Source organism: Arvicola amphibius, chromosome 10, assembly GCF_903992535.2.
Source record: "Arvicola amphibius chromosome 10, mArvAmp1.2, whole genome shotgun sequence".
Taxonomy (NCBI): domain Eukaryota; kingdom Metazoa; phylum Chordata; class Mammalia; order Rodentia; family Cricetidae; genus Arvicola; species Arvicola amphibius.
In genome coordinates, this window is record NC_052056.1 from 18,350,129 (window position 1) to 18,422,217 (window position 72,089).

Below are 72,089 nucleotides of genomic sequence, written 5' to 3' on the forward strand. Positions count from 1 at the left end.
CTATCTTCCTAGACAAGCTTTTAATTATTGTATCGTAAATACAATAGAAAGCCTTATAGTAAATGGCATGTGTCCACAGTGTCAGCCTCATCCTGAGTATGTATGTATTTATTATTTAAACTCAAGCTATCATGAGAGTTGACCTAGTCTACTTCCCTTGCAGTTCTAGGCACAATCCCACATGCTCATCTAACATGCAAGTGTGATGGCCTGGGTTAAATCCCCAGATTCCATGGTGGAAGGAGAGAACCAACTCTGGAGTGTTTGTTTTCCTCTGACCTCCTCACACACACACCATGATACAAGTGTACTTACACAAAGATGGTGGGGAGGAACAGAGTATGGAGGGAAAGGATTTATAATAAAATAAAACAATATAGTATCTTTGTCTCACTTTTCCTCAAAGGTATTATCTCTAAGCCACAAACTTTTCTGAATCACAATGAAACCTTGAATTTTATATCTAACTCAAGGCACATACGAGCAGTGGAGTCTATTTTATGTCTGAATTTGAATTTCTGGCTTAGTACTCCACAGCCAGATGTTTGATATTTCTTTCACGGGCAACCAAAGCCAACCTGTGGTTCAGTGCTACAAAGCAGGACTTCCCTGACTTCAGACATCGAACGCAAACTTTCCTTTTATCGCCTTTTATTTCCTTTTATCCTTTTAACGGTGAGAACTGTGTATATTACTAATGGCTGCATTTGACCTACTAAGGGAGAAAAAAAATCAATATCTTGGTAGTTAACTCCCAGTCTTCTTCCAGAAATGCCACACAGAATTTATCCACAGGCTAGAAGAGTTCTTGATGTGCTCTTAAGGGGACAGAGGATCAGCGCACAGCTTACCCATAATGTCAGCATTCGACACCAAATCCCTTGAATGCAAATATTTGTAACCCAGTCTTTCAAAGGGGTGCTTGCCGAAGATTATGAAAATTCATAATTTTAAGAGTGATATTTTCTTTAGCATTAAGGATTCCAGTTGAGCAGCACTTGAAAAGGATTGGGCACTTAGAAAATGGATGAACAAAACTAAATAAACCAACCACAATTCAATCTGAGTGGAAATCAAAAAGAATCCTAAAACAGTTATCGATTTCTTGTTTATTAAAAAAGGAAAGAAGTTTAAATACATATTTTAACCTCAAACACATTCTTTAAGCTGGTGCTGGGTTTAAGACCGGAGATCAGGTCTTCAGTCTTTATTAGCTATTTTTAATGCGTAACGCGCAAAGTATTCACCCCCACATTCAGTCAAGATCTTTTTAGGGAGCACTGAAGCAGCCTACATGATTGTGCTCTGCTAGAAGCCATGATTTTTCAGCTGGAAGGAAGACATGGTTCTCAAGTCCCGCCTTCACTGCAGAAAATCGGCAGGGGGGCTTCCAGGTTATAGTCTAAAAAGACAACTGCTATCTATTCTTTATGTTCTCTCCCCCGTCTCCTACTCATTGTTATTTGCAATGCACACAAAATGAGCCCCACGTCTGAGAGAGAAAATTAGAGACACCATTCATGTCTGAGAACTTTATGGACCAGACCCCCTACATCTAGACAATGAAAGAAAAAAATTAAGACCCTATCTTTCTGGGCCAAATGTTATTTGGCATCTTATATTAAACGTGGTAAAGCCTAATCCCAATGGTACAAGAGCAAACTCTAAGGTATTAAATAAGTACAAAAGTAAATGCAAATTAGAAACATAATTCTCAGAGACAATCTGTTTGAAACTGAGCAATGTAGAGAATGCCAATGCTTTATGATTTCTTTACCACTTAGGTTTTTTTTTTGTTTTGTTTTTTGTTTGGTGTGTGTGTGTGTGTGTGTGTGTGTGTGTGTGTGTGTGTGTGTGTTGCGACACACTGTTACCAACTGAGTCATCTCCACAGCCCACAACTTATGTTTAAACCAACTCCCTTCCTCTGGCCACCAACTTCCACTTTCCTCTGGGGAAATTCTTTTCCTATATTAAGAGAGCAAATTTTACCCCATTTCTGAGTCTGGATAATTAAGTATTATCCCTCATAACTGATTCAGGGGCGAGCTCATGAATTCAAAGTCTGACTGTTGTAATTAGTGTCACTCCAACATGTTGCATGATAAAGCACAAGTCAGTGCTTCTGCAGCAAATGTCTGTTATGTATCTGTCGTTCAGCTGGCCCCAGCTCACTTTGCAATAAGGCTGGACATTGACCACTGACTATTCTAGATCTCTCATCTCCTTTGCCCCAGCGAATAATCAAGTATTTCTCAAGATGTTACAGCACAGAAGAACTCAAGCTAACCCACAGAATCCATTTACAATGTGTCCTTTAATATCTCAAGGGGATTAAATATTATATCCAAACCACTACAGTGAATTATAAAGTTTAAGGCACTAGAGAAAGGATGAAGAGATAGAAATAAGATGCAACTTACTTTGCAGACAATGTGGGTTTCCTTGGTTTTAAGAGGCATGGTAGGAGAAGGTTCTAAGTCTGGGGCTGCAGGTGTCGGCCTTCCTATGGGAGAAAATGGGATAGTATATAAAGACAGGCAAGGATGTTGTCTTCGTAAGGGTTACTATTGCTGTGATGAAACATCGTGTCCAAAAGCAAGTTGGTTTATTTGGTTTATACACTGCCACATCACTGCTTGCCATCAAAGGAAGTCTGGGTAAGAACTCAAATGGGACAAGACCTTGGATGCAGGAGCTGATGCAGAGTGTTGCGTACTGGCTTGCTTGGCCTGCTTTGTTATAGAACCTAAGACCACCAGCCTAGAGGTAGTACCACCCATCGATCCCTAATTAGGAAAAGGTCTACAGGTTAACAGCCTGATCTTATGGAAGAAGTTTCTTAATCAAGGTTTCCTCCTCTCAGACTAGAGTTTGTATCAAGTTGACACAAAACTAGCTAGCATAGATGGACATCTATAAATGAACATGTTGAGTATATTGTTCTGTACCTTAGAAGTGGAACCCTGTTAGAAGAAAATATCACAGTTATACATGAGTGAAGCTGTGGGGATTATGAAAGCAAGAACAAGAAAGAAATATCAGCTTGTTAGTAGCAGGAATTCATGTGGGCTGAACTTTACTAACGAGTGGAGATGATCTTTTTACTATCGTACAGACACAAGAAATGCTCACGAAAGAAAGCAATATTCTCTCCAGTGGCACTGTTGGCTTATTTACACATCTACTTCTCTCGCTTTTTTGTCTTGAAAGCCAGAAAACAAAAAAGACCTATTTTTGTCAAACCTGTTACCAGTAGATTCTCCATAAACAAGCATCTGCTATGGTCTCGTAGATAATGTCTTGCTTCCTGACCGAAGGGAGAGACATGGCTTACCCTCAGACCTTTCACACATTGTTCATCCCTATTTCCTCTCCTGGAGGGAAATGCAGCGCCTAACTGGAGAGGAAAGCAAAGCATACAGGTTGACAATGACAACCGTGAGGACACTGGCTCTGTTGATCTTGTTCAGACACACAAATAAGCACTTACTTGATTCAGATACTGTTAATTTGGGGGTTTGTTCCTTGTATATCAAATGACTCGTAGCTATTCTAAACCCAAATTCAGGGTAATGTCTATTTTAGATCAAGCCTAATTACAGAGATAATCTTTGTTTATAGTATAGATTTGCACACTTCTGTGTCAGTAATTTGAGGGTCTTATTATCTTTGTGTGTGTGTGTGTGTGTGTGTGTGTGTGTGTGAGTGTATGTGTGTGGCGCGCACATGTGCCATAGTATACTGTGGAGTTCAAAGGACAGTGCTGGTCCTTGCTGTCCACCCTGTTTGAAGAAGTCTCTCGCTCACGCTCACTGCATACAGCTGAAGAGCCAATAACGAACTTCCAGGAATTCCGGTGTCTGCGTCCCATCTTGCCATAGAACGATTACAGATGTGTTACCTAGCTGGGCTCTTATGTGGCTTCCAAGAATTCAAATCCATTTGAGCAGCAAGCTCTTTACCCACCAAGCTAACTTCTCAGCCTGAATTCCTAGTTTTAAAAGACTATATGTAAAGATAACCACTCAGGTCCCTCTGTGTCTGCCTCTTGGATTAAGGAGAACCAAAGAGCAATGTTTTGGAGGGAGGGCTCCTATATATATGGCGGGGGAGGGGCGGGAATGTGGTTTCTCAGCTATTTCCCTTGGAAGGGAGGACTGAACCACCATCCTGGCTATTCTCAATCAATTTTTATTACTTAAAACAGAAGATCACTATTCAATAAATAAGTGAGATCTTATCAAAAACACAAAGTGGAAACCGACTTGTAACTGTCTAAATGCTAAATAGATGAAAATATTCATTCCTGTTGGGAGAAAGGCACAAAGCCATCAGGAGTTTCTAGGGGAGGATGTCATCTGCATTTGTCTGGGAAAACTCTTTGAAGAATACACTGAGAAACCAGATGAAAGATCTGCAGACATAACACCAAGGATTCCAGCCAGTATGAAATAAGGGGCACCAGAATAGCTCGTAAAAGAAAGCTAGCCACAGTATACAAAATGCCTATTTTTAAAGGCCAGTCCGTGGATTATACAGCATGTAGTTTTTAATAGAAAGGAAGGCAAATGGGATGAGGCCCACGGTGTCCCTGGGTTCTGTGCCTAGAGGTATTTTCAGACTGTGTGCAGAAAGGCCAAGCTGCAGTGAGGAGAAAGAGATCGCATTTGGAGACAATGATGTGACTGGAATTTGTAATAGTGTTAGAAAGAGAGACCTAGACATAGAAGTGTTTCAAAATTTTCCATAAGTCTTTGGCTGAAGATGAAGCTGAGCATGTGTAGGGTAAGACCCCAGAGAGCTGGGGGAAAGTAACCAAGAGAGAAAGAACACACTGGGGACTGGTGGTTAAATGTTCACTGGAACTCACAGGAATGGGAGTTGTCTTAGTTTTACTCAGCTCAGATAGCATTTATAGGCATTTAGAAACTGGGTTTAACAACATATTTGGCATGGATGGAACTGAATGGCACTAAAATAACCACTTATAACAAAGTCCAAGCTCCTCTAAAACTTCACATATTCAGTGTGTCAATTTCATAACACTGCCGCAACAAACTAACGCACGTTTGTGGCCTAAGACCATATCCACCTATTGCTTCATGGATGGATAGGCGTGGTGGTTTGGATAAGAATGGCTCCCATATGCTGAGCTCTCGATGCTTGGTTACCAGGGAGTGGCATATTTGAAAGGATTAAGATGTGTGGCCTTGTTGGAGGACTGTCACTGCAGGTGGGCTTTGAGGCTTTCAAAAACCCAAGCCAGGCTCTCTCTTCCTGCCTGAGGATGGAGATGTAGAACTCTCAGCTACTGCTCCAGGGCCTGCCTGCATGCCTCCTCTGTTGATAATGAACCAACCCTGTAGTGTGTAGCGGCGGGGCTGAGTCACCTTTGCCGGTACACAACCCTCAGAGACTAACTGTAAGCCGGCCCCAGCAAAATGCTTTCTTTTCTAAGATTTGCTGCGGCCGTGGTGTCTTCACAGCACCAGAGCACTGACAAAAACCGTAGGTAAGAAATCCAGCCCAATGTTGTTCAGCTGAGTGTTCTGTTTAGAGTCTCCTAAGGCTAAGATTCGGAGATCAGTAGGATGCCGGAATGAGTTTTCCAAGTTTCTCAGGTTGTTGGCTGGATATAGTTACAGATTTGACTAAGATTCTGCCTAGTCGCTTCCTGGTAATAGTGACTTACATCTCTCAGATTCTCTCAGTTGTTTTGGCTTAATCTTCTGATGTGTCTCTGGCATTAAAGATTTCTGCTTTTAAGGGTTTATGATTAGATTCGCTTATTCTCATGCTTTACTGCACCTAAGACTCCTCCCAATACAGCATTTTCCATTAGTACGTCTCAAACAAGCTTAAAAGCCAAATGAAATGTCTATACCTTTCCTTAGACGCTACAAATTCCTGTTTGTTTGTTTGTTTTTAAGGAAATAAGCATGGTTTATTCTGAGACCAAATATGAATAATCACGGTCTGGAGTCACTAACTTAAATTTCCCCAAATTCAATGGAAGCTGGTTCATGAAATTTTTACAGTAACAGAGCAAAGCAAGTAGCATATCAAGCCATTTTTAAAAACATATTGGTGGAAATATTAGAGAAGCAGTTTACAACCAGGTGGAGAAATCTCAGGCATGGTCTTCAAAGGCTGTCTGGTAGCATTCTAAGTTAGCACTTTGATTGGTCCAGGACAGAGTTTTGTTAGATTAACAGAGCCTAAAAAAATTTATATCCAGATATCAGAATGCTATCAGAGGCAAGCAAGAAATAACTCTTAAAGGCTAAAGATAACCCAAAGTATATAGTAACTGGGTTCCAAACCTGTAACAGTTCAACCTCTCCACAGCCGTGGAATTCTAATTAGCCGATCAGCCTTTGTAGACACAGCTTCTTTCCAGGAATTCTTGTTCACAATACAATTCATGTGCATAAATGCTATTGGCTACATCATCATCATCATCATCATCATCATCATTATTTTATTACACTTTCTCTCTTCTGGACTATAATCGCAGAATTTGACTTGGTTTTGAAACTTTACATCAAAGCATTACAAATTCTTATGTTCTTCACTCCTTTGAATATATTCAGATCGATCTAACATCATTCCCCTTCACCCACAGAACTTCCTATGTCAGTCCTTGCAGTGTTGGGAACAATTTCTTTGGGCTTCTCTTTGTCGGAAGATGTCTTTATTTTCAAAGCTACACTGTGTAAGTAAAGAATTTTAAGAGTCTGTCACTGATTCCACCTCTGAAAACCTTTGTTACATGTTTTGTTCTGGTTTGTGTGTGTGTGCGGGGATGTTTTACGGTTTCTAATGAGAAGCCGATAGCGGTTCTCACCCCCTCCTTAAATATGACTCTTCTCAGTCTACTTGAATTTTATCTTTCCTTGTCCATTTGAGTATCCATTGCTTGGTGTTCTTTTGTCTGGTTTCAGGTGTGCTGACCTTCTTGGATATGACTGAGGCTTTTTTTTTTTATCAGATTTAGAAGTTTCTTTGCCCCAGGACTGAAGTCACACACATTAGTTAGTGTGGATGCTGTGGTGCCTACAATCACGACACCTCTGTGTTTTGTTCTCCCGGGTTTTCTCTCTGCACTTCTTTTCTTTCCGAGCACAGATCTTTCCTTCCGCAGTGCTTTGAAACCTTCCTGGTGAAGATTTCATTTCAGAGGTATTCTTAGCAAAAACCGGAAACTGAGAAACACCCCCCACTTTCATTTTCAAATAGAAGGGTTGTGCTTGTGATTCCTGCATCCATGTAACAAAAGCCCCTCACAGAAACAACAATAAAGCAACAAGGTTTTATTTGGTCTCATGTCTTCAGAAATATTTCAGTGCCTCCCAGAGCAAGAAGGGCATGGGGCAGTGGTGCAGTGCTTGGCATACATACCAGAATGAGGATTCGGTTTACTGGTAGGGTGCTTATGTAACCCAACCAGATTTGATCCCCACATCCATATACACCCTGACACAAAAATAAGCATATGTTCACCATATCATCTATCAATTCTACCATGGTTGTAAACCCAAGACACTAAATAGATATGATAGGTCTACTGTCCTTGAAAACTTACGAGTCAAGGTGACACTTGATATAACTCATCAATGCCTCAGAAAAGTGATCGGTGCCCATGTTACTTAAGTGAAGTAGATGAATCAGTAACACAGACTCTATTATTACCAGTGCACACATCATACATACTACACACACACACAATTCTGGTCCTACCCCAAATTCCCTAAATCAGTACCTACATCTGAACAAGCCCCCCAGATAGGTGAGCCTGCTATGGCCCAAGGGAATGGGTAAATGTCTTTCCATGTAAGTGTGAGTTTGAGTTCAGATGCCCAGAGCCCAAATAAAGCCAGTCATGTAGTCTGTAATCCCAGCACTGCTATGGCAAGTTGGGATCTGAAGACAGAGTGATCACCAGAAACCCATCCTCTGACCTCCATACACATGCGAAGGTATGGACAGGCCCCACATTCTCACACATCAGACACACTATACACACCACATGCATATGCACACACTTTTTAAAAAATCACTGTTATTGAATAGATAAGTAGAATCCAGATGCGAGATATTTTAGCAATTAGCACACCTCCAATTTTAACAAACATAGAGATATAGGACTTTTAAACATATTTTACTATTTTTATGGGGGGACATGTGTTCCCGTGAGTGAATGTGGGCTCACAGGACAGCTTTGTGGAGAAAGTTCTTTCCTTCCCCTGGGAGTGGAACTCAAGGTTGCCAGGCTTATCATAACAAACACTTTAACAGCTGAAGCACCTCAAGTCCACAGACCTGGGGTTCTGGTACAGCCAAAGGTACCAACTTAGGGAACTCGGGGTAGGACCAGAGATTCTGCATTTGTAAGTGTCACGTGTAGTCAGTGTCCCTGAGTCGTGTACTATACTTCAGTAGCTGGGGCACAGATGACTTCAGAGACGTGGATTAGTGGTTTTACCTCAGCAGCCTTGAGTTCCAAGCTCCAGTTTTTGTTTCTAAGGAACTGCGATAAGGGTAAGGGGTTAGTCACCACTAAGCTGCAAGATGAGAGCCCTTTCCTGTTTCTCTTCTGTGGGCTGTTGAGAAAGACTACTATAGAAAACGTAACTGAAAGTGTGACGTAGACTTTTGGCCTAGGGCCGGCTTAGAGTCAAGCAGATGATGAAAGTAAATTTACACCCTGATGAGAGGGAAAAAAGTTTAAGAAGGCGGGCAGAAAAACAAGAGGCGGGGCCTCGGGAATGTCCCCGCGGATGTGCCTGGGATGTACCACATTGTGGGGAGGGGCGCCTACCCAAACAACCTGAAGGAAACGAAGCTCTGTTTCTAGGATTATACCGAAATCGAGATATCTAAATTTTCAACTTTTATCTCATTCTGTAAGTCAACCAACGCAACGCTGGAGTTCAAGAACAGTACGTGGTTCAGTTTTCTTCTCTGGAAGCAATCCAGTCCCCACGCGTGTGCGTGTGCTTTTCTCCCCCCCAACCCCAACCCCGCGCTCCCCGTGGGCCTGCTCCTGCATCCACGAGTGGATGAGTTTGCAGGGGCTGAAGGGAGGCGGGACGGACGGGTCCATGTGCGCCACACGGAGGGGCGCGAGATGCGCGCGGCTTGGCCGGGGGTGCGCGCGGGGGCGCTGTGCGGGCGCGGGTGGCCGAGGGCGGCTGCAGTCCTCGCGCCGGCGCGGGCACGTGGGGCCCCGGGACTGTGAGGTGGCCCCACCGCTCTCCCCGTGGGCGGCTCGGGGTGGCGCAGGCGGCCGGGGCGGGGCGGAGCGCGGTGCCGTCTGCGCTGCGGCGGCGGCGGAAACAATAGTGTGGATCGTGGCGCGCGGACGGCGGCCCGCGGAGCCGGACGGTAAAGCTCCTCTCCGAGCCGCTTCGGCGCTCAGGGCCGGTGCCGGGACGGACGGACGGACAGACGAGAGGACTGTGTGCCGCGGGACTCGGGTCCCACCCCGCGCTGGCCACCCACGACCCTCGAGTGGCACCCCCGGGACCCTCCGATCCGTGGCTGCCGGGTCCCCGACGTGACCCATCGCTTCCCGGGTGTCCGCGTCCCCACGTGCGTCTTTCCGCGGCGGAGCCGGGGAGCGGGGTAACCGAGTTAGCGGACCGCCTCCAGGCGCCCGCCGAGAAGTTGGCAAAGCTGCGTCCCAGCGGCTCCTTGTGGTCGCCCGGACCGACTTGAAATTGGTTGACAGACCTAGTGTCTGTGAGGCAGCGACCCAGGCGGGCGGTGTCCCCTATGGGCAGCCCTTTTCCGTGCCTCCGCTTTGCACAGTAAAACTGGACTCCAAGCATGGCGAGGCTTGCCTGATGGGAGCTGTTGCAAACGACCCGGTTTTAGTGTTTCTGTGGGTACTGCAGGCCTTGAGCAAGTTCTTGGCATTGTGTAACTTGCCTTTCTGTTTCTTCATAGGAGCACTATGAACGAAGAGGAGCAGTTTGTAAACATTGACTTGAATGATGACAACATTTGCAGTGTTTGTAAACTGGGAACAGACAAAGAAACACTCTCTTTCTGCCACATTTGCTTTGAGCTAAATCTCGAGGGTAAGTAAGAACGCCGTGGTTTTGCTGCCCGCCATGAACTTTGTACAACTTAGACTGAAGAGTTTGAAGGTTGAAACTGTTTGAATGCCCAGAGATTGTGCTAAGTGATGACCTGCTAAATGTTCCTGGAAATGAAGCCAGAGTTAGCACAGTAATGAACAATGTTTGTCTTTAAAAAAAAAAAAAAAAAAAAAAAAAGTTGTTAACCTCATTTTCACTGAGATGAAATGAAGTGCGGGTATTGCCTGGTAAATATGCGACTCCTTAGCCCACACATCTCTCTTGTATTCAGAATCAGCATGACTGTTTACACAAGCAGATGTTGATTTTATTCCTTTCGGCCCAACTCCTAGTCACTATATTTCCATCGTGTGAGAATAACATGCTTTGCTTTCACTCGTCTTTAAAGAACACAATGACTTTTTAAATGTTCTTGATAGAAGTATTACGGTGAGAATATGGTAAGGAAACTTCAGAAATGAAAGCAAAGCTTTTGCTGAAGGCTAGGTTGGTGCACAGTTAACTGGGGCCTGGATACCAGTGGCCTATTTCCAGGAAACATGGGATGTTACCTTACTCCTTTATAGGCATAATGAAAGCCTGAATCTTTTTAGGTCTGTATGAATCACACCGAAAGTAAATCTGAAAATTCCCGAAAAAAATATTGTGTTTTGAATTTTGAGGTTGACAATGGGGAAAGCCTTACTAGATACTCGATATTCTCAAATATCTAGATATTTGAAGTTTTAGTTTGAAAACATTTTATTTTTGTCTTGGCCTTTGTATTTAAAGATTTTCATGGTCATTTATTTCGACAAAGGTGCAAAATGTCCTCTCTCTCTCTCTCTCTCTCTCTCTCTCTCTCTCTCTCTCTCTCTCTCTTTGTGTGTGTGTGTGTGTGTGTTAATAGACTTTACTGTTCCTGTTGGGACTTGTTACTCAGAAATGTAGTTTCCAAATAGTGTGTCATAAAGCCTCATAGAATTTCTGTGAATTAAGTAGAATGCCTATTACTTTGGCTTTAGTGAGTGTGGTGCTTACAGCTAGTTTTAAAAGGATGACTTAAAAGTATGATCCTTGAGTAGAGTTTATATTACCATGCTCTGCCTGTGCACACTCATGCTTTTTGGAAACAGGGTTTTCCCTGTGTATTCTGACACCTTGCAGGAGTTTACATTTTAGAAGGGCAAAGACATCAGAAATGATCAAGTGCGGGCTCTCGTGTTTTCTGTGGAAGACGCTGAGGTCTGGCTAGCGGGCTGTTCCAGCTTGCTGTAGTGGTGACAGCAAGCTGTTGCTATGTGCCAGGCAAATGTTAGCTGGGAACACATCTGTGCCAAGCATTGTACTAAGCGTCTTACTGGATTATCTTCATTCAAATAGCTCTGGGATGCCTGCTATTATTATTTATTGTGACGGTGATGGGATGGAACCTTAGACCTCAGCCATACACCTTGAAGTCACGTAGCTAGTAATTGATAGTCCTGGCCTTGGAAGCTTGGCCATCTACTTCTCAGGGATGTGACCTTAATTCCATTGATCTGATGTCAATAAGTAGTTAATTGTAGGATGGATGTTAGAAATCTCTCCTCCTGAATCCTAATTGGTTTTGGATCAGCCAGCTTTCCCTGTCCGGTGCTTCCTGATAAGTAAGTCACCATGCCATAATAAAATTTTATTGCAGAGACTCAATTTTCATAATTGCTTTTCTAGCCCAAATGAATATGCCTTTTAACTAATAGTTTAGTTCTTGATATGTAAGCATGGCACTATCCTGTTTCTGAAATAATCATTGTCTTTTCCGAAAAAAATCATTGTGCATCAGTCCAAAAGACAAAATCCGTTCTCAGTCTGGATTAGAACTATTTCATCTTCTCTGTGTACTGAAGTTAAATTCTTCTCAGTTTACCTATAGTGTTACTTTCTTGGTCCCTAATATATTTGCATTTTTACTGCACTGATGAGCTGTTTGTTATATGTGTTTAGTGTTGTTATTGTTGTAGAAAAATGGGGGAAATTTTCCACAAATTGCAGTTTTTATAACAGTATCCAGATTTAAAAAAAAAAGTTAATGGAGGGCTGGCAAGATGGCTTAATGCGGTAAAAGCACTTGAGGCCAAGCCTGAGGACCTGAGTTCAATTCCTGGATCCTACGTGGTGGAAGGAGAGAATCCGTTCCCTCCAATTGTCCTCTGACCTCCGTGTGTGAGTTGTGGCATGCATACACACACACACATACACACACACCACACACAGATACCGCACACCACACACACCCATACACCCACCCCCACACCCCACACACACCACACACATACATACACAACACACACATATACCCCACACACCCCACAACAGACACACCCATACACCCCCCACACTCCCACACATGCACACCCCACAACACCCCACACACCCACCCCACACACCATACACACACACACACACACACATACACACACTACACATCCACACCACACACACCCATACACCCACCCCCACACATACATACCCCACACACCCACACCCTCCACACACATACCACACACACCACACACCAGTGGAAAAAGTGATATAACTGCATATCAGGAAAAGTGTCGGGTATAGGCTTCCTCTTTGTTAGTGTCTTGAATTATTATTATAGTTTTTTTCATAACTAGAATGTAAAAGGGACACGTTAATAAGACATTTACCGCTACTAATTTGGTGTAGTTTTCTCTGCAGTATGGTAATGTCGCTGTTGCTTAGTTTCTTAACTAAAAAAAAATCTTTGAATTTCCTCTCAAGCATTTTATTTGGAGGTGTCTTGAGGATCGTGGCAGTTGGGCTAGCTTTTAGTACACACATTCATAGATAAAAACGGCATTTATATACTTTGGATTATTTACATCGGATGAACACTGGTCTAATAATGGGCCTCTTGTTTAAAAGCAGTGCACATGTACGTATTTCCACACAAAGACAAAGGGCGACAGGGAATTGACAACAGACAGTCTGATCTTCCTGGAGGGACTTTGTATTCTAGGCATGGCTGAGTTGTCTTTCTCCGTGGTTTCACAGTAGTTAAGAGGAGAGGGTACTGAGTGACTTTTATGTTTCTAAGGCGTAGTCTTATTTCAAAAGCCGAAAAATGTATTTCAGGGACTTTAGAAAAGCCGAAAAAATGTATTTCAGGGACTTCAGCCATTGACTGTTCACACCCAGAACTCACCAGGATGGTTTGTGCACTTGTACGATAAGGAGACAGAAGCACAGACAGTGATGGCCCAGTTTTGGCCTGAGGCACTCTGAGAGTTTTGCATACGGTGTTAATTATCAAGTACACGCATAGACATCTAGTTTGTTGTGGTAAATTCTCTAAACCTACTTAATAACCAGATCACCACCATTCCCTAAACTGAGGCCAGAGTGATAGGAGCCTGGAATGGACACAACTGTAATGTATCAAAGGCAGGAACAGTCCTGGGAGGAGATCCAGGGAGGCAATAGCAACTCCGAACTCTCTGGCTTCCCAGTTAAGTACTTAAGGGAACAACTTCAAGATAAAACTAAACCAGTTCCTGTTACCCCAACAGTTTTAGTGCTGTTAAAGCCCCGGGTCCTCCAGAACTGGAGTTTGCTAGCTGATGAGTAAGCATGTGTTTGGCTTCTCTGTGTAGTCTATCATCTGTCTTCCCTAATGGACAAAGGTAAATTCAGCTCCTGAATCTTACCAGCAAGAAAAAAAAAAAAAAAACTCTATTTTTGCCTTAGTAAAGCATAGGTGAGCACAGTGCCTACCTTTACTATCCCTCCAGCCGGTGTTTTTGACCATAACTTTGTTCATCACTAGTTGCTGGTAAATCCTTACTTCTGGTTGAGAGCCGGAAGTGGTTCTTTATTGTTTAAGGTCCTGTTATTCCTCCACACCGTACTCTAAATGCCAGCATCTTTCCACTCGAGCAGACCCGAGCCCCTGCTTGAGGTCAGGAAGCAGCAAACTCAGTCTACCACCAGCTCGCTCCTCTTGTTTCCCATCCCCATGATGCAACACCACACACACATTAAGGTTAACTAAACTTGGCCCAGATGGCTCAGCCATTCAAAGTACTTGGTGCTTTTATAGAGGGCCCAGTTTTGAGTCCCAGCCCCCACAAGGTGGCTCACAACCATCTGGAGATGTTGATGTTATCTTCTCTGGGCATCAGGCACACACACAGTGCACATACATACTTGCAGGCAAAAATCCATACACATAAAAATAAAACAAATCTTTAAACAATAAAATAATAAACAGGCCATTTTTAGCTAACCTAAGTGGAAAGCCTCATGCGGTTTCTTGTAGTGATTTTTCCCCTCAACTGCTCTTGCTATCCTGAAGATGACTGAGGGCTTTGTAAAGGATTTTATTAGTGGGCCCTTAGACATAACAGATGAGAGCAGAAAGTAGATTTCACTGGCGATGAGCTGAAATTATAGACTGTTTCCAGAGAGAAGTAGCTGATACTAGACTGGTACCTTTTGAAGGCTTGTCTTAGCCAAACTCCATGTAGGAAGAACTAGGTTCAGTTTCTTACTCCTGACCTAGTGCCTTGAGTACCAGCATCAGTACCCCCTCAGGGCTCGGAATTGGATGTCTATGGCAGGTGAGGATCTGAGGGTAAAATAGATTAACTCGAGTACGTTACCTCTGTATCTTCTTTATTTTTCATGCAAGGGAGAAAATGAAGTGAAGGGGGCGCAGAGGAGGGGAAGAAGTAGAAGTAGTGAGAAGAAGAAGAAGTGTAAGGGCTGATCCCCACAAGGTTTCTAGTTTTTACAGGCATAGTTGGAAAATTCTATAGGCAAGGACAATGATAATACATATATCAAAATCACAGAGAGGGGCAGGTAGAAGCTGACAAAGCTGTACTCTGGAACAGGTTACCTGACCTAGGAAAGAGCCAGCATTCAAGGGGAAGTACCTGACATTCCAAACCGTTAGATAAAGTTACTAAACATCCTTGATTCCTGGATTCACCCATTCTCCTCATCTAATCTCTTTGGTGATAACCAGCTTTGGGTCGCCCAGATTTGTTTGTTAGCAAAGGTGGGGCATGCTGCCTTCCTGCTCAGTGTCTATCTTCTATAGAAATTCCTATGTGGTCTGTTAGCAGGTAATTCTGAGGGATTGAGTCTTTGTAAATTTGACTGTTAGAACAAAGTGGATGCCCTCGCTCCGAGGTCTCATGGTGTGGGGGGTGGGGGGTGGGGAGGAGGTGTGGAGCAAGGTCACTCCACTGCCCAGGCAGAGGTTACACTGCTAAGGTGTTCTGGGAATGAAGCCTATTTCAAAGGGAAGAATCATGGCTTCACAAGGTTTTCACAGATATGACAGTGACTTTTCTAAAAGACAAGTGTTCCTGCAGCTCTGCAAAATGGGTTGCTTCCTGTGGATCTGCCTATTGGTCTGTCAGCTGCATTCCCTGTAGAGTCTTGTGGGCTCTAACATATAGTACCCTATTGTCATTACTTAAACTTTTCTCCCTTACTTATTAGTCTCAGTAACTTAAAAGTCTGAGTTAAGTTTGAAGTTTGGGTCACCCACAAATGTTGGTCATGACGGCTTGTTTGTTGGGATTTGGTTTGGTTATGTGTAACAGGAAACTGAAATATAATAGTGAAATAAAGTAGAGTGGGTAGTTGCATTTGTCATATCAAAGGAAGTTGGGAACCGGGAAGATGGCTCAGTCAGTAAAATGCTTGCTGGGTAAGCATGAGAAATGTTCAAACCCTATCACTGAAGTGAAAGCTAGGCTTGGTGGCATGTTCCTTAGTCCTAGGGCTGGAAAGGCAGAGCCGTGAGAATGCCGGGTTTCACTCACTCGTCAGGCCCGCTAATTGACGAGGTCCACATTCAGTGGAAGACCCTGTCTCTAAAAGTAAGGTAGAGAGGGACTGAGCAGAGCCCCTGGCCTTGACACCTGCACACATGTGTACTCTAACATGTGCTTACGCGTGCCCCAAAAGAAGTTGAGTTAGGAACTCTGGAGTAGGTATCTCCACTCTATGAGCAGAAAGACTGGAGCCTTGGTTTATGTCTGTTTCACTTTCCTTAACACGTAGTTTCCGTCTTCAGGCTTCCCAGCCAGGGGAGGCTGAGGTTACTCTAGCCGTTACTTACTGATTCCAGAGAAGAGAAAGGACTGTGTGCAACATTGCCTTTGTTCCACCACCCGTTTCCTGCCCTTAGGTTCATTATGTTCAAGAGTTACCGCTCTGGATAAAATAGATGTTTTACAAAGAAAAATATAGTGTGTGCTGAGTAGGCAACTAATAAAATGGGCCACAGATACTTTTTTTACTTCCATAACATTTCACTATATTGAAGGCAAACTATGTTTCCATTGTGGTTGAGAACACTTACTGCTCAGATGAATCTTCTAGCCTTGGGGCTGAATTGAATGAGAGTTCATTGGATAGTGGGTTGCAGTGTGAAGACCAACATGGAGCCATTTCACTTGTATTTTAATAAATAAATCTTGCCTGAAGATCAGAGAGTAAAACAGCATCACTGGTCAGCCTTAGACCGGGCAGTGATAACATATACCTTTTATCCCAGTTGCCACACTGGTTGCCATAGAAACTGGGCAGTGCATGCCTTTAGTCCCAGTAGTGCACACCTTTAACCCCAGCCCTAGAGAGGACTATAAAACGGGAGGAAACAGCTCTCAGATACAGTCTCATTCTGAGATTCCTTGAGGCAGAATCGTCGTTTCAGACTGAGGTCAAGGTAAGAGCCATTAGCTGGCAGTTTTGCTTTTCGGATCTTAAGGTAGAGCCCCAGTTTTTCTTTATTAATCGTGCTTCAGTGGTCTTGTCAGACAGCTATAAGAAGTTCTGTTTTTTTTTTTTTTTTTTTTTTACCTATTTCAGTCCATAAAATGTCATAATAAATCCAACTCCCCAGGAAGAGTGCTCCAGATATGATTAGATTAGGACGAATAAAATTAAACCTGAGTAATTTAATATATTTTAAGCTTGGGACTCTTCTGTGGCTTCTCTCTGCCTCTGTTGAGAAGAGACTAATGGAGTAGCCCCTTTCCCTGGGTATCTTTGCAGAGGCTGTCGGCAGCTGAGACTGAAAGCCATCACTCCTCTCCTGCTCTGAAAATGAGCACTTGCTCCAGGTCTTCCATCTTGACCTGGACACTTTCTAGTTGGGTTTCCTTCTCAAGATGCCAAAGCCAACATGGCTGTCTTGACTGCCATTGTCACCTGAAAGACAGCATTGCCGTTTTCCTTCTTAGTGTTGATGTATTATCCCAGGGTACATGTCAAGAAGATCAGCTGTCCTTTTTGTCATGTGTCCAGAAACGCCTGGCCATGGCGCACACATCTGTCTCTTTGTCCTGACAATTAGAATGGAGTCAGCCACACAGTGACTGTTGCTGTGACCAGGAGCAGTGGAGCCAGCTGTTTAGCCGTACAGTGGCTGTTGCTGTGACCAGGAGCACGGGTTCCTACTTTGTACCTTTGACGTCCGAAAATCCCATGCAGTGATACATACTCCAGAACCAGACCAACAGGTGGGAAGCCCCACTACTGGGAGACCGAGCAGGTTCCTCATCTGTACTATTCAGTTTGTCTAGAAGTTCATGCTCATCTATATATGCAACAGGAAGTGACTAATCCTTCCTCTCATTAGTGAGGACCTGCAGCAAAAACATCATAGACATGCTGGACAAGTTAGACCCTAAACCTTATGAACTGATGTTTAAGTATAATCTAGCTCTTATATTACAGCACAGACATGTAGATTTCTCCCATCTTGGTCATACAGGAAGAACTCCATCTTCATTTGTATGTGACAAAATGAAGGCACTAAAGTAAGTGAAGTTAGCCTTCAGTTTCATAGATAGTAAAAGACAGAAAGGGGCTCATATGTAGGTCTCTGGTGCCAGAGATGTTACAACTACAGCCCCTGAGTAAAGGGTGTTTCTCTGACTTTCTTACATTTGCATTGCTTCAACTGGAGATCCAGCCCTCTGGTAGTGACACCTTCTCTATGGTAGTGACACTCTCTCTGGAACAGCAGCACCTTCCCTATGATAGAGATACTCTCTCTGTGATGGTGGGACCCTCCTGTGATGGTTGCACTCACTATGATAGCGCCAATCAGGGTTTTCCCATTCTCTCTGGTCGTACAGTCTGCTTTGTAGTGTGGTGTGTGTGTGTGTGTGTGTGTGTGTGTGTGTGTGTGTGTGTGATATTATTGGTGTGTTTTACTCAAGCCCTTCTAGCCTCACCCCTGGTCTTTGTGACCTCATACATGAAGCTGTCTAGCAGACTGCCTTCCATTTCTCTCCCTCCCCTCAAATTGTCTATATTTGCAGCTAATTTTAGATAGCTTCACTTACATAACGCATGAACACCTGAGACTGCGTGTCTAAAGGTAAATTATTCTACCCCATATGTCATTTTGGAATGAACAGATAAAATAACTGAAATCCTCCCTGTGTCTGCAGCCAAAAGCATTGCGGTTGGAGATAAAGTGTGGAGGTGGTAAAGGCTTCCACACCTTGCTGGGTTACACAGGAAGGCATCTTCACAAAGTGACTGCGCCTCTTAAAATCCCTTAAGAAGTGAAATTCCTCAGTTGGGCAGAACGGCTCATGCGAGTAATTTCAGAATGTGAGAGTCTGAGGGAGGAGGATTTGGTGCATTTGAGACCAGCTTAAGGTGCAGATTCAGACCCTGTCTCACTGGGATAAAAACATTTCTTCAAATGAGCAGCCTGCTCACCCTCCCCTCCCCCTACTACCTCCCTTCAGTTTATTCTTTTCTCGTGTTTTGGGACAGGACTTGGCTATGCAGCTTTGGCAGACTGGAACTCACTAGGCAGAGCAGTCTGGCCTTGAACACAGCGATCCTGCTGCCTCTGTTTCCCACCGATGGGGAATAAAGGCATCTCCTCCCCTACTCAGCATTGTTCTTTCTATTACACCCTTCTCTTGGTGGTCATGTGTCCACTTCACTACTGTAGGAACTTGCTGTGTGTCTGTCTCCTGCACCCTCTCCCTTTCCCTGTATAATTCCCGGATAATACAGAGATTTTCCTCTGTATGCTGTGAGCCAAGACTGGAGTCTGTTTGACCAGCAAGTGTTCAGCCATCACAGAAAGCCTAGCAGAGCAGTGGATGCGTATCTCATATGTGACTTGACCTGGAGGAACTCTGGAGAATTGCCTTCAAGGGTTTTCTTCCAAACTGACCCAGGAGGAAACCAGTCTATTTACCTAGTGGGTGAGATCTTCTGGAATCTCCTTACAAGCTGCAAATCCTACTAATAGAACAGAAGAGCTTTATCTTCCCTGCAGAATAACAGTGCAGTACAGCCAGTACTAACCACAGTGTCTAGTTATCTTAGTTAACTGGAAGTATAAAAACAGTGCTTTGCCACAAACAGGTTTGAGCAGGCTGTCTTGGGATGCTTTGCTGGGTTCCTTTGACATGGGCAGACATGACCTCTGGATGCAGCCACAGCAGAGTGGACACTCACTGTGTCGATACCTTGAGTGCTTTTAGATCAGTGATAGAAACAGATGTGTGGACTGTACAACTCAGAGTGCTCTGTTAATAATAATACTGTCAATAATACAACTCAGAGTACTCTGTTAATAATAATACTGTCAGTAATACAACTGAGCGTACTCTGTTAATAACAACACTGTCAGTAATACAACTCAGAGTGCTCTGTTAGTAATAATACTGTCAGTAATACAACTCAGAGTGCTCTGTTAGTAATAATACTGTCAGTAATACAACTCAGAGTGCTCTGTTAATAATACTGTCAATAATACAAATGCATAAAAATGGCTTTCCAGCTCAAAGTCATGGTTGAGTCATCCCCTTAGCCAGGAGTGAGATGAGACATTAAATCTAAATTGAAAGTCTTCAATGCTTAGGACAGAATTATTTCCAGCAGTGGATAAAGGTGACATGGTTGAAATTATGAACAACAGTTTTTCCCAGAGAGTTGATAAAAGTCAACCACCTAGGTTTAAAAGGTGATTCCTATATTTCATGCACATGTAATGGCCTGTGAAGAAAACACAGACAGTCCTCATCTTTGCAGGACATGATGAGCTAGGGCGAAATGGAGCAGAAGCACGGCTTTCTGTTGGAGGTTTTCTCCCTCTACATCCATCCCCTCCAGCAGCAGCAAGTGCCTGCACCAGCCGTGCTGGCTGTTTCAAGCCGAAAGCAGACAGTGCGCACTCTGTTCACTTAGCAACTTCCCCGGCGCCCCTTTCATTCTTTGGTTGTCCACCAGGGTTGACAGATAAATAAACCTCTACTGCAGTTATGATTTTACTTCCTGAGGGCGTGGGAGGACCTCCATCCATCTGAGGGTTAAATATTCGGCTAGATGCATTGTTAGCAGAGAAAGAATTCTCACAACAATCTTAATAGTAGTAAGCTTTAGGAACGTGCCTATTACTTTCAGTGTCGTAATCTTTCTGTTTACGTGGTTGATTAGAGCATGGCACAGCCCCTAAGCCTAGTCTGTCTTGATCTAAGGGACACTAGTGTCCATTTTCATCATCACCTCTGCTGGATCTCCAGAATGCCAGTGACGTCTTAATTTCTCGTGCTTAAAACGTAAACCACTTGTTCCTCCTAAACAAAACAATCCTAATACAGGAAGCAAAAGAAGTAGAGGGGTTCATAATCCCACATATTTACTGCTCTCAGTGTTTCTCCTGACAAATTTTCTGGGGTGAGGGCAGGTGAGGAGGGGAATTGTACTTAGAAAAGGAAAGGTCGTGCGTGCACCATTGCCGTCCATCATATTCACTTACTACATCAGGAGCATCCTTTCTGTCAGTGGGTGATTCGCGCCTCAGCTTGCTAAGGTAGCGGCATCCCATTGAGGACTATCTGACGAGTCTCCAGCTTATCAGTGCTGGAGCAGAAACACTGTGGCACAACTCTTTTCGTTGCCTACTTAAATTCTTGCAGTGATGTAGCTTAAATTGCCAGCAGAAGATTCATCCATTGAAGGTAGGCCTATCATTAACTTTAATACCTATCCACACTACTAAATTGATACCAGACACTCTTTCATTTAGTAATCATTTTTGCTTCATGGTGCAAAAAGTTGGTTTCCCTCCGTGTTCTAACATGTTTGGTTAGCTCAAAGTTATTTTTGCCCTAGAATTATGAGAATGTAGTTATGACAGATAGCCAGCCACACTATTTAAAGACGTTTATCTCCCATAAGATAAAATGTAAGTCCGTATTTGCTGCTCCAACATTACTAATAGGTTCCTACCTTCATCTCCACTGAAAAATGTTATTAAAAGAATTATGTATAACACTGTGGTCAAAGTAAAGAGAACATAAATTGTCTGCTGCTACAATGTCACAATTGTGTGGCTCATATTGTCCTGAAATACAAGTTAAAATTTTAGCTCTTGACAACATAATTAAAGAATATTATAAAACACTTAAAAAATACTTACCTGGAGCTTGAGGGTCAGTGGTTCAAATATAAGTTGCCCTATAAGTAGTCTGGGGTCTCTTCATCTCTCTTACCTGTAAGAAAATCAGTTTCTCAGTCCAAACCTTAAGATGGCGATGCAGGAGACGAAAGACAGTTTGGACAGTTACTCCAGCTTCTACTACTGGGTCTGGCTGGCTTGTTCCCATTCATGTGGTTGCTGCTATGACTTTAAATAATATTCATCTTTTTAACTTTACCATTGAGACACTGTCACTCTTCCTGAAATTTAGTGTCCCTGTATGCCACATGTAAGTAGATATTTAAACCTGGTATGTCTGTTGTATCATAGTTATGCTATATTGTATCATAATTTAGTTTTATATATATAATGTTGTAAATATCATTGCTTAATAAAGGAACTGCTTTGGGCCTATAGCAAGCTATAGGGGAATAGAGCTAGACAGGGAAAACTAAGCTGAATGCTGGGAGAAAGAAGGGTGGAGTCAGAGAAAAGCCATGTACCCGGTAAGCCACTGTCACTTGGCAATACACAGATTAATGGAGATGGGATAAATTAATATGTAAGAGTTAGCCAATAAGAAGATAGAGCTAATGGGCCAAACAGTGATTTAATTAATACAGTATCTGTGTGGTTATTTTGGGGCTGAGCAGCCAGGAATAAACAAATGGCCTCCTCCAACATTATATGATAGCCTCACATACAAAAAATAGAATAAATGTTAAAACAATGAATTAAAATTATTTAGTGGAACATGTGAAATGTATGGTTATTTGAGAAAACTGGCTTGTAGGCTTCAAATTTTCTATGGTGTAATTTTATTTGAATATATTTTATTCAAATGTGTTTATTTGAGTGTGCTTTAATGTACTTGGAGAACAAACCTAGTCTTTTTTATTCTGTGTGTTTGCAAACTTAGTGTCCTCCATTACAGCGAGGCTCAGAAAAGACGGCAGAGGCTTCCAGCCATGTCCTCATTCTGATTCTCACAGTCAGGTGTCTGTAGATGAGTCATCCCGTCCTAGTCAGTAGTCTGGCCAGGGTGGGTACATTTCAACGTGGACGTCCTGGGTCCCACTAACCTCATTTCCGATATGAAATAGCTATGTGGCCGTTGTTTGCAGTATGTAATGGCTTAGCTAGAGCATCCGCATCACCACAGACAGATCACGGATTAAAAAGGTAGGTATACAAGTTAGAGGGTGCAATCGAGTGTGGGTCTGTTGTACTCTTTTAGTCATAAACAGTTGTTTTGTAGGTTTTTCCCCAACGTTCCTGCTGTTCAAATGAAAAAGTAGAAGGCACTGGGAAAAAGGTGTTCTCCTGTGCTTTGTTTTTGAAATCATTTGTACTTTATACACGCTATCAATACATAAACCCAGAAATCATTTGTAATTTATACACACTATCAATACACAAATCCGCTTCTTCTTTGGCTTCTCTGTTATTTGGTGCTGAGGTTTATATTTTGACATAATTTCTCTGAACTCTTGGCTTGTTGACATTTTCCCTCGTAATTCGTTCATTGAAATAAGCTGATTTGATTACCTGCTTAATCCTCTTAACACAAAGTCTTCAGCCTGGCATAACCAGCCCTGAACTGAAATCTGCCGCGCCTCATAAGACCACCTATTGAATGTCTTTCTTAAGTTGTCGATTCTTAAACATGGGAAAGTCACCAAGCCCATCTGTGCATGGCTTAGTGTGATCACCAGTAATTCCATCCTGCCACCCAGTGCTTTCAGATGCTATGCCGGGACCTTGAATATGGCAGACCTGTAGTCGTCTAAGTGGTGCTTGAGTTAGCTACACCTGTGAGAGGTAGAGGAGTAGGATTCTCCTTTATCACAGTATCCCTGCACAGGGAGCAGCTACTGCAGCTTTCTAAGTGGAAGCCTACCCTGTGGAATGTAGGAAGGGCCTGTTCAGATCCTTGTCTCACCATGACAGGAGACAACCTGAACATCCTTCCGCCTTCGGCAGTGCTTGGCAACAAACAAATGGTAGTATCTTTTTGAACCATAGCCTGCCTGCTGCCTGCTGAACAAATGCATAATAATATAGTTAGGGTGGGTGTGTCAAAGTATTGTTCTAACCAGTCCATCCAGACAAATACCACTGCAGTCGAAGCACATGTTGAGGTGACCTGGCCTGACTCCAGAGCCGTTGAAGTCACAGATATGCGTGAATCCATTCAGGCATTGGTATGGGCTATTTCGATTTGAAGAAGACATTCTCTGTTCTCATGATAGTTGTTCTCCCTCAATATAAACCAGAGACTGAGAGATTTGACTTAAAAGCAACCAAGAAATCAGGAATTGTATATGTATGTAATGTAATGTTTTGTTTTCTCTCTCTCAAAGCTATTTGGAAACGGAACAAATGTTGTATGATATGAACCCACTTAGTGTGCCACTCCTACTACTGACAGGGCTTCTCTTATTTTCTGTTTATTAAAAATGATAATCTCCTCCTCAGGTAGACTTCCATTCATTTTAATCTTCTCTGATAGAACTATATGCATATCTAATCATTTTTATAATTAATAATTGCTTAAACAAACATTGCATTATTTAACTTTAACATATGTGAGTATTTCTAATCTCCTAGCAACCAAGGTAAATTCATCAAAAGAAAACACTTTAAATCCTGGAAAATTATCTAAGCTTGGCACAGTGTGAGTCTCCATTAAAAAAAATAATTGGAAGTAATACTACTTTTTCATGAATGAGTGCACAAATAATTGCCTCTTTTAAGGATGATATACTTAAAATTATTTTACTGAATGTTATTAATCTGGAGCCTAAGTCTTAACTAAAATTTTCTTGCTTGATTAAGAAAAAACATTTTCCTGCCAGTAGGAAAAGCTCATGAAATCAGAACAGCATATAGTTGGCAACTAGATTACAGCAGGTTGTACATATAATATGGCAACATGACTGAAGAACCCGTGAAGTGAAGCTGTACGGCATCAGTGGGGACAGTGTGCGAGACCAGGGTTCTAGACAAGGGCAGCCAGTAAACCTCCAAGAAAGACTGCTTGGTTGACTGCACTGCTAGTTAATCATAAATGTGACCTACAAGAGGTTAGGATAGATGGGTTGAGAAGTACAACCTTTTCAGAGTTGTACTTGTTTTGGCATTTATAGCTTTATAAAAATGTTTTTTTTTTTTTAGTTTCATCTCTTTTAGAAAGAAGTATTTTAGTCCCACAATAAGCAGATTAAATAAAAACCCAGGAATAGCCTCCATTTAAAGAGTAACAGTGGTAGTTACACGTAAATATTGATATTTGATTAGCTTTTGCCCCTCTAAGGGCTTTGATAGGTGATTTTATTTTGGAGAATTAAAGAATGTCATTGTGAGGACACCCAAGTGGGTAATCAGGGAAGTTTTCAGAACATAGAAGAAAGGTTTAAGTAAAAATTCTGTATTCTGTTTGTTTTATGTTGTGATAAAACACGTTGTCAACTGTAGCTGGCTGACAACTGAAGCTCTAATAGTCCATCCCTTGTCAGGCTGACAGCTGAGGCTGTGACCTCCATCCCCTGTCAGGATGACAGCTGAAGCTGTGACCTCCATCCCCTGTCAGGATGACAGCTGAAGCTGTGACCTCCATCCCTTGTCAGGCTGACAGCTAAAGCTGTGACCTCCATCCCTTGTCAGATTGACATCTGAAGCTCTGACCCCCATCTCTTGTCAGGCTCACAGCTGGAGCTGTGACCTCCATCCCCTGTCAGGTTGACAGCTGGAGCTGTGACCTCCATCCCCTGTCAGGTTGACAGCTGGAGCTGTGACCTCCATCCCCTGTCAGGATGACAGCTGAAGCTGTGACCTCCATCCCTTGTCAGGCTGACAGCTAAAGCTGTGACCTCCATCCCTTGTCAGATTGACATCTGAAGCTCTGACCCCCATCTCTTGTCAGGCTCACAGCTGGAGCTGTGACCTCCATCCCCTGTCAGGTTGACAGCTGGAGCTGTGACCTCCATCCCCTGTCAGGTTGACAGCTGGAGCTGTGACCTCCATCTCTTGTCAACTTTGACACACCACTTTAAACCGTAACCTTTCCTCTCATATTTGTCCCTACAATCATATTGTTAATATTCAATATAAATAAAGTACAGCCCTAAAAGTCCCACAGTCTTTAAAAAATTCTATCACTCAAAAGTTCTCTTTAAAATTACAAAGTCTCTTAAGTTTGGGCTCTTGGAATATCCATAGTCAATTAAATACTTTATTACTCTAAGAGGGAAGAACCAGGGCATGAAAATAATCACACTTAGGTAAAACCAAAGTCTAGCAATGTAATTCCAAAATCTGGTACCTCAGTACCTGACATCCAGGGTTCAATTATGAGCTTGGCTCCAAAGGGCTGCGGCAGCTTCTGCTTCTCTGGCTCTGCTGTCCACAGCACACATGCTTACCTTGTGGGCTCAGGACAGCTCCATTCCACACCTGCTGCTGTCCCAAGAAGATGTGCAGCAGTCCTGGCACCTCCAGTATACTGGGTCTCCAATGCAGCCAAGGCTGTGCCGTCACCAGTGGATCCTCTGGTCTCTCAGGGTCATGCCTCAGCTTCTCTCCTTGATACCTTCAATCCTGAGAGCTGATAAGAAAAACGGTTATTTCTGCAATGTTAATTCAAAACGGTAAATTATAAAAAATATAATCACTTAAAAGTTTATAAAATATGACAGGCATATTGCTATTATAAATTGAGACTTTTCTATTTTAAAAATTAATTATATTAAATCTTCATGGCGTTATAGTTTTACTTTTTGTTTGCTGTTGTGTGGGGTAGTTAAAGTATATTTCCAAATATTTTCAAATTGAATTTTAAAATTTAGCTAAGTTAAAATTTTTATTATAATTTAACCAAAATGTTAAAAAGCTCTTATCTCACTGGATAAGCAGAAGTTTATATGAATCGGCCCTTGTTTTATTCTTCTGTAAATTGCTATTTAAAATATATAATTAAGTAAATTTTGTGGGTTTTTTGGCAGACTGATAGCATAGGAATCTATCTGTATTAGTGCCACTCACCACTCCCTTAGATTGTCAGCCCTCTAGACTTAAGTATAGGGATGACGTCACTGGCTGATGCCCTTAATTATCCTCTAAGTAAGCGATCCAAACTCCCTGCTACCCTTTAAGGAAGATGAGTAAAAGTGCAATGAAGTAGTCTGTACATGACAGTTGGTAAGTTGATGCTGCTGTGTTTTAAATATTCTTTCAACTCTCCCTAATGTATTTAACTGCTTCTTATTGCATGGCAGACACTAAGACTGGGAATGCCTATGAGTAAGCTAGATAATGACCCCTTTCTACACACAACTTACCTGGCAAGAAATAAGAGCCAGTGAAGAGGCAGTTGTAGAATCTTGTGTAATAATCTAGCCTAGGTGTGTTGGTTAGAGAAGACTTCTTAGAGGTAGTGAGGACCAGATAGAAGATGTGGGTATTGGCTCAGGTTTACAATGGGTGAAGCAGGGTTTAAGATTCTTATGGATGCAGGAAGAGAAGAAGGAGAGAAGGAGGTGATGAGGGAAGGAAGACAGACAGACAGAGAGAGAGAGAGAGAGAGAGAGAGAGCGCGAGGGGAGGGAGGAGAGAGACCTTTAAGATGAATAGCAGAACATCTGAGCATAGGGCAGGAGGAGCTCTCAGGAGCAATGCTCCACCTTCTTCTTGAACTAGTCAGTGGTTCCCACAATCACAGAGAGTTGAGTGTTGAGAGTGGAAACAGAGGAGTTTCCTTTTGACATAATGAATCTGGGAGCCTGTAGGGCCATCTAAGAGCAAAGGCTGTAGGTTACACAGAGCATGTATGCAGGTGCAGCGCTGATTGCTGCGCCCGCATGAGATTTGACCAAGTCCCAGTGTTGGCTGGCATAACCCTTTTATCCCTTACTTTTATGCCAGTGGCATACAAATTTTACATTATCTTACTAGTCACCAGACTTTCCATTTCAATTAATGAAATTACAGCTCGAGCTTTTAAAGTTAAGAGGAAATAAGGAACGTAGCTTTTCATGTCCCTTGAAATGTGGTTTTGCTTTTCTTTCTTTCTCTCTTTCTTTTTTTAACTTAGCACCCCAGTGGCTTTCCTTACTCCATTTTCACACATATTTAGACTGAATCATTCTGGCAGGCATTCATTTAAAACTGCACACGCCTGATTTACCTTCAGTATGGAAAGAGAACTGTTTGACTTTAATAGTATGTCTTGAATTATTAAAATGTATGGCTATTTTGAAAAACGTTTTGAATTTGAAAATGGATCCTATATTTTAAAAAGCTTCACTAAGAAAACTGGGAGCTATAAAAGAGTAGTCAAAATATTTCCATTATTTTTAGTGTGTCATGAATACTTGTGAGTTGAATTTATATCAGCTAATGTGCTTGTGCTGTATGAGTAGTGATTGTATGTAATTCATTTGTTCTAGAAGATAAATTTACCTTGGTAAGTTTTAATAAGTGTAAAAGTAAACTGAAAAGTATAGGCATTTTTATTTTCTTACAAAATAAATTGAAACAGTTAATTACATTTGTAAGGCTTTTCTGTTTATATATTTATATATTATATATTCATATATTCTGGTTCTGGTGTATATTGTTCTTCCAAGTTAAAACATAACCAGTTAGCGAAGTCCCATAGACCCTCAGACCTTACAGGATATTGCCATTGTTTTCAGTCACCCTCCAGACTTGATGATGAGACCCTGTTGCTAAAGATGAGACATGCCTGTGTCGTAGACTATGGCGACATCAGTCTGGTTCTATCTCTACTGGCTGTCATCACTGTGCTAGAAAGTACAGTCCATGCTACTGGAGGAGAAAAATAGTCTTGGCTGGCCTGGCAAACTATGCTCACTGGTCAATAATGGCATCAGTGGCATGGGGGTAACCAATCATTTTCTGATTGATTTAAGGCTAGTTCTAGAAGACAAAACTCATGCCTGGTACCAAACTCATATACTGGACCAAGAACTTGTGGTTGGGTAAATCATAGGCTTGTGGCTGGGTAGGAATAGTGGTGGAAATAGGAGAGGAACTGGAGAAGAGGAAATGGTCATGGCTGTGGATTTGGTAAAATAACTTTCTAAAACACTTTTCTTAAAGAATATGATTCATGTATGTTTTGTTGGCAAAAAAAGCTTTGTGGGGTACATATGTTTGTAGTATATGTGGCTGTGTTCATTTGTGTGGGTGCACAAGCCTGGGGTTGATCCTGGCTGTCTTCTAGGATTACTTTCTACTTTATTTACCAAGGCCAGAGTTCACTGTGTGCTCTGAGAATCTGAACGCTGGCCCTCCTACTCACAAGGCAAGTCTGTCCACTGAGGCATTTGCCTAACCCTTGAGCATTTTTTAATTGAACACTATAAAAGAATGTTGTATAAGTATGTACTTCATGAAGACTAGTGATTGCTGGAAACAACAGTATGTGTTTTTATACTGCATGAACTAAAATGCCACTGGACTGAGACTCAAACTTCATTATTAAATTTTTTTAAAGTCTCTGCTAGTCATAAAAATATTCCTGTTGAGCTAGAACTGTGGCTCAGTCAAGTAGAGCCCCTGCTGTGTTAGCACGTGTTAGCATGGGACCTGATTCTGAGCCCTAGAATGCGGGCCAGGATAGGCGGAGCAATGCAGAAAGGGGCTCATTGGCCGGACCACCTTGCCAGATGTCTGAGTTTCGAGTTCAGAAAGGACTGTCTCAAGAAGTGAAAGTGGAAAGCAGTTCGGGAGAGACACACTTTGTTGACCTCGGGCCTACACATAAACACATATACAGCAGCAAACACATGCAAGTGCACACATGCAGTAAATAAATGAATAAAATATTTTGAATATAAAGCTAAATGGAAACAGATTAGGCTACATTTTTATATAATCTGTGTCAATACACTTTAACATTTTTCTCTAATTTACAAATGCATTCTACCAAGAATTCACTAAGATTTGTTTGTACTTAGTAATGTTTAATTAAGAAAATGTAAATTTTTTGAGTTTTCATTCTGTCTTCTTTTCACTTTAGGGGTACCAAAATCTAACCTTTTACATACCAAATCACTGAGAGGCCATAAAGACTGCTTTGAAAAATATCACTTAATCGCAAACCAGGATTGTTCTCGATCCAAGCTTTCCAAAAGTACTTACGAAGGAGTCAAAACCATTCTGAGTAAGAAGATAAACTGGATTATACAGTATGCACAAAACAAGGATATGGATTTGGATTCCGAGTGTTCCAAAACTACCCAACATCACCTGTTTAATTTCCGGCATAAGCCAGATAAGAAATTACTCCCGCAGTTTGACTCCCAAGTGCCAAAGTACTCTGCCAGAGAGATAGCTGGGAACGCGGGTGGCATCTCAAGTTATACACAAAGAATCTTGGAGCACAGAGAAAGTACAGACTTCGGGCTTGCAATATTGCAAGACTCAGATATACGGTGGCATCACAAACACAACCAAGCACAGAAGAAAGAAGAGAAAAGCTCTGGCCCAGAGGCGAATGTCCAGAGCCAGAATCCACATTATAGCAGAGAGGAATGTAAGTAGTGTGGAGGAAGAAATACAGAGACCGGGTTTGTTCATTTGCAGGTTGGGTGGTAATTGGTTTTTGGTTGGCTTGGTTTTCTTTTTCTGTGTGTGTATAAAATTTTAATGTTAGATTTATTGATTTGGTGGACACAAAATGTAAGTGACAGAGTCATCTCAACAAATGTGAGGTGTCTTAAAAACTCTGGAACGTTCTTGAGTATGTTTTACATACTGAATTTCATTGGCACCATCATTTATTTTGCCATTTTTAGTGACCAAATGGAATGGAATTACCAAAGTTAATTGAAAAGTTCAGGGCTCCTACTGTTTCTGTGACTGGAACTATTGGCCAATATGTATTGTCTTGTTGCTAACCCCTTGTAAGACTAATTGACCAGGAGCTGAACTTAAAAACACACATCTGACAATTAACTAAAGGGCAGAAGGTAATGTGGGCATTTATTTTAAAAGTTTAAATTACTTCTTCTGCCTGCATCTTTTCTACAAAATCCCTCTGGGGTGATTTTAATTGACTTAAATTGTTTTAGCTCCAAAGGGACCTTGACTGTGCCTTTAGATGAGTTCTTGACTCTTCATGTAAAGGTTCTTTTACTAGATAGATGTTTCACAGTACTTTAGTGTTTTAAAACCCCAGATCGTGACTTATCCAAAATGTAATCAGAGTGTGTGTGAATGGGCAGTGACTACTTCTGAAAACTGAAAGAGATACCAGAATCCAGTGCTCTGATTATATTCCTCTAGAAAACAAAACAAAACAAAAAAAAAAACTTGTTTTCTGTGGATGATGGAAGTGTTACTTGTAGTGATATATAAAATGTGTTTCATAGGAGGGTTTTGTGGTTAGAATTTGCTACACAAAGGAGATCTGGGGTTCTGTTGAATGTTGTATTGAGAATTAACTGCACATTCTTTGCCTAAGAAACTAATAGACACTTGCTTTCCTAGGCGGTCTGTGGTAACCATGAATGTATTTTCATTTTCAGTGAATTCAATGACCCTTGGTGAAGTAGAAGAACTGAATACAAAGCTCCAACAGCAAATCCAGGGTAAAGAATCAGTCTCGATGCTTTTGGTTGTATGTGGAAACTGTTGCTACAGAATATCCTCTGTGATTGGACATTGATAGCGTCCCCATTATTTAAATTTGGAGATTGAGATATTCAGACCTTTGGAGGCTTTTGAGACAAACAGTAAGGGAAAGTTTCATTAGGCCCTTCAGGAAGAAGAATCTAAGTAGAATAGAGCCTACAACTAACCTCTGCTTCTTGCCATCATTGACTTCATTGTGGGCCACTCTCTGTACCAGGGACTCTGGGGTATGCATTCCAATAGTTCCTTAAGACCATAGTATTAGCCCTGGTTGTCCTACATAAACTGTGAGCCATTTGAAACATGAAAACCGTGAGGTAAGTGTAGTGACCACTGCCTGTTTTCATCAGCTTTAACTATTACTGAAACATAGCTATGTTTTCCTGACCACTTGTTCCCATTCCTTTTGCCCCACCTCAACTACCTTGTGGATTATTTTGAGATCCCTGACAATGTATTGTTTTGTCCATAAATATGTCATGGTTTTGTTTAAAAAAAAAAAAGTCATATCCTCATTAATAGGTCATTAAAAAAGCACTAATAGTTCTGTAGTGACATAATAGATATCAGCGCCTACAGTATCCATATCCCCATTGTCTTTTCTTTCAGCCAGCCGTTCCCATTTAGGTGAGGCAGCACATTGGAGACCTTTAAGTTGCTTAGACAGATGATGCATTCTGTCAGTAGCAGACTTAACTGCAAAACTTGAAACACACAAGCCTCTGCAAACAATAAGATAACACGAGTAATCCCAGTTTACATGGGTTTAGTACTTACTCCATGTTCTTTACAAGTCCTCGTTTAACTCTTACAGTGCCCCTGGAATTGAATTTATCCCTAAAAGGATATCAAGTAGAAGGTATAGATGACTTATCTGAAGCACATACATACATGATCATAGGGGCCAGGATTTTGAAAATCCAGGTAATCTGTTCCAAGCCTCTTGGAGGAAGTTTCTGGACCTGGATATTAATGAACGCGTATCTGATAAGTTATATATTGTTTGAGCCTATTTGTGGGTTATAATGGAGAAGTGGCTCCAGTGGTAGCCACTATTACAGCTGTGTATACTAATAACCTTCCTTAAGTTGCACTTAGTGGAGAAGGGACAGCATCTCAGTTACCTGTACGAAATGTAATAGGATGATCAACACTGATAGATTTAGGAGACAACAGCTGTTTTCCTTAGTATCAAATTAGTTTCCTGTTAAAATTTACCCAAAGCATTGCACCTATATTTAATTAAAATAGAAGTCTTAGGGCAAGCTTTCTGTTCACTAAAACTGCAATTGCTTTGAAATCCTCACAGAAGTTTTTGAAGAGTTATCTCAGCAAGTGCAAGAAAAAGACTCTTTGGCGTCAGAGCTCCATGTCCGTCATGTTGCTATCGAGCAGCTTCTCAAGAACTACTCCAAGCTACCATGCCTGCAGGTGGGACGGGCAGGGACGAGGTCACACCCGTCCATGAACAACTGAGCTGAACGCAGATTCTGTGCTCTCCCCTCTGCTGGTCTGCCAAGCATGTGAACCTAGAAAATGCTGGAAGAAAGCTATGGTCCATTTTTGTGGTTGTACTTGAAAAACCTAAGATAATATTTATTAATCTAATAAAGCAGATCACTCTAGTCTAGGGTTAATCATTTGGCTTCATTTGGGGACTTTTTCTTATAATTACTAAATGCCCCTCCCTAACTTTTACCATGTGTAATATCCTGTTACAATGTGTTCTTATTGGACATTTTCTATTGTTACTCAACTGTCAAAACAATAGAAGCCTAATTAGGTCTATGTTAGTCTAGAACTACTAGAGATAGTTTTTAAGAGGGAAGTAGAATTCATAATATCATCTTATTTATGAGCAATATTTTAATATAAAATTTTATATATAAAATTGCTATTTTGGGTATTTTCCATTGTCTTTGTAAATGTGTATTTGAATGGCCATGTATATTTGCACTTCCATGTGTGAATATGTTTGCCCATATAAAAGATCACTGCATTTTGGAGATACAGTGTTTTTATAACTGTTATCTTTCTTTCCAAAGACAAATGTGTTTTGGATAGTATTTGGAGAAGCAATCTACCTAGTTGAGCTGTGTTAAATACCAACAGCGTATGGAAGTGAAGTTAATCACTCTTAAAAGCAAATATTCAAGGAAATAAAGCACATTGTTGTTTTCTGATGAAAGCAATTCTGAGTTAGCTTAGGAAGAAAATACTATCGTGATCCTTGTGTGTCAGTTCCGTTAAAAGAAGAAGCCCTGCTCTGCTTCTTAACTCAAGACTTCTTCGATGTGTTCATTTTTGGATAAAAGTAAATCATCTCTCAGCCCTGAGTCCGGTGTAACTCCTATTCTCAGACTGTAACTGTCCTGTTTGGGTGGGGGAAGTAAAATTATTACGTGTGCCACTGCACATGAAATCCCGATGATCTGTTCACTGTCCGAATTCTGCTGTCAGCATCACTGAAATCAGTCCTCAAAAAAATGAAAGAAAGAAAAGGCATTTAAGATATTTTTCTAAGTTTTAAAATCTAAAGGGATAAAAGATTGCAAAGCACAAAAAAAATCAACACTCAATTCAGTAAAATAACCTCACTTTAAAAAGATATTATAAGCTACTTAGGTTCTAGATTCCTAACTAATAAATTATCTCAAGGAGTTAAATAAGATTTAATAACATAATAAAAGGTATGACCAATCCAAAATGAAGATGGGCTCTGGATTGTTTTTAATGGTGCTAAGAATGTGTTTGTGTGGTAAGCTAAGGAAAGACAGGTTGGCAGCTTCAAGCATAAAGGTTATTTCTCCCTTTATGTTGGCTATCTGTCTGGGCACGGGTCAGACTTCAATGTTGAACACAAATAGTATTTGACTAAGCAAAGAACTGCTTCCCTGTCGGAAAAGCACTTTTCCGGAATGCTCAGATGGATGAAATTGGCCTGGATTTTTGTACATTAGTTGATAGCCCAGTACTTTTGCTTTTTCCTGAATCAAACTTAACTTTTAAGCTTTTTGAAGGGAACTTTTGAAAATGACACTTTTTAGTGTCCTCCAAAATGAATTTAAAATCTGGAGAGTGGAGATGAATGCATTGCCTTAGTGTTGATAAGCTTTAAATTGAATGTGTGCAATATGGAAGCATCCACATTTCCAGGCTGGATAAAGACATGTTACCTTTTCAAGTTTGACTATACCCCTGCTTGGCATAGCTCATCAAGAGTGTTAGCAGCCAGTGTATTGCACACAGTTGGGGACTGTCATAGGAGTCTAGGATCCTTAGTATTTGGCACGTGCAGTACTTAGTGTATTTCTATCATAGGAGACATACGGTGCAGTCCTAAATACCAGTGTTATCCAAAGAAAACGTTTGCTGATCTCTTTCGAGAGTTTTCTGGCAAACATTTAGTTTACTAATGAGTTTGGACTGACTAGGATTTTCCTGCATCCTGAGGTCTTAACTGGGACCTCCGATTCATTTCATTTAGGTATTTCACCTGAAACATCAAAGGAATGGTGCTTGTAAGTACATCTGGTGCTGGCACTCCCACTAGTACTCATTCCCGTGAATTTTGTTGGAGTATAGTATTTCATGTTGTTTACCCACTAGTGATTTGTTATAGTTGGTCTTGGTGTTGGTGATGGTGGTGGTTTTTGGTTTGTTTGTTTGGAGACAAGGTCTTGCTACATAACTTTGGCTGGCCTAGAATTCTCTAAGTAGGCCAGGCTGGCCTGGAATTTGTGGTGGTTCTGCCTCAGGAAGAGATATGCTTTCTTGATTGAATATGCAATTATTGTATATGCACAAATAAGGATGGGGACAGAGTTGAGTTACAGTTTAGGAAAAGAACTATCACAAATACTGGTTTCTATATTTGGTTCTTTCTAAATAGTTGTATATTTGAGGAAGTTTAGAAGAAACACACGATTTCATTTTTAAAAAACAACAAGGAGACAGACTGCTAGTGAGCTCTTACATTTCGGAGCTTCTGGGGGTGAGGAGCAAAGGGCCGTCTTGCCATACTAGACTTCTTAGTTAAAGAGGATGAAGAGTTTTCAAGTCAGAAGTCAAATGTGATTTTAGCATGATTTTTGTCTTTTAAAGATTGGTGTTTTTATGTGTCTGGTATACATCAGGCCAGGTTAAATTCCTGTTACCATAGTAAATACCCAGAGGATTGGGTTTGGGTTCCACTGTGTTGTCCAGGCTGGCCTCAGACAGCACCCGTCTTACTGCCTCAGCCTCTGAACGCTGGGCTCAGCACACACTGCCATGCCTGGTTTAACTTTTTTCTACTGTCCCACCTTGTAACCTTTCTCCTCAGATTATCGGCTTATCCTGAGTCTAGTATTAGTTTTCATATTTGTTTTGGAAAAGGCATGCACCTGAGACACCATGCTGGTGGACCAAGCAGTCAGTTGATTTCATTGTGTGATTCTTGTATGCAGTATTGGAATAAAGAGAAGCCCTTAGGTTTCTTAGCTATATTTCACCAAAAAGTGCCCATTTTTATAAATATTTAAGGATTATTTTTCAGAATGTGTTCATGTTGGGAAGTGCTTTTAGAAATACAGCTGAAGTATATGCTGATGCCATTTCATAGGTGGTTTTTGAATTCATGGTTTTGTGTTGTATCATATCTGCTGTTGAAAATGGCTTTTACCTTTTTAGTTTGTTTATATAATGCTTATCTTGGTGTTTATACTGCAAAGGTCCATTTGTTTTTTGTTTTTCTTTTATTGTTAATTTTTAAAGTAATTATTTTGGTCCATTTGTATTAATGTTTACCAGTTTGGGTTTTATTCTGTTTGTTTTTAGGAGAAATGTGCTTTCCTTGTTAACATTGTATGTAGCACAAAACATGTGTGTTCCAAACTTAAGTAGGAATTTTAAAGATCTATGTAGCTTTTCAAAGGGCTCAGATTTGGGACCATGAAAAGTAATTACATGCACATGAAATACTTTATTAAAGTATAGTAGAGTATAATGTTACTTTTACTTTTTCGCCTGTTCATTTACTATCAAATGTTACTATTGTTCATGCTAAAGCACGATGTGTGAATATTTTAAAACTTCATAAGTATAAAAATTTTATATACCCTCTATTAAGATATGACTCTAAAGCAGAGACTTGATTTGATTTTGGTCTGATTCCATTTTTACTTTGAACAGAATTTTTTTTTAAGAAATTTGGTTTTAAAAAATTTACTAAAAGACAGAGCCCTAAATAAATACCCTTGCCCAGTTAGGCTCACAAGGGCTCACAAGGGTTTATCGGCTGGGGTAATAGGACTCTTTGGGGAAGGGAGGTCACAGTGGGCAGAGGAGGATACGACCTTTCACCTACATCAGTACAACCTCAGGCTGCATCCACTTTACGTGAACCGGATCATGTGGGTCTGGAACATTAATGTTTTTAACACTTAGTTTATAAATCATATTTTCACTATTATTTTTAGTTTGAAGGAGTCTCTGTTATAATTATTCAGTAACTTTTCTCCAATTTCAACTCTACCAACGTGAAGCAAAAATGTCATGGAGACACATGTACGTGTTTAAAACTGCGCTTGCTTCAGGGGGGTAGTGAGTTTAGTTTTGCTGTTTTGTTGTTTTTCACTTCCCCATCCTACTCCCTCCAGAAGAGGTGGTTTAAAAAGTGCTCAGTAGTGGTATTTGTGTGTGTGTGTGTGGCGGGGGGGGGGGGGGGAGGGGAGACAGAGAAACAGACGCTTTAAACCTGACTGGCATATGCTGTAGTCATTGAACTTTAATCTCTGTTGTGCTGACATTTAGAAAACGAAAATGAAACTTCTGTGGTCAAAGCTGTGTTTCAGAAGGGTTTATTTAGTCATTATCTGGTTGTTATATGCAATAATTTATATATTTGTATTCTGCTTTGAAACTGTAACTAGATAAGCTTGTCTACTATTTTTAACTTTACAGTAATAAAACATATTTTGTTATCTATCTGCTAGCTTCAGTTGATTAATTTATTTAATGTGCGTGTGTTGGGGCATGGGGTGCACCAGGCCACGAACCTTCAAGACTTAGTTCTGTCTTTCTATCGTGGGTTCTAGGGATCAAGCTCAGTAGAAGTAGTCATAGTGGTGATCGCAGTAGTAGTAATAGTAGTGGTTGTTCTTGTTCTTCCCTTTCTCCTTCCTCTTCCTCCTCGTCCTTGCTCACCCTTCCTCCGCCTCCTCCTCCTTCTTTTTAATCAAATAGTTGGCCTACATTGAAAGCTTTGCATAATCTAACTCTGTTTATCCATAATCAAACTGTTCGTGAACAGTTTGAGGTTTTTTGTTTGCTTGTCTGTTTTGTTTTTCGAGACAGGGCTTCTCTGTAGCTTTGGAGCCTGTCCTAAAACTCGCTTTATAGACCAGGCTGAGCTTGAACTCACAGAGATCCACCTGTCTCTGCCTTCTGAGTGCTGGGATTAAAGGTGTGCGTCACCACCGCCTGGGAACAATTTTAGTTTTTATCCAAGTTGAGCTAGTAAGAATTAAAGTTTAGGGGGCTGGAGAGATGATTCAGGTAGAGTACTGACTGTTCTTCTCGAGCACATGGGTTCAATTCCCAGGATCCCCATGGCTGCTAATCACTAACTCCAGTTCCAGTAATGTTCCAGTGCCCTGTTTTGGCCTCCACAAGCACCAGACACACAGGTGGTACATAGACATATAAGCAAGCAAAGCATACATATATATATGGATATATATATTATATATATATATCCATATATATATATATAAAATGAACATTTCTAAAAAGGAATAAAACATTAATTTATTTCAGTTGGCTTTATAAAGAATATTCAAAACAAGAAAACTGGTATCCAAGATCACTGTGGTTAGCATAATGAATCAATATTAAATTAGCCTTTACTTACTCACGATTTAATTTTTATTTGGACTGATGAAATGGCTCGTGGCTAAGAGCACTTGCCGCTCTTCCAGAGGACCCATCTCACGGAACACGGTGCACACATGGAGGTCAAAGGACAGCTTTGTGAAGCCAGTTCTCCTACCCTTCAGCCACTGAGCGAACCATCTCACCAACCCCTCGCGAATGATTTATAAAATTCTTACGGTGTTTTTATGGTAATAATGTGAAACCAGGAAACAAAGACATTTGTTTAAAAGATCGGAAGTAGATTACATGGTAATGTCTGAGAATTGAAACACTGAATGTGTAGGAAGATTAATTGCCCTTGGAAGTCTCAAAATTTCAACAATCCTATACTCAGTGTGACTAGCACTTTTTGCAAGGCACAAGGAGCAGGAATCCAGGTCCTCCTTGGGCTAGCCAGCAAGTTGGGAGCCAGTCTGTGCTATGTAAGACTGTCTAAAAAATAAACAGTTGAGTATAGTACGTCATCAGGAGAGGAAATTTACGTGAGGAGTGGGGTCTGTGAAAGGGACAGGGAAGAGTACCAGACCACAAGTGAACTCTTCCCGTTTAGCTTCTAAGTTTGACTCCAGCGAAAACTCACTGGACTACTTTGCGTCTGAGTTCACTTTTATTCCTACTCAGTTGCCCCAACTGGAGAGTTTCAGATTAGCTATAAGATTATATGTTGTCCCTTATTTTTTTTTCTGTTGTTAGAGCTCAGCATTCTTTACAGCGGCCTTAGAGCCTGGAAAGTACCTCACAGCACAGTGGATAAAACAGGCAGGGGACCAGAAGGCAGAACAACGCCCTTTTAGATAAATGACACTCTAAATAAGAAGCCTTTTCTAGGCTCCGCTTTTACAGTCTGATCTAAGTGATGTCTTAGGTCCTTTCCATCTTGAAAGTCCAGTTTTATTTCAGCAAATTCTTCTATTTGTTGATGCTCTATTTTAGGGGGTGTGGAGGAGGCTACCAAGTTTATCTCTAGCTAAAAAATATGTTATCCTGACCATTTTGTATCTGGACTTGGGGAGGCAAAGATACTAAGGGGAGGCCAGTGCTGGGAGCATCAGTGTTATCAGTAGGGACAATATCATTATCCATATACAGTAGTATAAGATGTCAGCCACTGGCATCCAGCGTTGAGCAGTTCTTGCTTGCTATAAAGCTGACTAGATGTATATAGTACTTGGTTAATCACCCTTTGCCAGCCTCCCCAGAATTCTGGATGATCTTACAATAAATTCTTACCAGCTTAAAGCAATTGGTCAGCTTTCTTTCGCCTGCAGCAGAGCTCTCTACACCTGCCTCTGGTCTGGTCTGCCTGGTACTCGACTACTTAGGAATTGTATGAATTTGTTTCCTAAGAGGAAACTGCCAAGAACCACTGGATTTTTTGTAAACTGCGGCTCAGGACGACATGGCTACTTGCTGAGTCAAGTAAAAGTGATGGGAAAATTCTAAAGAAATTAAATCTTTTTGGCAATGCCAGTTTGACCATTACAGGCATTTTGGTTAACAGGAAGAGGGCTTTAGAGAACTTGCCACTCTCTGCCACTCTCTTAGTTAGGCTTTTATTGCTGTGATAAGACACTGTGACCAAAAGCAACCTGGAGAGGACATGGTTTATTTTATCTTATACTTCATCGCTTCTGGAAATCAGGAACCTGGGAGCAGGAACTGATACAGAGGACATAGAGGAGTGCAGCCTATTGCCTTGCTTAGCTGCTTTCTTACAGGATCACCAGCCCAGGGGTGGCATCACCACAATGCTCTGGGCCCTCATCCATCAATCACTAATGCTGTGAACGCACTACAGGCCAATCCTTAGAGGCGTTTTCTCAGTTGAGGTTCCCTCTTCCCATATGACTGGTTGTGTCAAGATGTCATAAAATTAACCAGAACAGTTACTAAAAAACTAAAGGCATTCAGTTTTTACCTACAGGGTTCATGGAGGATCCAATAAAACCAGTGATGGTCACAGAGGGATTGGCCTGTGTTCTCCTTGGTAGTGCTGAATGACTCCCAATTCATCATGTATCTATGCCATGGATAAATGATTAAAAAACTTCAGAGGCAGTACAAGGACTGAGCATCTTCTAAAAGTGTTTAAGTGCGTACCCCACAAAATGCCTGGTGTACTCGTCCAGGGAAGACAAATATATGCTGTGGTAATTATCTCTCCTTACAAAAACAACTCAAGGAAGGAAGGATGTGTTTTACCTTACTGTTTGAGAAGATATCGTATACTGTGGCAAGGAAGTCATGGTGGCTGGAGGCTGAGGAATCTGATCACATTGGTTCCATATGGTTGAACTTTTGTACCCAGCTAGGTTTCTCCTCATGTGGTCCAGGACTTAATCCCGAGGATGATACCACCCTCCTTTAGGAGTGTCTTCCCACCTCAGTTAACCTGATGGAGATAAACCCTCACGGGTGTGCACAGTGGATTGCATGGCCTGTCACATTGACAATCGACATTAGCCATCACGCTGCCATCCTTTACAGCTTATTCTCCACTCCAGCTTTCTGACTACCTTGACCCTATGATAACTGGTACTTGCTCTGCCTCCATTTCTCCTCCATGATGGGGAACTTCAGCCAATCACATTCCATTTAGGGTGTGTCCTCCTGAGGCCACAGAAAAATAGACAAAACATCCAGGTGTGCTTGCCTCTGCCCTTTTGTTCCCTGCGCTCCTGGATTGCTGGAACCCTGGTTTTGTAAGTTTTCCTTTCTTCCGTTTATTAAAGCTGAATATTTTATATTAAGCTAGTCTGGTTAATTCTAACTACCAACCAACCACACCCCTTCACCTCCAAACTGGTGATTCTCTTAAATTTCGGGTTTTGTTAAACTGGGGCGTGACCCCCAGAGTTTCTCAATCAGTTACTTGGGGATAAAGCTCAAGATTCGTTTCACCTATCAAAGCCCTGGTAACACTGATGCTGCCCAGTGCTTCACTGACAGAAGCTTTCCACTGCCCCAGAGGTCTCTTCCCAAAGGAATGGGATGCTGCTGCTCCTGAACTCAAAGGTCTTTGAGAAAGATTACCACCGCCTGCAGAAGAAAAGCCAAAGCCCGACTGCCCCATATTTAAAGCCTCCATCCGGTATCCACATATTTTCCATTCCAAAGAATTATGTCTAAATGCTGAAGATGTAGTTCAGTAGCAGAGTACTTGCTTAGCATGCACAGGTCTTTGGGTTCCATCTCCAATGCCACGGGGGGGGGAAGGGGGTAGGTGTGAAAAAGGAGTGGGTAATTTGGCAGGTTTGGTGCAGAGAGAGGGTGAACTGGAGGTACAGAAAGCTACAAACTCAGAGCCGGCCTCCCATGCTGTACTCCCCCCCTCCTAAAGGCCCCATAACTGTGCAGACATTGCTTGTGGAGGCCTCTAAGAGGCCTGAGCATTACAAACATGGCACGGACAGTTTTCGCCTTTTACCCTCTCCCCCTTGCTAAAATCTATTAGATCACATTCCCAAAGCTCGTCCCCAAAGTTCATTCCCTAATTTGTCCACTGACTCATTCCTGAGACAGAACACCAAGGTCCAACAATCAAAATTCATTATTTGACTAACATGTCCAATTAGGATTTACCAACTCACCCTAGCACAGACTCCCCCGTTTTCCCTTAAAACCCACTCCTGAAAAAAAAAAAAAATAACAAAAAAAAAAAAACCACCTGTTTGCTGCTTGCTTACTGCTGCTACTTGCTGTCTGCCTTTGTATCCCACTCTTTCCCCTCCAGGATAATAAATCTCCCTCGTCCGGAGAATTTGGTATCTGGGTGTGTCCTGGACCAACTTGGGGGAGGGGCTCCCTTACATCTCAGAGATCAAGTGTTCAGATGTCTGAGCCTGTAGGGGAAATTTCTCATTCAAATCATCACACAAAGGTATTTTTATAATTTAAGTAAATTAAACTGATCAAATTGAGCTCTACTGGGAATAAATCTGAAATTTTGTTACATCTGTCTCTCATGAAGAAAATTCACAAAACCCTTATGCAACAGATGAAATTTCGAGTGTGGGATAAAAACAACTTTTAAAGCTACTGCAAATGCCATATGGGGAAAATGAGACTTCTGGATTTTAATTTATTCTTTTTTCAGATTGATTTATTTTTATGTGTATGAGTGTTTGCTTGTGTGTACCACATTGTCCCTAGTGCCCACAAAGACCAGAAGAGAGCACCGGGTCCTGGGGAACGTGAACACTTGTGAGCCACCATGTGGGTGTGGGGAATGAACTCGGGTCCTCTGCAAGAGCAGCAAGCGCTCTTAACCTCTGAGCCATCTGTCTAGCCAATATTCTTGTCTCATGGATATTGTGTTTGCGTGTCTTTGTTCATGCGTATGTACAAATGTGTGTGGGTATATCTGGAGGCCAGAGATTGGCCTTGGGTATCTCCTTCAGTTTGTGTCTACCGTCCCACCTTGTTTTTTCAGACAGTGGCTCTCACTGAGCCTGAAACTCGCTGCTTGGTTACACTGGGATCTACCAGTCTCAACCTCCTGCAGTACTGAGATTACATCAGACCCTAGCTTTTGTCTGGGGCGCTGGGTATACAAAATCAACACATCCAGCACTTCACCATCTGAGTCATGTTCCCAACCCAGTTTTCATTTGCTGTCCGTGGTTTGTTTGTTTGATTGTTTGTTTGTTTCACAGGCAGGTTTTATTTGTTTTCTCAGTAATTGCTAGTACCAGGGACAGAGGTCCAAGACTGTCCTGAAGACCCAATCATTACATGTTAGTAGGTATCAGTCTTCACTGGGAGGAATTTGGGAAATCTCTGGCCTAGAATGAAGAAGCTTTATAAGAAAAGTCAGCATAGAGAAAGTGAAAGAAAACCAAGACCCAGCTAGCCACAGAGTCTCCTCTCTGTAACTTCATAGCACAGGCAGTATGGAAGAAGAGGCTCTTACAGGGGGAGGAGGCCACAAATTGAACAGCGATGAGGGTGTAAGAGGAAGTTCCCATGGGCAAGAGGACTGAGGATATTGCTACCTGATATTCAGAGGTTCATTTCGGCCTCCTTTGCCACCACTGGGCAACCATCTGACTCTCTTAGACTTTGTCCTCTAACCTGTACAAAGTGGAGTGAATTTGATCCTGAAGGATCCAGTGTCCTATGGCTACAATGAATGTTAAGAAGAGCGTGGGTGGCAAACCCTTCCAGCTCCTGCACGCACAGCAGAGCAGAGCTGAAAGGCCGCAAAGGGAAGTGTGGTTTCGTTCAAAGAAACTGGAGCCTTTATGAGGAAGCAAGCAGAAGGTGGCCAGATTAACCTGGCTCAAAAGCAGAGAGACAATTCTCTATATGCGGTTTGAGAGCATTTAAGTTGGAGACAGAAAAATGTCTGTAAGTGTAACTAACACCTTGTTAGTCGCCCACACTCCTCTGTCAGACAGAACTACTGAAGAAGAATATTTTCGGAGGACTAGCCGGGGGGGGGGGGGTCACCCACCAAGAGCACAGTCCCCAAAGACTGCTCCACTTTCATCCCTGCAATGTAAAGGCACATGATAAACTTCAGTAGAATACCATCCGCTCAATCACAGATGTGTCTCTTCTTCTGAGATATGCCTTCTCGCCTATCAAAACAGCCAACAGCTCTCTCGAAAGAATAATGGCAGTGGGGTGGTTGGATTTCACTTTTGTTTATTGGCTATCTTTATTTGTTTTGAATCTTTATGATGATTAATTTTACCAGCTTTGTTGGATGAGAAGATAACATGGAAATCTATAAAGCACAACTCTGGGGATATCTAGGAAGGTGTTCCTAGAATTGATTGGCATATGGCACAGTAGGGAAGGGAAAGCCCTAAGTCTGGGCAGCACCACCGGTAGGCTGGGGTGTGGAAAAAACAGGATAGAAAGTTGTGCGCATGCTCAGTTGGTGTGGATCAGGCCATGGGAACTAATTCACATGGCCCTGGATGTTAACTGAGCACTGGTGCTCCCCAAGGCTGAGGTGGTGAATATCTAGATTTCTGGCTCTCTCGCTGTGGATGCATTTTTGTTCCTTCAAGCCCTGACTAGATGTTTCTGAAACTGGGAAAGGCAGCATCTGGGCCTCCTGCTAAGTTTCTGTATGCTGCTGCTGCCATGCTGCTTCAGACAGAAACAGACAAACTGGTGGAGGAGGTGTGTGTGTCTACCAGAGATTGAAAAGCTTCCTATGCTTTAAAAAAAGTGCAGGGGAGGAGCTGAGCCAGTGACAAGCAAATGCTGTGCTTCTTTTCTTTCTCATCTCTACACATGTGTGAATGAAATCAGAGAGAGTAGACCCACAACCTTCAGAACAACATTGCATCCCAGCAGGGAAGGAATCCTTGTCCCACACTGATCTCTTCTACATATTGATTTCTCCTCAGAAGACAAAATGGGCCAACATGTGGGTATAACTATCATAGCCAACAACTAGATATGTAGACAGGCTTTGTGGAGTCTCAGGAGCTCACAGTTGACTTGATCGTGTTTCATTTTCTTCCAGAAGAGAGCATTATTTAAAGTAATCATGAAACCCTTCAAGAATAACATATGTGCCCGCAGAATGGTTGCTGCTTCATCTAGAGTACACACTAGGTGTGGGAGGTGTCCTTCAAATCTACATCAGTGGATCTCTGTGCAGGCCAGAACTGAAGGGGAGATGTTGCCAAAGCACCATTTAGAACCATCCAGATGCTTAGGACTCTCGTGCATTCTACATTTTGGTAGTCACAGACATGGACCAAACTCCTAATCTGATTTTCTTTCCATAGCTTCCATGGCATACACCGCCTTCACCTGGAATCCTGGACGTCTAGATAGCTGCTGCTGCTCCTTTTCCTCTTCTTTTTCTTTTTCCCAGGAAAGGAATTTATGATAGACTTTCTCTACACTCTAGGGGATCACAAAACCAGTCAGGAGAACAGCATACTGCAAAAAGAATAAGCAAGGCAAGCTTTTCTATGACTCAAGAGGTCCCTTAAAGTCTTTAATTCAGAAGCCAGCCAGGATGGAATGAGAAGAGTTCACATGACTATAGCATGAATGTGTGCCCTCCTTACATCAAAAATCCAGGGCCAGAACAATTCATTACTGTGAAAATTCAATGTTTATAGCTATTTGTAGCTAGTGTCTGGGGATGGGATGGGTAGCCTGCTTTACCTGACTGGTTCTTGAAAGTAGAAGGGATACAGTTACTCTAGTCAGATGTTTGAAGTCTTGGTTATAGTGTGTTTGAGATTTCCTAGAATAGACAAAATTGAAATGATGTTTATAAAACAAAATTGTATAGTGATGTCCCTCACTATACAGATTTTTTTTGAGACAGGGTTTCTCTGTAGTTTTGTAGCCTACCTGAAACTAGCTCTTGTAGACCAGGCTAGTCTCACACTCACAGAGATCCATCTGCTTCTGCTTCCCAAGTGCTGGAATTAAAGGCGTGTACCACCACCATCCGGCTTATACAAGAATTTTTCATGCAAGAGGTCATATGTTTCTCTATTGCATACTGTAACCAATGACTAGGCTAAACAAGCTGAGCAAGAAAGAAGTCCATAGAGAAGCTAAATTCCAACTTCATATAGAAATGAATTTGATATGGGAGCACAGTTAGACAATTAAACAGAATCTGAAACTCTCAGGGTGAGTAGCCCTCTGTACTCGTTACTACTAACTTGATGCAGGTTAGAAGCAAATGGAGGCCCTATCCAATTATCCTTTGCTATGTTTCCGGTCATGCTGAATAACAGAAAGAGATAAACTATCTGCTAAGCAAAACCTCTCATCTGTAGGGGCCTGTGGTTTGGTGGCATGGCTGGAAGTTCTGATCAGTCAACCTAATACTGAAAGTGTGAGAAACAGAATCAGAAAAATGCCCCGAGAAAACCCCAGACGTTATTTGTGCCGCTCTTATTCTCTCTCTCTCTCTCTCTCTCTCTCTCTCTCTCTCTCTCTCTCTCTCTCTCGAACTATTCAGGTCTAGACCTATTATTTATAGTACGGAAGGTAGGTGTCAACAGACGCTTAGAGAGGTGGGAGGCTGGCAGGGCAAAGACAAACAGGAGGTCTCACCTGGGGATGCCTTTCCATAGACTGCCAGCTCTAGAGCTAAGAGGTTACCCATGAGGACAGCAGAGAGAGCTGGGAACCTGTCTGTAAGGAGTTAGAGCCTCAGAGCCTCGGAGAGCATATACCGAGGAAGGAGGCAGAGGAGCCAAAAGAAGATAGATTACACAGAAGAAGGCTAGCCAATACAGAAATATATTAAGGATAACAGAAGCCTGGCATCTCAACCTGTAGGAGAGCTGGAATGAGCCTGCGAGCCTAAATGAAAATAATGAGGTGAACTCTTCTTAACTTTAAATAGACGAAACATAATGCAAATAGCCGCGCTCATGAATCAGCTGTGTGTGTCTGTCCACTGAGAGAACCAGGGACAAAACCAACGAGTAACACCTGCAGCCCAACTCCTCCCTTCTTTCTCGACTTTTTATTTGATTTTGGTTTTTGTTGTGATTGTTTGTGCTTGGGCTTAATTTGTATGTCGTGTGTAGAGAGTGAATGTGGGCAGATCATTCCTGGGTATGTGTCAACATATACATGTGTAGGCCAATGGTCAACACTGGGTATCTTTGCCAATAACTACCCCACCTTATATGTTTGAGATGGTCTCTCACTGAACCTGGAGCCCACCAGCTTGCTAAACTGTCTGGACAGCATGGCCCCAGGGATCTTCCTGTCTCTGCCTCCCCAGTGCTGGGATGACGTACGGGAGCACGGCCATGACACTCACTTATCCATGGATGCTGGGGATATACAAACTCTAGTCTTCACAGTTGCATAGCAAGCATCTCCCCGGCCTGTTTGTTTTTTTTTAGAGAGCGTTACATGTAGCTGAGGATTACCTTAAATTCCTGAACCTCCTGCCACCATCTCCTCAGTGCTGGGGTTATCAACTCTTGTTTATTTAAAATGCCACACTTAGGGGCTGGTACACACAAGTGAGTCTGGAGCATCTTCTTTCTGGTTGTATTTGTGATATTTCTCATGTTGGTGACCATTACCACTACTGAGGAGTTGTCCGATATAACATCTACCAGCGATCTGTAGTCTGTGATAAACTACCCTCTTTACATGGAGGTTTCAGATTCCGGCTCTACCTCTAATAACCTGAAAAACTCCACAACAAAGGGCCACTAACACCTGTATGAAAGGCCACTCTGGGGCAGGAATGACAGAAATAGCTAAGAGCTGTGACTACTCAGGAAGTGTTTGTCACATGCAGGGGTTCTGGGCTGAATTTTCAGCGCCATAATGATGAGACAAAGAGGGTAGGGAATGAATATTTAGTTGACAGGGTCATTCCATATAGGAAAGTATTCAAAGCACCATACCATAGGGTCTAGTTGTGACATTTCCTTTAGAAAATTCTTTCCATGAAAGAATCTCTTAAGTTCTTATTCTATTGCCATAGCAAAATATGAATAAAGAATAACTTGTGAAGAAGCTTAGTAGATTACAGTTCTGGAAGATAAGAAGTATAAGAGCCTGGTGCTGGCCTCTGCCCAGGCCCTCTTCCCATGCCTGCCATGACCTGTCAAAGGGCCTCACTTGGTATCTTGGTTATGTTCCTGTGGCTGTGATAAAAATATACTGACAAAAATAAGGGAGAAGTGTTTGTTTTGACTCACAGTTCAGGACATAGTTTATTATTTCAAAGAAAACATGGCAGCAGTCTGGGAGGGCATGGCAGTGGTCAGAGAAGGGGTGGCAGTGGACAGGAAAAGCATGGTGGCAGTCAGGGAAGGTATGGTGACAGGTAAGGTATGCTGGCTGACATGGAAGGCATGGTGGCAAACAAGGAAGGCATGGTGGCGGTCAGGGAAGGCATGGTGGTGGTCAGGGAAGGAATGGTGGCAGTCAGGGAAGGCATGGTGGCAGAAGCGGCAGGGAAGGGAGTCACATTGCATCTACTCAGGAAGCAAAGCAAGAATAAGAAGTGGAGCCAGGCTATAAAATCCTCAAGGACATCCCCCAGTCATGTATTTCCTCCAACCAGGCTCCACCTCCTAAAAGTTCCATAATTTTTTCAAATAGATCTGCTAAGTAGGGATCAGATATCCAAACAGAGGAGCCTATGAGAGACATTACACACTCCCACAACATTTGGTAAGACAGAGCAGGGCAAGCTCGTGACACTCTCTTCTTATAAAGACACTAACATCATCAAAAGGACCTCCCCTTATGACCTCATCTAATCCTAATGATCTCACAAAGACCCCATCTTCAAAAACCATCAATATGTAAATTCAGGATATTGTCTCTAATACATGAATTTTTAGGAGGCACAGTCAAACCACAGCAGTATCCTATACAACAGTTTCTCTATATCCCTAAACAAATTCTATGCATGTTTTTGAAATATTCTTTTTCCTTGTAATGCCCATATTAAATGTCTAATTTTCTGGAAAAAAATTCCTGAAATTTCTGTGATCCTATAATATTTTATAATATTTCTGAAAGCATTTGTTCATTGTTAACCTCACCGAAAAACTGAAAACTCCCTACGTACAAAATCACCTTCCTTTACATCCCTGCTCCTTGCACAGGGATGGCAACAGGTGCCATTAAATTAACATGGAAAGACTTCAATTTTTTTTGTTTTGTTTTTCGAGAGAGGGTTTCTCTGCAGCTTTGGAGCCTGTCCTGGAACTAGCTCTTGTAGACCAGACTGGTCTCGATCTCACAGAGATCTGCCTGCCTTTGCCTCCCGAGTGCTGAGATTAAAGGCATGCGCCACCACTGCCTGGCTAAGACTTCAATTTTTGAATGCACTCTTTCCAATTTTTTTATAACTCTTCATTTTGGGTATAGTGGCAACTCATTTAAAAATAGTTTTGTTTTAGGAATAATCTTGCATGTCCTACTTCCTAACATTACAAAATTACTGCAGTTCTCCTTCCAGGTCACTGACCAAACATCAAACAGAAAATAGCTTCTCGCTGTACCTCCAGTGAGTCACTCACCCGAGGGAAAAGCGCTTGTCACTATTTACACTTTGGCCTTTAGGTAAAGGCCTTTTTTAGTTTTCATAACAGGGTAAAATTCTTGAAATTAGCAAACCCCATGCTAAGTGTGGCCAGTGATTTAAGCCTGGTTAATGACTTACAGAAGCACCTGGCATCTGAATGTGTCATTTTAATCTTATGACTGATGTTTATGACCATTATTGCTACTCTGGAGCTGTCAGATCCAAACTCTCTCAGTGATTTCTACACTCCAATAAGTTTTGTCCTTATACACATTTGTGAGAAGTCTTCAACTTTTGGCTGTGTCATTTGTGACCTGAAAAAAAGTCCGTAAGAAGGGGCTCTGTGTTTGTTAGTATTTAGTTAACTTGACATACACTAAAAATCACCTGGGAAGATGGAACCTCAATTAAGAAAATGCCTCATCAGAGGGGCCCACAGGCAAGTCTGTGGGGCATCTTCTTGACTGATTCATGTAGGAAGGCCCAGCCCACTATGGGCAGTGCCACCTCTAGGCAGGTGTTCCTAGGAAGTATAAAGAAGGCAGCTGAAAGAGATCCCGGAAGCACACCAGTGAGGAGCATTTCTCCATGGGTTCTGCTTCAGCCCCTGCTACTGGGATGTTGCCTTGAGTTCTTGCTTTGACTTTCATCAATGATGGACTGTGTTCTGGAAGTCTAAGTCAAATAAACCTTCTTTACCCAAAATAATATGACTTTATGGTCATGGTTATTTACCATGACAATAGAAATCAGACTAGGATAGGCTCCAGCACTTGTATGAAAGGCCATCCAGGGGCAGGGGGTGAGAAACATAGCTACTTAAGAAGTATACCGATAGTCTAGATGTCATGCCAAAATAGATGGGGATCTTCTGTACCTTTATTTGAAGTATAGATTGCTATATTTAAGGATAATGAAATGCTCACAAAATTGTAACTGCACAAACATATTTTAATACATAAGATGGGTTCTTTTACTTTTTCTGAGTTGCAGCATTATTAAAGAAAGATCATTGAACTAAACTGCTAGAAGGCTTTGGAATTAATGTTAATAAAAATAGTGACATAATCCCAAAGTGTCATGGACTGTTCCCTTTTGGTTGTTCTTATTGTTGTTGTAAGGATGGAATAAGTTAGTCTTGTTAGAAAGCATAAGAGGTAGATACTCTTACAGATGGAAAAGTAGAACACAATCTTGAATTGACCTCATTATGTGATGACAACCATTAGGACTTGGAGAGGAGACCAGGCATTCTAGATAACAGAGCTTCTACTAGTGGTAGTGTGGTTATCTGAAGCTGCTTTCTGCATACTAGAAGTGTTCTATTACTGAGGTATACATCCCTAGACCCACTTAGATTCTTAATCACTTGCTCCAATATTCAGAGATAATATTGGTTTACATAACATACTATCCTCATGACCTCTTATATGTTCCAGTTTTTTAGGAGTTAAACAGCAAATTTGTCTCATAAATAACATTCTTGCTAAACTATCACTTAAGAAAAGAGTTATACATCACAATCAAGGGAAATTAAATGGACCAGGTCATAAATGATTTTTTTTTATTTTAGAAAGCAGGAGTAATCAAAAGTGTTATATTCTCAGCTATCAGTCGATAACTATTCACAAATTTGTTCCTGGATCATTAAAATTCCCATTTGTTAACCAGCACCTGAACCACAAGTCAATGATTCTGCAGTGGTTCTTTTTACTGCCAATAAAGCGAAAAGCGTTTGTTTTGAAAACAGAAACAAAAGCTGTTGAACTTATTGTGGATTTAACACTTCTGTTATTGAAAAGTGCTCTCTTTGGGAATGTTCCAGGAACACTATTCAATTTGATCATAAGTCTTGTAATATTGTGTGACTTGACGCAAACAATTGACACAAATAGATGTTCCAATAGGAAACTGAGAGAAGCTGAAGGAGCCAGGGACTCGGGCTCTCGGGAGGGCTGCAGGCGCAGCCTCTGTCTAGGACCCTGACCTTGACAAAAATGCCCAGCAAACACAATTTGCTTTGTAATTTCATGGCTCCACTTCCACGACCCAGCCACAAGATTTCATTTCTCCACCCAGAATGAGAACATCTGTGAGTGTGGCCATTTCCCTGCCTGCAGCTTTTATGAGGACAGTGGACTAGAGCAGACTGTGCTATTAATCCATAACAGGCAGTGAATTACAGGGTGAAAACTGAAGCCAATCCTGCTGAGTGGGTGATTTTTTTAAGCGAATGGCTACATCTTATTCTGAATTAGCAAAGAGTGGAAGATCTCCTAGGGATCTGTCACAATAATTCATCTTTATTTTGCCTTTCTTTTAGCAGTTGAGGCAATTTGAGAGAAAGGGTTTCCACTTGGGGAAGGACCCTGGAAAAAAGAGTGCTCTAGCAGCTGTAGCAGCTAACCTAAACACAATTGTTCTAACTCTTAGGATATTGCTTTTTAACTGATGGACAAACATAGGGGAAAGAATGAAGCTCGAAGACTGCCACCCTCTCTGTATTCCTGGAACTGCTATGAATCAGTAATTCAATTCAGATTTTTCTAGGGGAGGAGGTGGAGAAGGAGAGACTCACAGGAATGCCATACAACAGACAATCAGACCATGAGGAGACCACCTGAAGACCAGGAGGAGGTCCTTAGTCTATCACTGTGTCTGTAATAGTTTCACCAGGTCCCCAATAACCGCTCAGGGACTTTATATTAATTATAATTGTTTGACTGATGGCTCAGGCTTATTTCTGGCTAGCTCTTACATTTAAATTAACCCATTTCTGTTCGTCTGTGTACTGCCACATGGCCTGTGGCTTTCCAGTGCTCTGGCATCTTGCTCCTTGGGTGGCTGCTGGCATCTCTTGACTCCATCCTCTTCCTCCCTGTATCTCCATTTGCCTTTCCCACCCAGCCTTATTTTGTATGGCTATTGGCCAAAACAGCTTTATTCATCAACCAATGAGAGCAAAATATATTCACAGCAAACAGAAAGGCCATCCCACAGCAGGGTAAAAGTGTGGTAAATTTAGTGATGGTTTTTCTTTTATTTTTCTATTTGTGAATTTCCTAATGCAAGACTTTAGTAAGACAAAGTACCTCCCCATGTATTAAGGCTAGATAAGGCAACCCAGTATGAGCAGTAGGGTCCCAAAATCCAGGGAAAAAAATCAGAGACAGCCGCTGTTCCCACTATTAGGAGTTCCACAAGAGGACCAAGCTACACAACTGTAACACATATGCAGAGTGCTTAGATCAGTCCCAATACATGGGAAGGTGCTCAATCTTACTGCAACTTGATATGTGCCATGTTTTGTTGATACTCATGGGAGACCTGCCCTTTACTAAATAGAAATGGAGAAGGAGTGGATGGGGGAGGTGGAGGGGTGCTGGAGAAAAGGAGGGAGGAGAAACTGTGACCAGGATATAAAAAAATAAAATAAAAATATTAAACACCAAGTCAATAAAAAGAAAAAAAGATAAAGTTGGGGCAACCTACAGAGGTGGTAAGAACAGAAATGTTCACGCCCCAGTGTAGCCCATGCTGCAATGTTCCCTATATCCACCTGTCCACCTCCCTCAGAGTTCCTGTGGGATTAACTGAGAACATACCTTTTCAAAATAAAGGTTACCGATTGCATACATTTTAGATCATAGAGAATGTCCAGTTGTAACAAGTTCTCAGACTGACATGCCTGAAGGATAGAAGCTCATAAATTGTCTCCCAAAATGAAAACTGTCACAGAAGTCTTCCATATTACATAATAATTTTATGTATAAGAATGTGTGTGCTGTATTTAAGCACTTATGTGGATGTATGCATTGTGCCCAGGTATGTGAAGACCATTGGTCAATGTTAGTGTTTTTCTTAATTACTCTCCATCTTATTTTTTTGAGACAGGGTCTCTCACTGAACCTGGTGCACATTGATTCAACTATACTGCATGAGCAGTGAGCTCCAGAGATCCGCTTGCCTGCATGTCTCTAGGCCTAGGACTGCAGATGTAGGTCACCACACCTGATCATTCAGTCCTCATACATGCATAGCAGGAGCTTACCAACTGGTCCATTCCCTTAGCTACTGGTGCTATATGACTTCTTTAGAAACCCTAGAGAGATGGAGATGTTCACAGTGAAGGTTGTCATCAGAAGACGAGAGACTCTTACCAGAAACCCAAAGAGGCAGAGGGTGAGTAACAGTGTGGTAATTTAAAAGATGATTTGTTTTTTATTTTACCAGATAAATAAATTGCCTCCTGATTGAGAATTCTATGAAGCAGGGATTTTTCAAAACATTTTAAAAGATAAAGTAGTAAAAAAGAAACCCGTGTATGGGGTTGGTCAGCACAGAAATCATATTCCCTAATTAAAATATTAAAGACAGAATATTCCATATACAAACAGGGTGATCCATTGGTTGAAACAGATATGGCTTACAGAGGGAGAGAGCCAGGTGTCTCCAAGAAGGAAGCGGGAAGCAGCAGCATGTGCTGCTTGCTTATTCAGATCACCCCTTCCTTCAGTGCCAACCTTTTCAATGCTAGCTTGTAAGGACTTGGAGAGTCTTCCTGATCTGCCATACCCAGTAGACATGCGGAGCCATTTCCAAGGAGCCCTTCTCCACATCAGGGCACTACCAGACAGGAGACCTCCTACTCACAGAACCCTTCTTCCAGCCACCATGCTGACACATGACACAATCACAGTATCATTTACTTACATATGCATGTCAATGCTTAAACATTGAAACAGACTGAATGCTTCTTCTCACTTCAGTCCATACGCCGAAATCCTAAACACTATACCTGTAGTATTATAACATGGCACCTTTAAGAAGTAGTCAAGGATGGAGAAAGCCTCATGAATGGCATGAGTGATCTTAACACTCATTCCTGAGAACTCACTTAGCAGCTGTGAAAGGGGCTCTCAGAACTCTACTGTGTTACCATTCTGATCTCACTTTCTCCACTCTAGAACTGTGAAAACTAAATTGTGCTATTTATAACAAAATATGGATGGTAGTATGGTACTAGTACATTGTTGTAACTGAAAAAATGGGTGTTGATTTGTTGATTGCTCAATTAAATGATAAAAATTATTGAGGAAATTAAAATACAGACTTACTAACAATTAACCAGATCACACTGCCTCTTCATAGAAAGTGAATCTGCCCCCGAAGGTCTTCAAAAATATGTGGATATGAGGGCTAGCGAGACAGTTCAGTGATTAAGAGTACCACCTCCTCTTCCAGCAGACCCAAGTTTGATTCCCAACTACTCCAAAACACCTCACAATTGTCAATAACTCCAGTCCCAGGGGAACCACTTCCCTCTTCTGGACTTCACACAGTGCACTGACATACATGAAGACAAAGCACCCATAGACATGTTTAAAAGGGGGGAGGATACATAATTCAGCCAGAGAGTTTATTCTAAAGGGGAAAATTCTATAATAAAGCTAGACAAAACTTTTTCATAACCCAAATGTGCACTTGGAATTATTCTCCTTTTTAAACAGTTATACAACAACATTGCTAGATATTACAAAAAGAATTTGAAGCCTTGGTACAAACGCCAACAACACTTGGCATCAGTTTTCAACTCACATATTGTACTTTTTCTATATCCATGGTGCTGTGCTGGAAGACAAACGAAGCAGATCCTGGCTCTTAATGAGCTTGTCATCTTGTGAGTCCTTTGTGGAGAAACCATATATTCCTTTGTTTTAAAAATAAATACAGAAATAGGGAGATGGCTCTTTCAGTAAAGGGCTTGCCACAGAAGCATGGGAACTTAAGCCTAATCACCTAGAATTAACATTAAAAAGTGGGGTATGTGGCTGCTGGGGGAGGTAGTCAGTATTTTTCAAGAGTATGCTTCATAGGTTGCCCATGCTCCATTGGATAGCCTTTCACCAATGTGTATTAGGGCAGTACTATCGAAATCCAGAGGTAAATGGAGGGCTGGGGAAAAGGGGACAAAGAAATTAGGAGGGTATGGGGCATATGAGAGAAGTTGGAAGGGGTAAGATGGTGGATTTGATCAAAATACACTGTATATGTTTATAAAATTATCAAAAAATGGATAAATAAAATAAACAAACAGTTTTATCTAGTTTTAAAGCTGGGCATTGTATCAAAGTCCTGTAATCCCAGAGTAGGCCAGGCTCAGTGGCCAGAGAATTTGGGGGAACTGGAGATCCAGTGTTGATGGTAGTTTCTGTCCTGCCAGACCCACAGCCATTCAGCACCAAAGAAACACACAGAGGTCTATATTAATCTTAATCTGGTTGGCTTATTATCTCAGGCTTCTTATAACTAATTTCTACATATTAACCCATAATTCTTCTCTGTGTTAGTCGTGTGGCTTGGTACCTTTATCAGTGAGGTATTCTCATCTTGCTTCCTCTGCCTCTGCGTGACAACTGCAAGCTGCCCTTTTCTCTTCCCAGAATTCTCCTATTCTTGTCACCCTGCCTCCACTTCCTGCCTGTTTGACCCACCTATACTTCCTACCTGGCTACTGGCCAATCAGCATTTTCTAAAAGCAATATAACTGCTAAATTGTTGCAGGGTATAAGATCATTGTCCCACAGTAATCCAGGTTCATGAGAAACATTGTCTCAAAGATAAGGTGGAGAGCACTTGAGAAGATACCAGACCTAGGTGCAGTGTGCAGGCAGATGTGGTACTAGAGTAGTAGCTGAGAGTCCTACATCTTATAGACAATGGGAAATGGACTGACATACTTGGCAGTATCCTCAGCACAGGGAACCTCAAAGCTCACTCCCACAGTGACACACTTCCTCCAACAAGGCCATCCCCACTCCACCAAACCAACACCTCCTAATAATGCCACTGCCTATGAGATTATGTGCTTTAGGAATTCCTACATCCAGTATCCTTTAAGTTACAAGTGACAATATATGCTGATGTAAAGCATGTGTCTGTTCTCTCTCTTCTGGCTACAGCATTTGGTTGCTGTTTCCTGTTCAAGCAGAGCATTGTGATCTGTGAGTCTACCCATGAATAAATAACCCTCTTTTATATTCAATTCTGAACTAATGTGGTATTTAAGTGGCCTTCTTAAATTATGGGGGCCAATTACATTCAAAGTAACACACCCTGTTGTAGCACATGTTACAGATTTGATACTCAGCAAAAACATTGACCATGACCTCTAAATGCATGCGGACACACATGAACATGTACAGTCATATTATATATACCCATACCAAAATAAAGCAAAATCTACAAATCAGGCATGGTGATACATTCCTCTAATAACAGCACTCAGGAGATGGATGTAGAAGGATCAGTAGTTCAAAGATAACCACAGCCAATGGTAATTTTGAAGCCATCCTGGGCTACTTGAAACTCTGTCTCAGAAAAATGAGATAAGAATCAAAAGTAGGAGTTAAGAATCTATCTTATTTGGTAGCATTCTTGCCTCAAAAGCACAAGACCTTGGGCTTGATCTTCATCACTGAAAATTATGAAATTAATATAAATAGAATTTTTTAGGAAATAATTTTCCTCTGAGAAAAAGTAATAAATGTAGTTTTAAAAAGCTAAAGAAGCCTCTGAGGAAAGAAATGCCACAAAGGAGGAAAATGGTGGTCAAAAGCTAGAAGACCTTATACTGGGAGGTCTTGCTGCTCCTAGCTAGCCTGAGGCTACACTATAAAATGGGAGCTATTATATAAAGTTGTTTTGAGGTTTGCCCTGTCATAGCCCACACATTTTGAAACTCAATTTACCTAGTCTGGACCAAATTGTCTCCAACTTTCATCAATTTTCTGACTCTGCTCCTAGAAGACCTGGATTACAGACATACACCTCATACTCAGCTCCTGATTAATCTTGATAGTCATCTTGATCTGCTTAAGAATCACCTAGAAGATTATTGGGCACGCTTCTGGGCGTGTCTGCGATGACATCTCCAGAAATTATGGGTCATGAGGGCTCTGACCTGAAGAATTGATTCATCCCTTGATGGGGTCATAATGTGACGGCACTGATGGAAAGTTGTCTGTGGTGGTTTGGGTGAGAAATATCCCCAGAGTTGGATGTACCTGAGTACTTGTTCCCAAGCTGGTGTGCTTTCTGAGAGGCTGGATACCTTTTAGGAAGTGGAGCCTTGCTGGGTGAAGTACATTGCTGCAGGGAGGGGACTTTGGGTATTTATAGCCTCACCATACTTCTCATTCTCTCTTGGCTTCCTGAGGGATGAAATATTCCCAGCCAGCTCAAGCCACCTGCTACAAAGCCTTCCTTGCCGTAAGAGACTTCCCCTCTGGAACTGTAAGCCAAATAAATGTTTTATTTGATAACTTGTTTTGGGCCATGGTATTTTATCAAAACATCTGAAAAATAATTAATACATGGCTGAAAGTAAGAGGCACGGCTTAGTTGAAGAAAACAAACCACTCTGGGCATGACCCTGGAGGTTAGATCTTATGCTACTCTCTGCCTGCATTCCTATCAGAGTGCTTTCTGTTCACCAAGTGAAAACAACTTTTGCCACACATTTCTACCCAGATTCTGGTTCAGCACAAGTACATGGAATGGAGTTTTGAGCCCAAATAATTCTTCCTCTTCTTTCTATGAGGCATTTGTTCACAATGACAGGAAAAGTAACTACTACATAAGCACACAACCCCCACCAAGTGCTCTGTAGAAGGAAACTTCCAGATTCCTAGGTGAGGGTCCAGATTTAGGCCCCAGATTTTGGCACCCATTCATACTAGCAATGTGGCAAGAAAGAAAGGCCAGGAAAACTATGGAAATAGAGTCATGACTGCAATTTTACAAATCATATCTACTCCTCCAGATTCCCTCAAGCACCCCATGGTGTAGTAAGAGGCTGCTAGTGTGTTCCTGGCCACCCCCCTGCTTGTTCATTTCCTGGCTACCCAGACTTCTGAGATAACCACACAGAAACTGTATTAATTAAATTACTGCTTGGCCAATTACTTAAGCGTATTGCTAGCTAGCTCTTACAACTAGAATTAACCCATCTCCATTATTTTTATTTTGTATTTTACCACGAGCCTCGTGGTACCAGCAAGGTTTCGGTGTGTCTGTCTCTGGCAGTGGCTCCATGGCTTCTCCTTGACTCTGCCTCCTTTCTCCCAGCATTCAGTTTAGTTTTCTCCACCTAGCTCTACCCTGCCCTATCAACAGACCAAAGAAGTTTATTTATTCACAATGGTATTCACAGCATACAGAGGGAAATCCCACATCACCATGGCATCTACTTTCTCTTCCAAAAATGACTAAGCCTTTCCATAATCAGGGTCACAACAACTTCATGGACATGTGACCTGGATGGATACATAGGTCTTCCTCTTAGATGAGCCCAAACTTATCTTCTCCAATTGATGTTTTATAATTCTTAATTTTTTAAACAAAGAATTCTTGTTTTCGTTTGTGCAGAGTCCCACAAATTATGTTCCTGTAACCCCAGATTTTCAAAATCTTAGCCATTAAGGCCAGGAATTGTCTAGGTCTATATGGAGCCTAAGGAAGTGTTCCCATCTCAGGCATCACTGTGTCAACACTGTATTGAAGTCCCATTGGAAGCTGACTTTCGAGCACTACCACTTCCTGTGGGAAAGAAGGGCCATCATAGAAAGATTCCTTTGGACTTCATCACAAGCTTAAGGAACATCCAGCTCTCAAATCATATGTACTATGAAGAGTTAGTCTGTTATCAGTCAAATGCACTGATACACTGGGCAGGTGGAAACTGTTCCCAGAGTCTTTTAAATATCCTCCTAAGGAGACAGCAGAAGACATAATGTGTGAATGTGACTGGGAAGTAATTCTATGACTAACATGCAATTGCTCTAGAACAGTGCACAAGCACAGAGGATCCCCAAATCCTGAGCAAAGCTATGGCATGAACATCACTAGAGGGATCTCTTAGACGTTTACATCTCTGGGCATGTAGTTCTGCTGGAAGAGTGATTACCTAGCATGTACAAAGCCCTAGGTTCAATCCCCAGCTTTCTATAAAATCAGGGGAAGTAAAGCTATAAGACCCTGTTTGGAAGGAAGAAAAGAAAGGGAAAGGGAAGGGAGGGAGGAGGGGAAAGGAAAAAAAGGAGAAAAGAAAGATAAAGACAAAGAAATTATTCGCAATCTGATTGACAGATTCAGTATGAGGGATGAGGTCAGCCACCTGTGTTTTAACAAGTCTCTCAGGGAATTCTGTTGCTACTGAGAGCCAGTGGCTCATGAAATCTGAAGCAATTGCTTCTAGTTGCAAATATAGTGCATTAAGAATCATGATACATTTCTCCACAATCGAACCTGTTGAATAAGGTCATATCTTTATATGCATTTAGTTAATTATTTCTGAATAATAATAATAATAATAATAATAATAATAATGCCATTGCTGGGTGAGGTGTGCATGCCATAGTGTGCATGTAAGAATCACAGAACAACTTTGTGGAGTCAATTTCCTTCTTCTTCCTTATGGTAGTTTGAATGAGATGCACCCTCATAATCTTGGGAAACTGAGCACTTACTTTCTAGTTGGTAGTGCTTTAAGGGGAGACTTAGAAGGCATGCCCTTATTGGAGGAGTATGTCACTGGCGGTAGACTTTAAGATTTATTTCAAATCTACTCACTAGTCCCATTCTGCTCTCTCTGCTTCCAGTATGTGGTTCAAGATACAGTTCTCAGTTTCAGGCTCTAGCTGTCATGCCTCTGCTCTGCCATCATGAACTCTTATCCCTTTGGAACTGTAAGCCTAAATAAACTCTTGTATACTTTGACTTGGTCATGGTGTTTTATCACAGCAATATAAACGTAACTAAAAGGTGTGTGTACACCTTTATATGGGTTCTAGGGATCAAACTCGGGTCTTCAGGTTTGTATAACAAATGCTCTACCCACTGAGCCATACCAATGGCTCCTATTCATTAATACTTTATCCACATGTGTAACTGGAGGCTTTTCTCCCAGTTCCAGAATATCCACTCTGAGGCTTAATATTAATTACAATCTGTTTGGTCGGTAGCTCAGGCTTTTTACTGGCTAGCTCTACATATTTAAATTAACCCATTTCTATTAATCTATGTATTGCCATGTGGCGATGGCATCACCTCACATCTTGCTTCTCCAGCAGCTGCTGGTATCTCTCCTGACCCCACCTTCTTTCTCCCTGTCTCTCTGCTTGGATTTCCCGCCTATCTGTATTCTTCCCTGCCACAGGCCAAAGAAGCTTATTCATCAACCAATAAAAGCAACACATATTCACAGCATACAGAAGTTGACATCACACATGTCAACTGTTTCTATATCACATGCAACATAAATGAGACAGATGCCAAAGGTAGAAGAAAGGGAAGAGGAACTTTGACAAGAATTCCAAATAAGCACCAGAAAATATAGTATAGGTATGGCTCAGAGGAAGAATAAAATAGAGCTCACAAAAGAAGGTTAGAGAAACAGTGAGTGCACTCTACAGCTGAAATTTTGGCACATAATAAGAGAAAAAAGAACCTTCTGGGCACAAGAAAACTAGAAGAGCCTAAGTTGGAGAAGTGCATGTTTCCAAAAGAAGTATTGTTGTATTAGATTCTGAGGGAAAGGTTAACCTGAAAATAAGTAAGAGTAGTGTTCTAACTGTGCAAGCAAGGGCCTCATGGGCAAAACAGAAAGTCCGGGCTTCTCGAAGGGAGAGTGAGAACAAGCACTCTGTATCTTCTGATGGGGGCCTACAGTACCAACATCTTCAACCCCAGTTCTGCCTTGGGTCACAGTTCTCCTGTGGGGTTCTAGTGACAAACACTAGGAAATTTGTCATGCCCCTTTCACAAGGAGAAAACCAATAGTCATCCTTCAGTTTCACAAGTAAGGCCACATGGGCAGAAGTGAGTGTAGAGCCCCAAAGACCCAGCTGTGCTGGCGGTTCTTCTGTGAGACTAGATACTTTAAAAAAAGAAAACTGTATCTCTCTCCCTTTCTCTGTCTCTCCTGGATGGCACGTGGGAGCCAGGGGTCAACTTTGAAAGTCTTTCTCCATTACTCTCCACCTTGTCTCACTTTGTGTAGATGGAATCTCACGCACCACACAGGGGCTGGCCTTGAACTTGCTATGTAGTCTAGAAAGACCTAGGACTTCTGATTCTGCTGCTTCTACCTCTCAGTGCTAAGATTACAGGCAGGTGCCACCACAGTGAGTGTACACGGTGTTGGGGATTAGACTCGAGTCTTTGTGCATGCCAGGCAAGCACTCTGCCATCTGAGCTATGTCCCTGGCGCTCCACCTCACTTTCTCAGGAAGGCAAGCTCACCTGATCTGACCTGGAAGTTGGTGGGGAGTGTCTCTACCCTCCTACGGAGCCACAGATGGGTGTGGCGCTTTTGTGCTGGTGCTGGAACATCTGAACTGCGGTCCTCCTGCTGGACAGCAAGCACTTTGCTTTCTTAGCCATCTTCCCAGCTAGCTGCGTCCCACAGCTCCTGCCAAACAACATAGATAATGCTGCTTGGGCATTGACTGTCTATCCTTTCACATCAGGGTCTCTCATGGGACTAGGTCTGACGATATTTTTTCTACTGTTTTTTTTTTTTTAAAGTCAAGAGTAATTTGTAGTTTGGAGAGATTTTTTTGAGCAAGGGTGTGTTTAAGTTTCCACTTTTAGACACTAGCCTTCCAGCTCCATTTCTCTCCCCACCCTCCTCTCTGCGTGGGCCAGATATCTCCTAGAGACAGCATGATGGGCCCCGAGGCAAGAGGAAATCATCATTTGTTAACTACCTTTCCGGCTGCTTCTGCCAGACCCACTACATTCACATGCCTGAATTTCCAAAGGCAAAGAAATGTGAACAGATCACAAAAGCAAAACAGTCCGTTAAAAAAAAATACATGTGCTCCACTCATAATTTACCTCTCTTCAATTTTGGTTCCTGTAGGCAAAGCCCACAATTTCTGGTTAATTCTTCATAGTATTTAAGTGACACAAAGTAAGTTGATGTATTCAGAGACTCAATTATAAAAACAACACAAAAAAAAATAGCGAGAGAATCGTGAGTGAGCGCTACTCCTGTGCACGTCGAGCTGGCAATGCCCATTCAAACTTAAAGTGCAGTAAAATCTAGGACAAAAGTTGTACTTCTAGGGCTTTATCCTTCCAAAATACTCAAATAGGCTAATTCTCCCTGTGCAATACTGGTCAATAAAATATAGTTTGAAATAACACTTTAAAAAATAGAAGCAGGACTAAGCAATTGGGAGCACCTGTGGCTCTTGCAAAGGAGCCAGGTTCAACTCATTACCCACGTGGTGGCTTATAACCACCTATTACATCAGTTCCAGAGGATCCGATGCTTTCTTCTGACCCCCATGGGTCAAACATGCAAGTGGTACACATACAGACATGTAGGCAAAATATTCACATATAAAATAAGATGAATAAATCTAATAAAAAATTTAAAGAAATAATTATATATTGCAATATATGTAAGCTAAAAGTAATGGATTTGGATTGCCTCGTAGCAGCAAAGGTTGTATAGTCTCTATGACTGTCTTCTATACATACCACTTGTCTCAGGGAACTGTGGATTCCTACAGAGCAACTTAGAATTTAATATTACAGTTTCTAACAGGTGGCTGGAGAGAGTCACAGGTCCTCATGGCTATCTCCAGATAGCAGAATCATGGGTCTTAATCGTCAACAGAACTAGTATTGAATGAAAAATCCTTTACAAAAGACATCTGTCCTGTATGGAAATAGAAGATATAGCTACTTTTGCAGGAAAGTGAGCTAGTAAGAAGAACTTAAAAACTTGAGCCCATTCCCACATACACATAAAAAAGCTTCTCATCAAAGTTTAACAATCTGTCCTGAAAAAGGCAATACCTGGTATCACCAAAGTCCATCCTATCTTTCAGGAAAACGCCCAGAGAACATGAAAGTGTGAGCAGCTAACAGCAAGAGAAAAGCCAAACTGGATGCCAGTGTTCTGCCTGGATTACCGGTTGGGTACAACACACTCAGCAGAAGGCAAGTGCCCTTAAGTAGGAAAGCATATGTGTCTGCTTATATCCACACAAAGTCCTCCTTCCACACCGTATCAGTCAGAACAAGGTGGAGCCTTACTTAACAGGAAAACCAAACATCAGTGGCTGAAACAAAAGAACTATTTACCCTTACATAAGAGAAATCTAAAACTGGGCCACTCAGCATTGACGCAATGGCTCCATTGTTTGCCTAACTATGGTCCCTACCCTCCAGGAACAAAAACTGAAAACTCTCAAAAAAAAAAAAAAAAAAAAAAAAAAAGCTAAAGATCAGTGATAAGCTGACAGGGAAATTTGAAGTTTATATTGTAAACAAGTGTCACTAAAATGCACAGCATGTTTCAGTAAACAGGAAAAACATAATGAATGGATAAAAATATGAATGAACAAGTCACAAAAAGGAAATATGAATGTCTTGGGTCTTAGATATATATTAACATTGTAAATTGTTCTTTGCAATCCTGTCTTTCATTTTTTTCTCTTTTCCTGACATTCAAAATTCTGAAGAAAGCTACCTAAGCAATTAAGATGTTGACTGGCAAATCAGCTACTTCAGGAAATAGAAGCCAGGAAAACATTGGCCCAGGGCCTCCTAATCTGCAATCTGGCATACAGAACACAGAATGTCTTATGACCTGGTCAGATAACATCAGAATATTTATCAAGAGATGTAACACTGTAGGACTACTTGATTACACTGGAACCCACTCAACTGAGCCTAGAGATACACTTCCTTCAAGCTTCCATCTAGTCACGGTCATTAGAAGAGACGGCTCTTTGAAGACAAGATTGTAGCTCTCCTTTCACTGTTTTATTTCCCTATTCGTTGGCATCATTCAACAGCAGGAGAATCAGACTTATCAGCATGACAGTGTGAAAATTGTGCAATCTCACAATCTGATACAATGAAATTGCTCATTTTTCCTAATAGGTGGATAATGTTCAACATTGGAGTCTGTAATCTCAGTAGTTAGGGAGCAACAGAAGAAGGTCCTTCAGCTCAATGTCAACCTAGGCTATACTGTGAGATCCTCATCAACACCACCTCCAACAAGAAAAATAAAGTAAAATTTGACACTTCATTATGTTGATAAAATTGTAGGGAGGTATGGATACTCCTGGGCAATGCTGGTAAGGCTGGAAGTTGATGTATCCTCTAATAGACAATTCCAGCCACAAGATTATAATATTTATAATATACCATTGAAACTGGTCATTATTATTCTAAATTTTTTGCTTATCTTGAGGTGGTAAATCTAAATAGCTATTCATTGAAGCATTATTTATGGATAAACAAAATTGGAAAGTTTCTAACAAAATGCTATATAGCTTTAAAAATGAGTAAGGAAGCCATGTGTTGTTAAATAATGATTTTGTGGTTATTTTAGTAAGTGATAGCATCAAAATATCTTTTGAATAGTTATACCCACAGGCAAGTGTAGCTCTCAGCCCTCATAAGAAAAGCAGAAAAGCTTCTCTTCACAGCAGAGACCATTATAGAAAACCACAACTGATCAAAATACAGAGATCAACTGACCTTCGGTACCCAGCCCCAGTGGGTAAACCTACAACACAGCTTCTGCTCCTAAGAGACAAGGAGTATTGAAAAAGAAGGGGTGGGAAGGCTGTGGAGCCAGAGGACCAGCAAGTCTGCTGGAACATTGTGAATCCTAGAAATGGCAGGAAAGTTAAACCCATGATACCTCAACTATGAAGGCTGAACAAGACCAAAACAGTGGCACCCACAGACATGCCAACATAGAAAGGAAATGACACGCAGGGACCCATCCCTAGATAAAGAACTATAGGCAACAATGAATTCTGAGAGAGGGATAACTAACATTCTTTAGGGAAGAGCTCCTTAATTGGTTATCCAATACCAAGTATTCAATCTTGAAACCATATACACATAAGCAACCCTTAACAGACTCAGCAGGTTATATTTATAGATTTACACATATGTATGTAACTATAATAAAGAAAAGGAGGATCTGAACTTGAGAGGATGTTAAGGAATGCTGCTTTGTAAATTACCCCCATGCTCTTCCTACCTGCTGCAGGTGGTTCAGTCTTTCTTTGCTCTTCTTTCCTGTCCTGACTTGTTCTGGCTTTGCCCTAACCAAGATGCAAACCCAACATACATTCAGCTACAAATGAGGTATAAAGGAGAGGTTTATTATAGAAATAGAGATAGGTATTTATAACAATATCTTTAATCTTTGAAAGAAACAAAAACAGGAAGGGTCCCGGAAAGTAAGCACATGCAATTTAGCATATATATTAATTCTGCTTCAAATTAAAGCTAAAGAAAACAATCTATAGGAATCATAAATTCCTAATTTTTTCTAAAATACTTCTATTATGGTTTATTTACTGGATAGTAGTAGAAGCCCCAGGCCGAAAGCAGTTTCCTGGGATGCTAAGACCTCCAGCGTGCCAGGGAGTGAATAAGCATCTGACTTAGTTTCCCTGCGTGAACACTCACCATTTACTAAAGGGGGATACCCTGTTACTCCATGTATGTTCTCAGTTCAGTTGGATGGAGTCACACTGATAGGTCAGAATTTAGCCACTTCTATTTATTCTTTACAACATAACTTCTTTGAGATTTTACATTATACATGAACCAAGAAGGAACACAAATGAAACCATGTCAAAAAAGCAGCTTAGTCCTGCCATATCTTAGTTGTCTCCAATGGCGTGCCACAGGGTAGGTAGCATACTCTATGCTAGACTGCATGCCCAGGAGTGGATGGCCAACCCAAACAAAACAGACTCCATATTTTCTGTGTGCATCTTGCTTTATTAATTATCTTATTGTTTTGTTTTGATTTTAATTTTTGATTGTGTGTGTATGAGAGAGAGAGAAAGGGAGAGAGAGAGAGAGAGAGAGAGAGAGAGAGAGAGAGAGAATGAATATGAGTTGTGGGAATGAAAATAATATGACCAAAATAATATTGTATGAAAAATAATTTTAAATACAAAATAATTTTTAGAATGAATGCAGTTTTCGGTAGTAGAATTTTCTCATATAGTTCTCTCTCATGGAATGGTCCAATGATATCATGAAGTGATCACCTAAGATCCTCCCTGTTTTCATGAAGGTGAGCACCTAAGGTTCTTCCTGTTGTCTTAGTTACTTTTTTCATTGCAGGAACAAAATTACCTGAGAAAAACTTAAGGAAGCAAGGGTTTGAGGGTTTGATTGTCTGGCATTGTGAAGTCACAGTACATAATGGTGGAGAAATCCTGGCAGCAAAAGCTTGAAGCAACTGGTCACATTGCATCCACACTCAGGAAGCAGAGAGATACAAACTTAGGTTCCTTTGGTTTTCTCTCTTTATTTTGTCCAGAACCCTGTCTGAACTGCCTCTGCCCATATTAGATGGATTTTTCCCTCTACTAACCTACTCAAGAAAATCCCTCATGGCATGCCCACGGACTTCTTCCCTAGCTGGTTTTAGATACTGTCAAATTGGCAATCAGGACCAAGCATTACAACTCCACCCCTGGTCAGCTTTATATACACATATCAGTAAGTCGCCTAAAATCACTTAGACATACCCTAACCTATCTAAGTGCATCTCGAACTCAACTTTCAGCCTGTTGATAAAAGCTTCCCCAATGCCAGAGAATTTGAGACAAAGCATGTGGGGAAAGTCAGAAAGGAAACAGCAGCATTCTGAAGGCCATGATTTCTTTCGTGACGTTTACAAAACTATGTGATGGCATAAGCACAGCTCACAACCCTGGATGGAGCCTATGCTAGGGAGAACAGCGTGGTGCTGGCACTGAAACCAACTTATCAGCCAGAAGAGCAGGACAGAGTGCCCAGAAATAAACCTGTGTATTCATGGTCAACTGATTTCGCACAAAGGTGCCAAGAACACACAATGGGAAAAGAATGTTCTCACCAATAAGTGATTCTGGCAAAAAAATGAATATCTGTGTGCAGAGGACCTTTATCTTAAAACATATGCAAAAATCAAGTCAAAGTGATTAAAAACTTAAATGTCAGAATTGAAAATATAAACCTTAATCCCCAAAGCACAGGCAATAAAACCTCAAACTAAAAGGTTTAAGTTTGGTTTGTTGTAGGTCCATATATTGCTTGCTGGCTTTATCACAAACTTGCTCCTTTACCAAAGTCTCATTAATTGAAAGGGCAGAGTGAAGAGAAATTTGTAAACATTTTGAAAACTGAAGGCTGCCAGGAAAACACAAGACAGAAGCAGACCTGACCCAGAGAACTCTGTAGAAGACTTAGCCTAACCCAACCTATCCTATGAGCAACTTCCTGAGACTTGGGGCCCATGGTGTGTGTGGAGGGGGTCGTTCCTTCCTTCACTTTGTTTCTCTTGTCTCCTGCCCCCTACCGAGGATGTGTTGATATCCCTGTCTTGTTTTACTTCTGCTTTTTCTGTTCTCACTTTTGTTGGTGCCCTGCCCCCCTCCTCCCACTCTCTTTAATTCCTGTGGTTTGTGGTCTACTCAGAATGTAGCAGAGCCACTGTCTGACATTTTTAAGCTGCTTTTTGTATCTCTTAGACCTGCAGAGGCTGGGAAAGACCTTCAGTCCATAGGAGTGTACCAGGTGACACCAGGTGAGATTCCAGGGTAACCCTGTCTGGTCCTTAGCCTCAACTTGTGAAATACAGCCAGTGAGAAAATTCATGGCAGACCAGCTCCCTACACAAAGTGAGACAAAGGCATGATGGATGGACCAGCAATGATGGATAGCTCCGGTTTAAACTTTGTCCTTGGATTTGGGTTCATGAGCTCCCTCCAACTAGAAAAGTAAGCTATCCCAGGGACAACGAGACTCTACCAGCAGTCAATTAATGAGTTTACCAATAACACCTCTTTTAGTAGGAAAAAAATTACTGACTGACATAAACGTTTCAGTATGTTTCAGTGGATATAAAAGAGAAGATTTATACATAGATGCTTATAATCTTTTTTATCCCATTTGTTTTAGGAAATATAATCTTAATCCTGCATGCAACCTTTAATAAAACTACATGGCCCACCATAAAATTAGGAAATAAATCCTAATTCTACAAATGAAAAGCTTGGTTGACTTTCGTATGCCTGCTGAGCACTGGCACAGACCTCATGGTGTTTTTCAAAGATCTATGCAATGCATTTTTATCTCCATTTACAAGGTGAAATCCACTATGCTATTTAGCATACTGGCCACACTGGCTGTGGTAGTTTGAATGTATTTAGTCCCCATAATCTTATAGGGAATGGCACTATTAGGAGGTGTGGGATTAGTGGAGTGAGTATGGATTTAGAGAAAGTGTGTCACTGTGAGGATGGGCTTTGAAGTTCCCTATGCTCGGGATACCACCCAGTGTGTCAGCTGACTTCTTGTTATCTGTAAGATACAAGATTCTCAGCTATTAGTCCAGTACCACATCTACCTGCACACTGCCATGTCCCACCATGATGATATCGGACTAAACCTCTAAAAATGTAAGCTACCCCCTCAGTTAAATGTTTTCCTTTGTAAGAGTTGCTGTGGTCATGGTGTCTCTTCACAGCAATAGAAACACTAAGACACAGGGATGAGTATCCTTTACTGCTTCAGAATTATCTACTGTGATGACGGTCTTCTTTCCCAAATCTGTTTTCAGTTTCAGGTAAAATTTCTAGTCACCAAAGAGTGGGTTTGCTGATTAATTTTCAGAGATCGTCTTATTATAACTGTCTCCTATGTCTGACTATATTACTCAGCCAGTGTCTTAGGGTTTCTATTGCTGTGAAGAGACACCATGACCATGACAACTCTTACAAAGAAAACATTTAATTGCTTATAGTTTCAGAGATTCGGTACATTATCATCACGATGGGACATGGCAGTGTGTAGGCAGATGTGGTATTGGAGTAGTTGCTGAAAGTCCTACACCTTACAGACAACAGGAAATGGACTGACATACTGGATGGTATCCTGAGCATAGGGAACCTCAACGCCTGTCCCCACAGTGATACACTTCCTCCAACAAGTTCATACCCACTCCACCAAGCACACAGTTCCTAATAGTGCCACTCCCTATGAGATTATGGGGGCCAATTACATTCAAACTCCTGTTCCCAGGGGTTTCTGTTAACAGAGATTTCTATCCTGTCTGATCCCACAGCCATTTAGTCCCAAAGAAACACACAGAGGCCTACATTAATTATAAACTCAATGGCCTATTGGGTCAGGCTTTTTATTAACTCTTATAACTTATATTAGCTCATAATTCTTGTCTGTGTTAGCCACGTGGCTTGGTACTTTTTTTGGTGAGGCAGTCACATCTTGCTTGCTCTGTGTCTGGCTTCCTCTCTGTATGGGTGACGACTGCAGACTGACTCTTTCCTCTTCCCACGATTCTCCTGTTCCCCTTGCCCCGCCTCTACTTCCTGCATGGTTGCTCCGCCTATACTTCCTGCCTGGCTACTGGACAATCAATGTTTATTTAAAATACAAGTGACAGGGTACAGACCATTGTCCCACAGCATACTACCACATCTTGTAATAGAATTGCAGATTTGATACATTTCCACAAAAACATCAACCAAAAATTTTTACAAAGGCAATGCTGGGTGCATATGACCAAGATACACAGTTTACTGTATGAAATTGTTGATAAATAGATAAAATATGTACTATTAAAACAAACAAACATAAAAGGAATCTTGAGGCTGAAGGTATAACTCAGCAGTTGATTGCGTACATAGTATACATAAAAACCCTAGATTTGATCTCCAACATGAAAGAAAAGAGAGGAAAAAAAGAAGAGAGGGAGAAAGGAAAGAAAGAAAAGAAGGATCTTATTTTCCTGTAATCCCTAATCACCTAATTGTCAGCCTTATACAACTACCTATGTAAGCAACATTAAATGGACAACAGGCATATTGAGCTGTATTTATATATATTTATGTGTGTGTGTGTGTGTGTGTGTGTATGTGTGTGTAATAAGAAGAGGCCATGCATTTGAGAGGGAGTAAGAACAACATGGGAGCAGTTGAAGGTGGGATAGGTTGGGATATAAATTAATTTCATGTATAAAATTCTCAAGAAAAAAATTCAAGAAATATTTCAAAAAATATACCTCATATAGTTGGGAAGAAAAATGAGAAGATCAAAAGTAGGGGAGGCAAAGAGATGGGCTTAGTATGATCAAAAATATTATATACATGCATAAAATGCCATAGTGAGACTCACCGTATATGACTGTATGCTGGTAAATAGTTAAAATGCCTAAAACAAGAGTGAGGCACACTTGTGGATGTGTCATGAAGGGATTTCCAGGTAGGGTTAACTAAAGAGGGAAAACACACATGACTGAAGGGAGCACAATTCCATGAATTACGTCCAGAAAAAAATAAGAAAGATATTTAGCTGAATAAGAAGATATTTAGCTGATTGTCAACATTCCCACTTTTCTGCCTTCTGATCTACCCAGACACACAGAATAAACATAACCTGGATAAATAGTCAAGATTTTGTGGCATTCTAAGAGAGAAAAGAATAATCAAGTCCACAAGAATGAAGTGATTTCTCAAGACACTTTGGTTCTCAGTGTATGCTGTGTACTATAATCACTTAAGGATTTTTTTTAAAGAAATGATGTACTCGCATGCCCATGAAACAATAGATTCAGATACTCTAAGGTGGGTGCAGGCAACTGTGCATGTTAAAAGCTTACCAGGCTCTTCTGATTGTGTGCCCAGAGATGTGAAGCACTGATCTAAATGGAAAAACCTGAAAGTAACAGATGGCATGTAAATGTGCTGGATCCAACGCACTGAGATGCAGGTGGCTTTGAATATAGTAATTTCATCCTGCGGTTAAGAGGCAGGGGAAGAAAGACCAAAGTAACCCAAAAAGCAGAGTAAACGTGGGGACACCTGGGGTTTTGTCTATGGAGGACCAATAGGAGACAGGTTAGAAGAATTTATTTTAATAAATAAATGAATAAATAAATTATTTTAGCCTTGCTTTGCAAAGAATGAATGTGAATCATTTACAGAAGAAAAGTTAACCATGTATTTCTATTAAAAATAGATGAGTAAACATTTATTAAATCAAACTATTTTTGTATTTTATTTTTTTCAAAATTGGTTTTGAAACAAGCAGTAGAGTATGTTTACTTGAACTATAGGTCACTGTCAATTTTTTTGGTAAAACACACACACACATACACTCAGAATATAGCTTAGTAGGTAAGCACTTACTGTGAGGCCTTAAATTAGATTCTCAGCAATGGGCAGGGGGCAGTGATCAGTGTCTGCAATGAATACAGGCCACTTTACACAGCTTATCCAAACATATTCCCATTCCATAATTTCATGATTCTTACCCAACTGCTGCTTCTAACAGTTCTCTATTGGAAGTATAACTATATTTTCAGCTTTAATTCACCTACTATCCAGGCACTGAGTCTAACACCATAATCACCTATATCACCATATCAACTTGTCTTTCTTCTTACTTGCCTCCTATTGGCAAGTATTTACACTTGATAAAAAGTTTAAGCCAAAAACGGCATATAAGCTATTTCTCCTGATAAAATTAGGTTGATAGACCTTTTGAAGACTATCAGCTGTAGCAGAGACCTGCCACTGACTACTCAGCTGCCAAGGTTGAAGCAAGAGTAAAACCTACTGCAGAGTAACTGAAGCCAAGCCTTTAGACTTCGTGTCCAAGTTCATAAACAAAAGCAGGATGGAAGTGCAAGCCTTTCTCCACATAATTCCCCTTATAAGACACTCTGCTTGGCTTGGTCATCACTATTATGCTAAGGATACTCAATTTAATTGTCATCTAATTAACTCAATGTTAGATTCAGTGGTATTCATTTTTATCCCATCTTAAAGTTCTGACCAAACTCCATGAGGTCAACCTATAT

General features: G+C 41.3%; 1 protein-coding gene across 4 annotated transcripts; it reads left to right on the forward strand.

The window, feature by feature from the left end:
• The first annotated feature begins 8,790 nt into the window (after positions 1 to 8,790).
• On the forward strand, positions 8,791 to 37,200 carry C10H21orf91 (chromosome 10 C21orf91 homolog). Of its 4 annotated transcripts, none has more exons than XM_038345583.1 (5): positions 8,791 to 8,909; positions 9,955 to 10,088; positions 29,618 to 30,133; positions 31,128 to 31,190; positions 32,543 to 37,200. In XM_038345583.1, exons 2-5 carry the CDS (start codon positions 9,962 to 9,964, stop codon positions 32,707 to 32,709), a joined length of 873 nt encoding a protein of 290 aa, XP_038201511.1. In that variant the 5' UTR covers positions 8,791 to 8,909; positions 9,955 to 9,961; the 3' UTR covers positions 32,710 to 37,200. The 4 variants fall into 4 exon arrangements, with proteins under 4 accessions (XP_038201511.1, XP_038201512.1, XP_038201510.1 ...); XM_038345584.1 differs by lacking the exon at positions 8,791 to 8,909 and adding an exon at positions 8,928 to 8,945; XM_038345582.1 differs by lacking the exon at positions 8,791 to 8,909 and adding an exon at positions 9,308 to 9,390.
• Positions 37,201 to 72,089: the final 34,889 nt, after the last annotated feature.

Bases quoted from the DNA above. Each gene is read 5' to 3' on its own strand.
- C10H21orf91 (XM_038345583.1), top strand. From the start codon at position 9,962: ATGAACGAAGAGGAGCAGTTTGTAAACATTGACTTGAATGATGACAAC. The intron at 10,089-29,617 runs GTAAGTAAGAAC...TTTTCACTTTAG, and splicing joins CTTTGAGCTAAATCTCGAGG to GGGTACCAAAATCTAACCTT. The intron at 31,191-32,542 runs GTAAAGAATCAG...AAATCCTCACAG, and splicing joins GCTCCAACAGCAAATCCAGG to AAGTTTTTGAAGAGTTATCT.